The 53,124-nt window shown below is 48.5% G+C and overlaps 1 pseudogene; it reads left to right on the top strand.

The window, feature by feature from the left end:
- Nucleotides 1-7,482: 7,482 nt before the first annotated feature.
- LOC123369248 lies at nucleotides 7,483-37,375 on the top strand (annotated as a pseudogene).
- The last annotated feature ends 15,749 nt before the right edge of the window (nucleotides 37,376-53,124 follow it).

Here is a 53,124-nt window from a genome sequence, read left to right as displayed (position 1 = left end):
AGTCTCCACCCTTCTAATAGTAGTCACCAAGTTCTGCCAGGTATAGAGTCCTGGGTTGTTCAGCCAGTCCTCTCTCTTCCCTCCCAAGATGCTCAACAACCCATGCACTCAGATTGCAGAATGCAAAACAGAAGAGCCTCCGAAAGCTTTATCACCACTCCGGAAGTCAGTGGAGATAACCTAAAATGGTACGAGATGCGCCCTTTCTCAGTAAGCTTACCAATATCACCTCACAGGCAGCCTTAATTCTGGCATTTCCTAGCTTTCGAATGCTTGGCTTTGCAACCTGAAGGTTCTTTTCGCACAGGATTTTTAATGTGATAATAATAAAGCAGTATGTTTATTGAACCAGTGTCGATTTTTTTTATCCATAGGATGTAAAATAGCAAATGTCCAGCAGGGGGCATGGAAGGAAATGATTTCCCCAACGATGCCAGTGTCTATTCAAGTGCAGTGACGGCACGATGTTTACATGTGCAACACCAAAGACAATTTCAAAAGACAAGTGAAGAACTAAGAATGGGTTTGGTATTCTCAGGCTTCACAGATCATGTCGAATAAGCCTGTTTTAATGAAAAGCTGCTTTATAAATCCTTCTCTCTACTCCATCTTTACTGGGACTATGTCAACTCCGGGTGAGGAGCAGATACTTTTTTGGCTGTTTTAAAGGAAATAGGACTTCACAAATATACAGTTATGTTTTTGATGCCCCAATTACTATGGTGACTGGGGCTCTATGGATAACCCTGAACGGCTGCAAAGATTTGGGGCCCCTGAGACTAATTGTTATTTTCATTTCAAGAAGTGGGTATCCACCCACGAAAGCTCATGCTCCAATGCGTCTGTTCGTCTATAAGGTGCCACAGGACTCTGTCGCTTTTTACAGAAAAACAATGTAATTGTTAAAATTTGAAAGTCACCCTCTTCCCCCTCGACTTGTCCCTTGCTAGTCAGGGACCAAGGGATGTTGGAGGGGCAGGATGGGGAACGCACCTAGTCAGTGGACAAATAGAAGACTCCAGTCTCCAGCGCTGCAATATGACACTTTTGCCAAAATCTAGACTAAGAGCCACATTGCAAGTGGCCTCCCATGAGCGAGTCACAGCCTCTGCATTCCCATTGCTTCTTCTAGCCATCCTGAGGAGCACTCGTCATCCCAAAGGACAGGAAGCAGGGCCAGGGGTCTGCTCACCTACTCCACGTCAGCTCACAAAGCCTCCATGTACTCCAGGAAGAGAACATGGCCGCCAGGAGGTACAGCCCCTCCCCAGGCATCACGGGGCTGCAGACCACTTACTCAGGAATGTGCCTTCAGCGGACAGCTGGACTCAAGTCTGCCACCCCTTGCGCTTTCATCACACATCTCACAATATTTGGTGGTTTTCTTGAAGGCCCAGCGCCTGGCCTCCTGTCAGGAAGGGAGAGGCTCGGCTTTCATTTTTAAACGGGTACATTTCTAGCCAGCCTGGTTTCAGAGAAAAGCATGAAAGTGTGAGCGGTGCGCACTCAGAAACCAGGAAACACACAGAAAGAACAGACTTTTTTTTTTTTTTAACTCTCATGATTTTAAGCTGCTCTCTGATTTGTGAAGCCTGACTCAGGATTTTTTGAACCCTGGGGACTGGCAGTACTGCAACCTGTGCCTAAAGCATTAGGGCTGGGATTTGCAAAGCGCCAAGGCAGTTCGGCACACAAACGCCTTTGAAAAGTCCAGCCAAAAAACTCTCACACACACGTGTGCACACATCATCATTAAAACATGTTGAACTGCTTGAGGGGCAGATGTGCTCCCTTGGGGGCACTCCAGGCATCAGCATGTGCAAAACACACCCCTTTGTGTGAGCAATGGTTAGGTGTATACGGTATAGGCACTGCAAACATAATTACCCATCAGTGCACATGGACGGAATGCTGCAGGCCCCTTTGCAGAAATGTACCCATTCTACGTACCCTCTGGGAACACTTTTCAGGGTTAACTGAGGTCAGTCGCTACCACCTGCTCACAACAGGAGAGAGTCTTGTCTGTGCCCACCAAGGGAAACTCTCTCCACCTAGTGCTGCAGGCCTGGCTTGACATGAGTAACTGGATATGGATGAGGCCTTATTTCTTGGGAGAAAGGATTAGGGAGGTAAACAGATCAGCGGGCTGGAAAGAGAATGCCTGGACTAGCTAAGATAAGGGGGAACACCCAGGGAACCATTTACAATGGACAAGATAACAATGGATAAAATAAGCCCGCAATATAAGATGAAGTAAAGAGGAAGTTGTGCATGCTGCACAGCGATTGGTTCCTACAAAGTGACCAAGCCAATCACAAAACGTGTGATACAATGTATAGTAAACGCAGTGTAATGGGTAAATGTATATAAAGGAAAAGGGTTGCCATGTAACTTTGGATGAATGGTACATCTTATGGCGACCCCCTACGCATGAGTCTGAGCAACTCAACGTAGCTGTAATAGAGTTCTTGGTGGGTTAGGTAGCCTAGTGGTTAGTGCGCATAGTGCCCCTTCTTGATGGGTAGGTCTTGAAGTCCTGGTCTTCCTTTCATGAGTGTTCCGGTGAGGTAGGCAGGTGGTCTGGGTCCCTCCTGTAGTGGGAGCAGTGCCAGGGGATCCTGGGCTCACCTACTCCAACATATTCTGATCCAGGGTCCCAGGAGGGTCAACAGAGTCTGGTCCCCAAAAGTGGTTTGTGAGTTACCCTTCCTGGGTCACCTCCTACTGCTGCTTTCCTCTCCCAGCATCCAGGCCAAGAGAAACAAAATGAAACGAAAAGGCAGCCAAACCATCGGCCCCAACTAGGTCCAGTATATCGTCTTATTCCTTCAAGGACACTCCTCCGGCACCCTTGTCGGGAGCCTTCAGGTTAGGTCTTCCCTCCTTCCCAGCCTCCCCCTTCAGAGGTGGGCTGCTCCCTTTTCAAGCTCCTCTCCAGCTGGAGCATGCTCTGCAGTGTTGCAGGGGCAGGGCTAGCTGGTCCCAGTACTGTTCTTTAATGCCTTCCGGCCCAGCGTGGGGTTTGTATAGCCCAGTGGTTTTCAAACTTTTTTTCTGGTGACCCAATTGAAGAAAATTGTTGATGCTAGTGACCCAATGGAGCTGGGGCTGAGGGGTTTGGGAGGGGCTCAGGGTTGGGGCAGAGGGTTGGGGTGCAGGCTGCTAGGTGGGACTGGGAATGAGGGGTTCAGGGTGTGGGAGGGGGCTCTGGACTGGGGCAGAGGATTGGACTGGGGCAGAGGGCTCTGGGCTGGGGGTGCAGGCTCTGGGCTGGGGCCGGGGATAAGGGGTTTGAGGTGCAGGAGAGGGCTCTGGGTTTGGGAGGGCTCAGGGCTGGGGCAGGAGATTGGGGCTGAGGGTGCAGGCTTACCTCGGGCGGCTCCTGGTCAGCGGCGCAGCAGGGTGCTAAGGCAGGCTTCCTGCCTGTCCCAGCACCATGGACCGCACTGTGTCCCGGAAGTGGCCAACTTTGCTGTATGCCACATAAATGAACCTGAGTCACAAGACTGGTGTCAAACTGAGTTCTTATAGAACCCAGTGGATGAGATCTCGGGGGAACGCCAACCGTTGACTGCTGGCAACACCAATGCTCAACTCCAGGCTTTGTGAGTGTTGTTTTTTCCCTCTGCAGCCTAGCAATTAGCACCCCACCTTCTTACACTTGAGTGCCCAGTCCCTGATCTCCTGGACACCCAATCTGCTGCCTTCATGGAATCAGAGCACCCCAGCATACTGGTTTGTTTCACCTCAGTGCAACACTCTCCTGAGCACAAGGCACTTTTAGCTATGTCTATAGTAAAACCAAATTGAAATTTATTTAACAGAGTTTGAGAGAAAGATTCAAATAAAAGTAAGGATTTGGAAACAACGTTATAGGTAAAAGAAAAATGTAACTCACAATCTATAGCTTATATGTATTTGCAAGTAGCTTTCCTGTCCACTAAAATATTTCTCACCCAGTGGTTAGACCTTTCAGTGTTTTTCCAGTCCAGTTGGGATCCACCTTTCCTGAGACACTCAAATTGGCAGAGTATCTCCTCCATAATGGGTAACATTTGTGCCCTCTTCTCTTATACATGTAACCCGTCTGCCAGTTGGAGTCAGCAACAACCAGGGCCAGGTTCAATGCCCAGGGGTTCCTCTTCAACAATACAACACAGAACTGACTCGAGCCCCCACCCAGTAACCTGGGACAATTACACACAATCCCTGGGTGCCTCTAAGAGGCAATATTTCCCCCCTTGCAAGCACAGAGTCTGAGAGTAGAAAGAAACTTTTAATAAAAGGAGGGAAGTCACCCGACATTAATTTGGGAAAATGCTGCAAGCAGGATTCACAAACACAAAACCACGAGCAAAGGACCCACCCCAGAGTACGCTGGGCAGTGTCCTTTTGCCTCAGGTTCTTAAGTCCAGCAACCAAAAGTTCCTTTAATGTGCCTCTTCCTTCTCCCTCCACCCCACCACACCCCACTCACAGTTGTTGTCCTTGGTCAGCGAAGACTCAGAGTTCAGAGGTGCATCTGCGTAACCTCACTAGCGGGGTGGGAGGGTCACCTTGGTTGCTTTGCTGTTCAGATGCTCTCTATAGCATCAGCTGCCCTGCCAGTCACTTGCCACTCCCTCCACTGTATGGGATGTCTTCACATCCCACCACTTAACACAGCTCTCAGTGGGGATGCCTCAGTACTAGTGCAAACTGGGCAGCTTTACATATAAGATACTGTCCCTAATACTTACACCTAGTTATCCTTGATTTCAGCACTACTATCATGTAACAAGACTCCCCATTGAGTCTTAATCAGCACTGTTATTATACCGGGCATGAGAAGAAAAGAGAAAAGATCAACCAGTACTTAAAACCCCCACACACTACTCCATGCAAGTACCTATACCCATCCCTCTCAACTTCACTGAGCTGTGGCACCCTACTCCCCTATCTAGCAAGTGCTCTTTAGTTGAGGGTGATTCCCTCAATCAGGGCATGCCAGAGTTCTGCCACCCTTGATTCACACAAGGATAATAACCCTTTAGTACCCCAGTGGATGAGATCACAAATCTCCCCGATAACAAAGTGAGTTCTGACCCAACACCAGCCAAAAGTGATCATTTGGGCAAAGCCATCCCATCATGCTGAGCACCCAGGCAGTGTGGGTGTGACCATGCAAACAAGGTCAGCTCCTGCAGTCCTCTTCCCCAGCTCCTCACTAGATGTCAGGGGAGAGCTCATTCAGACCCTGCTTATATACAAAAAGAACAGGAGTACTTGTGGCACCTTAAAGACTAACAAATTTATTTTAGCATGAGCTTTCGTGAGCTGCAGCTCACTTCTTCGGATGCTGGTCACTTCTTTCGGATGCTGCAGCTCACGAAAGCTCATGCTAAAATAAATTTGTTAGTCTCTAAGGTGCCACAAGTACTCCTGTTGTTTTTGCGGATACAGACTAACACGGCTACTACTCTGAAACCTGCTTATATACAGTTACAGACTATTGTCTCTCAGCCCAGGGGAACTTCTCTTCGGGTTCTATGGTCTTTGCAAATGCTCAAGTCTGCATCTGCCCCAGACTATAAACCCAGGGCTCCACTGGGGCAACAGATGATTGTTCTCAGTGTTGGCTGATTTAGCTTTGAGACTCGCCCGCTTATGGTGAACCTATTTCACTTCCAATTGTTTTGGAACGCCATCGCCTACATGTTCCAGAGCTTTAAAATTGTCTCGCCTACCACAGGTGCCGACCTTCTGATTTCCCTGGGGGTGCTCGACCCCCGCTCTGCCCCAGGCCCCCTGCTCACAGGCCACCCCTTCCCCCAAGGCACCACCCCACCACCACTCCTCCCACTCCTGCTCTGTCTCTTCCCCTGAGCATGCCCTGCCCTCACCCCGCCTCTTCCTACCCCCGCTCCTCCCTCTCCCCCCAGCCCCTCCTGCCTGCTGCTGAACAGCTGATCAACAGCAGGCTGGAGGCACTGGGGAGGAGGAAGAGGAGCTGATTGGCAGGGTCCACTTTTTTTCCCCATGGGTGCACCAGCCCTGGAGCACCCACCGACTCGGCGCTTGTGTTGCCTACAACCGTCTTGCCATAACCGTCACAATCAGCTAGTTCTTAGCTTTTGGCAGACACCACACGCAGCCCCCTGCAGCGAAATGTTGAGAAGATGGTTGGACACACGTGCTTGGGCATGTGTGTGTCACACCGGTCTCTCTCAGTCTATTCTAAGGCTTCTCTCGGCAGCATGTAGACTACATACATGGATAGCCCTCCAGCAGTGTCAGCACTGCAGTGAAATGCAATGTCGGCACTGTTTAGGCGAGTCAAGACACGCCTGAAGGACCTGGCTGTTTTCTTTCAGGCAGATACTTCTGGAGGCTGCTGCTTGTCGGCGGCAAACTGCAGCATCCAGGGGTGGCGCTGCCGAAATGCCACCGAATTTCAGTGGCATTTCAGAGGATGCTTGTCCACCGGCCAGTATGCGGGCACACTTAGACGCCCCCATTAGTGCCATGGTGCCCGCGGGCACCGCGTTGGGGACCCCTGGTTTACACTTATTAAACTCCAAGGCCTAATTAGCATTTTGGATAAAGAGAGTCTTTGTTCAAGATTTATCACCCAGGCACCTTCAGTTAGGGTGCTAGAGTTTATGGCAAACATTGCTGAGACCTCCCACAGAGGTCCTGGAAAAACCACAGATGACTCAATTTGACATTCCTGATACTAGGTTGCCAATGTGCAGAGATGGCTGCTGCTCAATATTGTCTCATTGTTTCTTGGTACGCCTCTGTCAGCCTGTCTGTATCCATCTGCTGTATCTTGTCTCATACTCAGCTTGTAAGCCCATCAGGGGCAGGGACTGCCTAGCACAATGGGGTCCTGGTCTGTGACTAGGGCCTCTAGGCGCTACATTCATACAAATCAATAATTAATAATAATAATAATATTGCCAAGGTAAAAACACGGGGGGAGGGGATCTGAAAAACAAAACCTCAGGCATTCTTTATATACCCTAAAGATGAAAAAGGTCAACAGACCTATGTTTTCCCTAAGCCCTTACAGGTCACCTTTAAAAACCCATGGCATTTTGCAAGCCCTTCAAAGAAAGCCATCTCCATTCCCAGTTTTCCTGTGCGGTCCAGAGTCAGCTACAGGTTTCTGCGTTAAAGGACAGTCAGCACTCAACAGAGGATAGCTGTCTGCCACTTCTTGTTTATCTGACTGAACTGGAAGCAAGCCCAGAGTCTTTGCATTTCTCAAACTCACTGAAAACGCGGGGCCTTGGAGAGCAGAACTGGACGGCGTGCTTAAATCCTTCATCAGCCGCTGATTTACTTTTATGATTTTATGACAAAAATAGAACATCCGCCTAGCAGCCAAAGAGCTTGTGCACACTCAGCGATTGATGTTGTAAATCTAAGACTGAGCAACTTCACTTGAAACGTCTCTAAGGCTGTACATGAAACGTGGGTTGGGTTAGCCTAGCCAAATTCTCTGCTCTCCTGCTGTCCAAGGACAATGCCTGCCTTCAGGGGCTTTCCCCTCCCAATCAGCACGTTCTCAAGTACAGCAGAACGCCCAGTGACTTTGGTGGGGACAGACTCTGACCCTCGGAGCACAATTCCACACCCTTCACTTACATTGGTGAGCATTGAACGCATGTGACTAGTCCCTGTGAAGTCAATAGAAGCTACCTGCATAAGTGCGTGCTAACCAATGGCAGTACAGGTTACACAGTCAGGCCCTCATCATTTCTCCAAGGGCATCTAAGCTTCTCTTCCATACGAGGGCTAAAGGATGGGGCAGGTGAGCAGAGGGAGAGTATATCAATGACCTCACAGAGACCTAGGGAAGCAGCTAAGCAGCCCCACCAAATACAGAGGGTAACTATATCGGTGACCTCACAGAGGCCAAGGGGCAGCTAAGCAGCCCCACCTAATACAAAGGTGAAGGAGGCAGTAGCCCAGCTGTCAGACACAAAGGCTGGAGCCTGGGCAATTGGACTGCTCTGGATACAGGGAGAGGAACGGTCAGTGTGTGCCCAGGCAGAAGGCTGCAAAGGTGAGTGAACTACCAATTCCACCCTTGCTTTAAAACAGAGAGGCCATTCCACTGGGTGCCGGGGGAGGGGGAAATGAAGCAATGGCCCCGCTGCCAGATACACAGAGAGGGTCAGTTAATATGACGTGCAGCAGGTGAGAAAGTATCAAAGAGGCAGCCAAGCTCCACATAGCTCTCAGCTGTCGGGCTTTACAGATGCTCCACAGAATGCTGCTGGGAGAAGCAAATCATCACCCGTTTGGCTTTGGAAACATTGTTTTCCAGATCCCTACTTATGAATCAGTCAGGTCCCATGTGACTATTGCTTTGCCAGCCAATAATAGCACCAGCAGGATGAGCAACTCATTTTGTCCTTCATCTAATAATACACCATCTTCAGGAAACATTCCTCTGATGGTGTAAAGAAAAAGGTATCCTGGGATTGAACTGCATTAAGAAATAATAGGCCTAAAGCAAACTGTTGGGGTGACCAGATATCACTGGCTATTTAGAGAACATCTTGCTGGTTATGTTAAGTGAATAAATCTTTTGCCAAGCCAGCTCCTTGCTGGAGTACTTTCAAAACCTTAAAAATGGCTACTACAATACTGTGGGTCTGATCTATCGAGAGGGAGAGATTCCCACCGAAATCAATGGGAGTTTTGCCTGCATAAGGTCTGGAATTGGGTCCACAGACTCTGATTCAACAAAGAATTTAAGCTTAAGCACATGCCGAGTTCAAAGGGACCTCAACATCTTTCAAAGCTAAGCTCCTGCATGTTTTGCTGAATCAAGATGGATCTAGGCATGTGCTTAAAGGTGCTGAATCAGAGTCATAATAAAGTTGGTGTTCTGGGCAGTGTAGCATAATAAGGAGGGTTGGGAGAAAAACCCAGCTAGAGCAGAATAGGATGCGAGGTGGAGAGCGGATCCCCTGGTAGGTTTTTAACAGAAGTTGTCTCCAGGAGGTTCAAAGGTCACCCAGCCACCTCTAACATGGAGAATGCATAGCACAGGTGCCCAGGTACTCTGGAATGGAGCAGGGCCGGATCAATCTTTTGTGGGCCTTGCGCCAAACATATTTGTGGGCCCCCATGGGGGCAATGGAACATGGCTTGGGGAGGTCAGTCACCAGAGTGAGGGGCTGGCCAGGGGCATGGCATGGCGGGGGTGGCCCCACTCCACGCGAGGGCACTGTTTACAAACTGGCATTCGCCAGATGGATACTGGTCCTGTTCTGCCCATGAGCCCCTTCCCCTTGGGGAGGTGGGTCCATGCCATGCCCACAGGCCCCCCACCCAGCACCCCCTGGACCCGCTATACCCAGCACCCACCCCCCCACAAATGCACAGCACCCTGCACATCACCACCCCTGCCCAGCACCCCCCTGCCCACAACTCCACAACTGCCCAGAACCCCACACCGAACCGCCACTCCCTAGCCCCCAAACACACACAGATCTCCCCCACCCCCACTGCCCAGTGCCTAGCCCCCAAACACACACAGATCTCCCCCACCCCCACTGCCCCACCCCCACAACTACACAGCATCCCTCTAACAGACCCTACTGCCTAGTACCCCCAAACACACAAACCTCCCCCACTGCCCAGCACCTCCCACCCCCTCACTGCCCAGCATCCCTCCCACAGACCCACTCCCCCACGCCTGCCCCGTGACCCTGCTGAGTCAGCTTTCATTTGAAATAAAAATGTGAGTTTCGAGCCCTCCAGGCTTGGGAAGAAGCCAGAAAATGTGACTCCCCCCCTTAAAGGTTCAAAAAGAAGACAACAAATAAAAAAAAGGGAGGGCACTCGGGCTCAACCCCCTCCCCTCCTCCCGCCTCCAGGTGGGTCCATGGGCCTAGGTCCGAAGGGCTTTCTGACCCAGTCAGAAAGATTTGTGTGTGGGGATGGTTGGGATTAAACCTGATTCTGAGCCTGAGTTTCCAGTGCAGCGAGGCCATGCCTTCATGTGGCCCTCAGTCGAGTGCAAAAGGCAGGGCAGGGGGCACTCGGCTACGAGTTGGTGCGAATGTCTATGTACGGGGCTGAAACATCTCGCACTTCTACGGGATAAAACATAAATGAAGGTCCTGTACAATAGCGAGATTAGAAGGGTTCAGAGGGACATAATTTTCAAGGTTTTATATGTGAACAAGACATACAGAGCCGCGGGGCCATCTGCGGCATTCCAGGAAGCCCACTGCTCTGGGGACAGGGCTGCTGCCTCCTTCACCCCTCCTGTTGGGGCTGTTCGCCTGCCCCTAGGCCTCTGTGAGGTCACTGATGTAATCACCTCCTGCTGGCAAGGCTGCATAGCTAGGGAAGGGCTGGAGGTTGGGCTTGTCGGCATAAGTTTTGAGGAGGCCTGACTGAGCGAACATCAACTGGCTGACAAAGTGGGGATTCACCCACGAAAGCTCATGCTCCAATACGTCTGTTAGTCTATAAGGTGCCACGGGACTCTTTGTCACATTTTGAATGGCTGAGTGGAGACTCTGTTACGTGCTGATTCTCCTAGGAAAGATATGAGTAGATGGCCAGGAGCACCGTGTGAACGTAGGGTGGGTCCCAATATGTAATGCACGGGCAAAGGGCATGCCATGTCCCCCTCCAACAGCTGGCCCACAGACAAAAGCAGCCGGTGACTGCTCCCACTGAAAGGAATACCTGGCTTAGCTCGTGCGGCAGAACCGTGTCCTTCTGGGGATGAAGGCTGTCATAAATAAACAGATCAGGGTTAAGGTCTCTTTTACCTGGAAAGGGTTAACAAGCTCAGTAACCTGAGAAACACCTGACCAGAGGACCAATCAAGGGACAGGATAATTTCAAATCTCTGTGGAGGGAAGCCTTTGTCTGTGTTCTTTGTTGGATTGTTCGTGCTCTCTTTGGATCTAAGAGAGGCCAGACATGTCTCCAAGTTCTCCTGGAGTAGTTCCTACTATCCAATAGTGAGTATTAATTAGAAAGGCGGATTAGTCTTATAATTTGATTTCTACATTTGCAATTGTGTGTTTTGCTATAGAATTTCTTTAATTCTGTACTGTTATTGCTTTTACTGAGAAAGAAAAGGAGGGGGGATTCTCTCCAGAGATTGATAAGTTTAGACCCTGTGTATTGCTCCATCTTGGTATTACAGAGACAGTTACTTTCTTTTTATTCTTTAATAAATCTTTTCTGTTAAGGACTTGGTTGATCTTTCCTTGGGTGAATTCTCAGGGAAAGGGGAGGAGGGAGGAGGACGGCATCCCTCTGTAGTTGGATCCCGGTATCTCTCCTAGGAAAAGGGAGGGGGGAGGAAGCAGGGGGGAATGGTTTATTTCTCCTGGCTGTAAGAACTCCATGGATTTGGGGCTCTTGGGATCCCCAGGATTTTGGGGAAGGACTGTGTCCCAATACACGTACATTATTGGGTGGTGGCAGCTTTTACCAGATCTAAACTAGGATTTTAGTTTAGGGGAGTCCATGCAGGTCCCCATATTGGAACCCAACAGCTCTAAGTCGGGGTGAGACCTATGACAAAGGCCCTACCTTCTTTTCCCCGCTTGGAGTCAGTGAAGGTGAGCTTGTTACAAAGTGACTGTCTGGCAGGGGATTTGAGCTCTGCCTGACTTCAGACCGTTGGGACGAGCTTCTCCTGACAGCCAGTGTTACACCATGTCCCACAGAGGCTCATAGACTTTAAGGTCAGAAGGGACCTCCTGCACAACGCAGGCCACAGAATCTCACCCACCCACTCCTGTAACAAACCCCTAACCTATGTCTGAGTTACTGAAGTCCTCAAATTGTGGTTTGAAGACCTCAAGCTGCAGAGAATCCTCCAGCAAATGATCCGTGCCCCATGCTGCAGAGGAAGGCGAAAAACCTCCAGAGCCTTTGCTAATCTGCCCTGGAGGAAAATTCCTTCCCGACCCCAGATATGGCGATCAGTTAAACCCTGAGCATGTGGGCAAGACTCACCAGACAGGTCCCAGGAAAGAATTCTCTGTAGTAACTCAGATCCCACCCCATCCAACATCCCATCACAGATCACTGGGCATACTTATCTGCTGATAATCAAAGATCAGTTGCCAAATTAATTGCCAAAATTAGGCTATCCCATCATACCATCCCCTCCATAAACTTATCAAGCTTAGTCTTAAAGCCAGATATGTCTTTTGCCTCCACTACTCCCCTTGGAAGGCCGTTCCAGAACTTCACTCCTCTAATGGTTAGAAACCTTCGTCTAATTTCAAGTCTATACTTCCTAGTGTCCAGTTTATCTCCAGGCTTCCTCATCGCCAAGCATCTCACTTTGGCTACAGGGTCTGGGCATGTGGAAACTCAGGCTTGCGCTGCAGTGTTTTGATCACCAGCTCACCAAAGTATGTGGAGTGAGAACCTTGTAGCCTCAATAAGAACAAAGACAATTACCATGAAGTGCAACGCGTTGATCTATTATTGTGGGTATTGTTTTCACCTGCTCCCTTTCCTCTCCTTGCCCCTCACCCCACCCCCAGCACCATTTCAGAAGGAGGTGGCATCCAGCCAGTCCGCTTCCCGCTCTCTGACTCACTTTCTGAGAACTCAGCAAGGCAAAGTTTCACAGACTGCAGACAAGCACTACACCAAGGGAGCTGGAGAGTTTCTCTCCCCCTAAATGGTATCAATCGCTTGCTGTCTGTGTCTGTGTGTGATCCCCAGGGAAACCCTAGCTGCTGGGCGGAGCCTGTACTCCCTGGCGCTGGTGTACAGGAAGTTTACATTAGAGACTTATGTGCAAATAGAGACCATTCCCCATCCTCCCTCACATTTGCCTGCAGAGTACCATGTGCAGTGACAAAATCCTCACCGGTTTGCTGGCGGTCAGCTACGCCATCTACCTACTCTTGGGTGCGATCGTATTCCGGGCTCTGGAGAAGAATGAGGAGCTAGAACAGAAAAGGGCAGTAATCCAAATGAAGGTGGCGTTCCTGCAGAACCTCGCCCACCTCACTGAGGCAGATGTTGAGCAGTTTGTGAAGGTAAGGGATGCTGCGGCAGTGTGGGATGGTGGCCTCTCTAGCCTTCACGTGCAACCCAACCTGGTTTTCACTTACATGGTGTTTTCTGTGCCACATGCAGGTAACGAGTGTTGTGTCTTTTCTTGTGCATCCACTGGGGAGATTTCATTTAACCACTGATGGGTGAATCCTAAGCCCAATGTACAGTCTGAGTAGACAGACCAGATGCTGGGCAGCTGGCCCGAGCAGCAGCTGCTCCAGTCCCCAGAAGGACTGGGGCACCTGCATAACAGTGGCTTCTCTGACTCTATTCTTACATGGGCCTGTTCCCATCCACCCCCGGGCATGCTGCCATGCACAAAAAGCTGGGCTCGCAGCCCCAGCATGGACCCCTAAATTCTGCTGCTGCTCCCCCCAAAACCTTTCACAGAAGCACCACACTGCATCACCAACTCACACAATTTTATCATCAATCCCATGCCATTTGGTGCTTTTCTTAAAGCCCCAGCTCCTGGAGTCATGTTATTACATGAGCATCTCAGCTTTCATTTGAAATAAAAATGTAAGTTTCTAGCCCTCCAGGCTTCGGAAGAAAAGCCAGAAAATGTGACCCCTTAAAAGTTCAAAAACAAGACGACAAATAGAAACAAATAAAAACCACCTCTGCCATTCCTGACTCTTGGGGACAGGGGAGCGAAGCCATGGTATGAGATCATTCTGGTGCAGTTTATTCCATCTTGTGTCTAGCCTCTGGCCAGTCTCATCTCTGGAATGTATCTAGGCCTGTGTCTGTACCAATTCAGACATAGTGCAAGTTGTCCAGCCCTGCTTCCTCAGATTGCCACGGGCAGGCAGAGCTGGAGGCAGCTTTTGTTTAAAGCTTTATCTTAAAATACGCACATCACTTAGCATTAGAACAGAGAAAGACTGAAGGTGTCAGAAAACTCATCTCTGAAAGTATCATGTGTGTGTTTGGCGGGTGGGGGGATATTCACAGAAATGTAGAAATGTAGGGCGGGAGCTTTTCGGGACCTCAAGAGGTCATCTAAGCTATCCCTCTGTGCTGAGGCAAGACCAGCTAAATCTCTTAGCCCATTCCTGACACGGGTTTGTCCAACCTGTTCTTCAAAAAAAACCTCCAATGACAGGGATTCCACAGCCTCCATGGGAAGCCTATTCCAGTACTTAACCATCCTTACAGCTAGAAAGTTTTCCCTAATACCTAACCTAAAACTCCCTCGCTGCAGATTAATCCCATTCCTTCTTATCCTACCTTCGGCGGACATGGAGAACAATTAATAACGGGATAGTGAGACACATTTTGGGCTAGTCTCTGGTTGCGATTACTCCACTGTACATCTAGATATGTTTCACCTAAGTCAATGGTGTTCCTCTGGATTTACATGGGGGTAAAAAAGCAGAATCTGGCCCTTTGCCTTAAAATAAATTTTTTCTAAGTGGATCTCATGCAGAGCCAAATGTATCCCTGATGTAAGCTCATGTATGTTAACATAGGAATTAATTTGAGCTGTTCTGTTGCTTTGTAGGGTAGGGGATTGCCACAACACATTTGAAGAGTGGTGTATATTGATTTCCATGAATACAGAGGCTACCAGCTTTCTGTTTGTATGGATGCCCTAAGAATAAAGTATATTAGTGTTGTTACTTTATGACTAGGAGAACCTTTTCCTTCCTAAGTATTTCTGAATGAGCAAGAGATACAATTTCCATATTCTGCTCTCACATGCACGTTCACACATAACTGAGTTCAGTGGGACTGCATCGGTAGAACAGTGGACAGGATTTAACAGAGTGGCCCTGAGTCTCCCTGACGATGCAATGGTTTTATTTCATTCTGGTGGTGCACGGCAGCCATAAAGCTGGCTTAGTTCTCCCTCAGATTCTCTGTGCACAAGGGAAATCTCTAAATGCTATCGGCCTGGCAGAACAGCTCTGCACTTCCTAGCATAGAATTGTGGCTGGATGAGAGGAGCCAGGCCAGAGAGTTTGCTCTGGCAATCCAGGATTGCTGGAACTGCCCTTTTGGGCCACTGGCAGCTAGACATAACTTAGAGCAGTTTTGAGGCTGCTCTAAGTTTCGCCAAGCAGGGCTTTGGAGCTGTGCTCCAGCTCCGCTCCAGCTCCAGGCAAAAACCTGCAGCGCCACTGCTCTGGAGCTGCTCAGCGCTCCAGCTCCAGGCTCCGCTCCAAAGCCCTGTCGCCAAGGGCATAACTTTGCATACTGATGCATATGATCTATGGATACTCACAGGAAAGGGGCCATGGCGGGCTGATTCCTCTGTTTTATCACAACGGCCCATGAGAATGGGGAAGTGTTCAGATCAAACTTTGGTTTCGCTCGCAGAACCTGACTGACGCAGTGCAGAGAGGAGTATATCCAGTAGGAAATGAATCACAGGCTGAGGACAGCAACTGGGATTTGTGTAACTCCTTCTTCTTTGTGGCCGCAATGGTATCCACAATAGGTAGGTTTGGTGCTTTTTTCCCCTCTGCCAAATATAGTTATTATCGCCCTAAATGACTGTGCTTCAGACAAATTCAGTCTGGAAAGAAAGCATACGTTTTTACCAGTGAGAGTAATTAACCATTGGATCAATTTACCCAGGGTGGTGGTGGATTCTCCATCAGTGACAATTTTAAGATCAAAACTGGATGTTTTTCTAAAAGCTTTGCTCTAGGGCTTATTTGGGGGGAAGTTCTCTGGCTTGTGCTATAGAGGCAGATGATCACGACAGATTATCATGGCCTTGGGAGCCATGTCTATGAATTTACCACTTTTCATGGGCCAGGATGAGAAGCAGCAACTGACTTTGCCTTGAGGCTTTACAGCTGCACGATTCATCGTTCACAGTATTATTTTAGTTGGCAATGTGACAACGGCCTTTTACATCCCAAACTCCCCTTCCCTCTCTGTCTGTTCCTTTCCAGCCATAGAATCATCTGTTGAAACCTTGGCTCAGCTGCCAGTCATGGGTGGAAGATGGACTTGACTTTCCCTGGTTTTCATTCCTAGGTCAAACAAACTGTAAATCTTTTCCAAGGCAGCTATAAGGCAACAAAGAATGATAGGAAACAACTGAACGCAGCTGGGCTGTAGAAGGCCATTAGTATAGTACATACTGCACCAGCATACCCACAATTTTCACCGCTGACAGGAGAAAAGATGGGGGAGGCACAAGGTGAATACCGTCACGGCCAATTCAAGCACAGTGCTGTCCTTAAAGCTAACAGAAATTGAGGCTACTGGACTTGGAGGCAAAAACCAAAGAGTGTCCAAAGTCGTGTGTGGCCTAGAGAGGTCTCCGCCAACCTGGTAAAACCATCTCATGACCCAGGATATCACAGACAGCTAGAGAGAGAGGCCTACTCAGTGCTTAACTAGGAAGTAGGGATGTAAACGGTTAACCAGGTAAGCATGAGGCTTACCATTAACCAACCTTAACCGTTAATCTGGCTGGACGTGTCCCAGCCCCGGCTGCACTGGGCTGGCAGGAGGGACCCCAGCTGTGCCGGTCAGCTACAGGGACTCCAGCCCTGGGTACACTAGGCCAGGCAGCTGGCGGGACCCCAGCCCCGGCTGCCCTGTGCTGGCTGACCGGAGGGATCCCAACCATGCCAGGTGGCTAGAGTGACCTCGGTTAACGATTAACTGATATAATTTTAATTGTTTAACTGGGTAACTTTTTAAATCGATATTTACATCCTTACTAGGAAGGTGTTTGATTTGGATGAGAGAGGCCAAAAGTGCAGTGAGATGAAGACAAATAGCTCTGTCCCATCCAAACGGAGACTGCAACTGCCATCTGGTAATGCAGGCAGAGGTAGTGTAAGCTCCCACGGCCTAAAGGCCAATGAACTAGGGCACTGGTTTATTTTCTTTCCCCCCTAAATAGGACCATTGTATTATCAGGCTGCGATTGACTCGGGTTGGGATAGAGCCACTTCTCAGGGACACAGACACACGAAGGACACGAACAAAGCTTGGGACTATCCCTATATGACACACACCTTGCAGCAGCTGCATGGCTATGGGGGAGGGGACACACTACAGTAAATTCTTAGAGTTATGGAGCCACTGTCTCATTTTTCAGGTGTTGCTCCCCTTTAAAAACACCAGGTGTAAATAAATTGTTTATCTTTAAAGGCCTGGTCTACCCACCGATTTCGTACTGGTATAACCATGTCAGGAAGGTGTGTAGGTTTTTTTTTTAAAACGGATGTAGTTATAGCAGTACAAACCCTTGTGTGGATGCACTTATACTGGTATAACAATGACTTTCACCTGCAGAGCTTATTCCTCTTCCTGTACGGCCCTGCACTGCTGTAGCATTTCTAGGGTAGACATACCCTCATGCTGATATAACTGTGTCTACATTAGAGGGATTGTACCAGTTTAACTAAGCTGCTCAGGCCATAGTTCATTGGATCCAAGTTAGCTGGGTTTTAACCATGGATATGTTTGTCCATTCTTCACCATTAGACTGTTGCTGCATTCTCGGTGATGTCGGTGGAACACCAGGAATATGTTTGATCCCGGGTGTTGCTTGCTTGTTTTTATTAAATAGTGTGTGTTTATTCCCAGCAGCCCATTTCATTCCAGGCTATGGTTCATCACATCTCACAAGCTGAGCATGGTCAGCCCCTGCCCCTTTCCCCCAAGGAAAACCCACTGTGCTACAAACTGTGGGGCTGTACATTCAATAGGCGGCATGCTTCCCTCCGCTTCGTACTTGAGCCCAGGGCCAGCTCTACAGTTTTCGCCGCCCCAAGCAGCACACCGAATTGCCGCCATGGACAGCGGGGGCAGTCCATGTGCCCTTAGGGCGGCACGGCAGGCACGTTTCCGCGGCGGCAGTAATTCGGCGGCAGCTTCTATGTTTAGCTGAAGCCGCCGCGGACAGCTAAACATAGAAGCTGCTGCCGAATTGCCGCCATCGTGGAAACACGCCTGCCGCCCTAAGGGCACACGGACTCCCCCCGCTGTCCGTGGCGGCAATTTGGTGCACTGCTTGGGGGCAAAACAACAGGGACTGCCCCCCCCTTGCAGATTGCCGCCCCAAGCACCAGCTTGGAATGCTGGTGCCTGGAGCCAGCCCTGCTTGAGCCATTTCTTTAGTATGGTGCTATTGTAACCCACACATCACCTGGGTGTGGTGTTCTGTCCCATCTAGTGGCACTGAGACCACTTAGAGAGAGAGATAAAATGAGTCTGCTCTACAGCCTTAGCTAAGAGCTAGTTGGCTTTTAGCTCATGTGGTGAAGGCTCATGCACTAAGCTCCAAAAGCCCCAGGTTCAATCCTGCCTGCCAAAGACAAGGGTCTGTCAGCCTTACACTAAGGCGGGGGTGGGGGGAGGCCTGTGATATTGGAATATCCCATCTTTCTAATGAAACTTAAGGTTGAAGTCCTGGCCATTTATAACCATTAAGGATCTTTTGCAGAGGGATATTAGCCCCGGAGTCCTGGCCAAATTCCACTTTCTGCCTATGTAATTGATCTCTGTGTTTTCAATTGGATATAAGAGGTGGCTGCATTTCAGTGATGGGTGAAGTGACACCTATACATGGCATGTTCACAATCCCTTGGGATGAAGGGCATTGTTATAAGGTGATACCATATTATGTACAACTGTAAAAGAGTTGGGATTCCCAGAGCCATTAAAATAAGCGGGAAGTTGTGGGATTGCAAATTTTAGAGTCACTAAATTAAGAGAAGGCCCAGGATTTTTCCATGTGTGATGCTAACTCCACATATTCCAAAGCTGTCAGTGGGTTTCTTAGTGCAGTGCGGCTGATCGCTGAGGGACAAGACATTAGATGGGAGTTAAGATTCAGGAATGGGGCTTATCTGATCCTTGAGCAGCAAACAGCTCAAACTCCAGCCTTGACATCTTCCAGAGCCCCTAACTTCTGGTTTCTTTCTTTCCATGTTGTATCTACTTGCATACTTGTAGCAGTGGATAATGTGTTTTTGTACATTGCTTTCAGATTCTAATGTAGTTCAAACGAAGGCCAGGCTGGAGCCAAACACAGCACTCTCTGAACCCTAAAAATATGCAGAATGTGTCATTTAATCAGTCTCACTGCTTTGATTGGAAAGAGCGTGAGTCTGACTACGGAGCACTAGGAATGCTCGTGATGTGCTAAAGCTGTGTTGGCACGAATGCAAGAAGTGGAACACGCATAGGTGCTGACGCCGTGGGTGCTCTGGGCTGGAGCACCCACAGGGAAAAATTAGCGGGTGCTCTGCACCCACCAGCAGTCAAGCTCCCCTCTCCCACTGAGCACACCGCGTCCCCGCTCCTCTGCCTACCTCCCAGTGTTTCCCGCTGGGACGCTGCCAAACAGCTGTTTGGCGGTGTTAGCATGCTCCGGGAGTGGGGGAGAGGCGCGGGAACGTGGCGCACTCAGGGGAGAAGAGAGGGAAGAGGCGGGTCCAGGGTGGAGATTTGGGGGAAGGAGTTGGAATGGGGACTTTGGGGAAGGGGTTGGAATGAGGGGTGAAGGGGCGGGGCCTAATGGAAGGGGAGGAGTGGGGGCGGGGTCAAGCACCCACGGGAAGAAGGGGAAGTCGGCACCTATGGGGACATGTGTGAATGTGTCTATATGTGCAACCTGATTAGAAGCCCAAGCTCTAAGGGGAAGCCTCACTGGAATGCTCCCTGTTGCCTTTTTGTCTTTCAATAGGCTATGGCACCCTGTGTCCTAAAACGGTTGCTGGCCAGATCTTCTGTGTTTTTTTTGCTTCATTTGGAATCCCTTTTACTATCGTTTTCCTGCACCGGGTCAGTAAGATGCTTTTTCTGCCGTGTGAAAGGCTTGGGAGATGTCTGTATGAGAGGGGAATGAGAAAGGTAATCAGTTTCATTCTCTCAACGATTCTTTGTATGCTGGCTTTGGGTTTTCTTCCAGATATCTCTCTGTTACTTATGCACCCAAACGGTGGTAGGCGTTGTACAAATGCATATGAAGAGAGAGTCCCTGCTCTCAAGATTTTATACTCTGAAGAGATGAGACAAAGTTGTGGGGAAATAGACATATATGCAAAATATCTTTCACACTGTAGCAAGGTCGCTGACTCACCGGCACAGCGCCTCCTGCTGGTCAGTCTGGGAATTAGCTCTTTCTAGCACTCGGAGCGCCTCCTGCTGGCCAGTGTCTCTCCTGCCTCAGGCCCATGTCCCTCCTGGACCCCAGTGCCCCTTACCTTGGGCTTCTGCCCACCACAGCGCCCCCACACTAAGGGTCTCCCCTCCCAGGGGAACCCCCAACCCTCTAAGCCCACTTTGCTTCAGTGGCTACTGCCTGTCGTCAGCTAGCCCCCTCTCACTGGGGCAAACTGCAGTCTGTACTGGCCACTCATCATTGGCAAGGGGGTCAGACCAGCTGCCTCTGCCTATTCCCGGGCTGCACCTCTGTAGCCCCAGTACCTGCTTGGGCCTTTACCAAGGCCTCGGACTGGGGAGTTGCCAGGCAGGAGCCCCCCAGCTCCTCTTGCCCTTCCCCAGCCCTGCTCTGCTTCAGGTACCCTGTGCTCCCAGGCACCTAGGTCCTTCCCACTCGAAGGCTGGAGTTAGACTCTCCCAGCTCCTCCCTGAGGCCTTCTTATAGTGGCCCAGCCCAGCCCTGATTGGCCACTTCAAACCCGCTCCTGATTGGCTCCCCAGGGCAGCCCTTTCCCAGGGCTGTTTTAACCCCTTCCTGACCAAAGCAGGGTGACCACCCCGCTACACACACCTACAAAAATATGAGACATTTTAGCAGAATATCTGGGGTGATGCAAGGTGCATGGCTTGTTCCAAGATACAAGCTACCTCCTGTATCCTAATGGCCTAAACTGCCTGCTGTCACACCAAAAGCCAGCCGCGCACTCTCCAACAGCTCACCAGAAGAGGGTCATTCTAGTCAATGTGTTGAAAGATGGGGATGGGTCTCTTGGAGTTGGAGGCAAGGGCTCTCAAGGCTGATTGTGCCCCAGAGGATATGTCTATATTGCAGCCGGGCACAAGTCCCCCACCCCTCGCCCCCTCAGGTAGACAAGCTCATGCTAGCAGGGCTCACACTAGCACACTCAAAAGAGCGTCATGGAGGTTGTGACACCAGTGGAGGCTCAGGCTAGCCGCCCGGGCTAAAGCCTGCTCTACCCCGAGTCAGAGCTCAGGTGGCCAGCCTGAGCCTTTGCCGGGGCAGCAGTGCCCACCCAGTGATTTGAGCATGTTAGTGCAAGTTCCGCTACCACAAGGAGGCTCGATCCCAGCTGCAGTGTAGACATACCCAGAGTCTTTAGCAGCTCCTAATGCTCTCCCCGCTGCATTTGAGGTGGTGGGAGTTATTCTTCTGGGGCTGCTGAGTAACCTGAGTTCTCCCATAAAAAGTGGTATCAGTGCTAAAGCCATTTCCTTTCATCCTTCAAACAGGTGAACCTCCCTCTCCAGGCCTGCCAAAATGCCATAGGCATGGAATGGAAGGATTGTACCAACAAGGGATCTGGGGTGTACACAGCTCACCCAGCCCTCTCCAGCCTGGGTACCACGGTTGTCCAGTTTCCTTTCCTTTAACCCAATTTCTACTTGTAAATTTCATACCTACAAAAATAAAAGAGAAATGTTAGTATATACCAAACCCTTGCCCCAGCCAGGCCACGCATTCTTGACTGCAAGGGAAAGGGATGGTGCAGGAGCTGCTGTGCTGTCTCTCCACCACCAGAAACTCCCCCAGCCTCTGGGTGCTCCCCCAATGGAAAGCCAGCACCGCACAGTCCAGGGTCTGGTCCTTAGTGACAGTTATTTGGGCTGGCTGGAAATTTTCCATGGAAAATTTATTTTTTTTTATTCTGAAATGTCAGCAAGGTGCCTCATGGGAGTTGTAGTTCAAGTGTTTCATGCTCTCATTCATCTCTGGGGCTGGACGTCATCTCCCACGATTCATTGTGGCTACGTGATGGCTATAGTAGGTGACCTCTCCTCACCAAGGAATGAGGCCATGTTGCCTCATGGGAAATATAGTCCTTTTTGTGTGGCTGTGTCAACCTTTAACTTCTGCAGGCCTGGGAGGAGTTCCTGTCCAGCTATTCCTCCAAAATACTCACGTTGTGTAGGATTTCCTCATGTATCCAAGTGGACTGCCATTGCTGTTGGTTTATTTTTCAGAAGAAGATCAAGTTTCTGACCCTTCTCTTCTTCCTGGTGATGGGCATTCTAGTGTTCCTGTGTCTGCCGTCAGTTGTCTTCCAGGTGATGGAGGGCTGGTCCTACAGTGAAGGATTTTATTTTGCATTTATCACCCTGAGCACTATTGGCTTTGGAGATTACGTAGTAGGTAAGGAGAATAGTACTTCTCTCTGAATTAAAAGGTGATAGAATTACCACTGTAGTGACAATCATAGAATATCAGGGTTGGAAGGGACCTCAGAAGGTCATCTAGTCCAACCCCCTGCTCAAAGCAGGACCAATCCCCAGACAGATTTTTTACCCCAATTCCCTAAGTGGCCCCCCTTATTGAACTCACAATCCTGGGCTTAGCAGGCCAATGCTCAAATCACTGAACTATCCGGGGCAAAGCACAAGCAAGTGATGCTGCATTCTATGGTCTTTCACAGCTCCAGCTTTTGTAATTCTCAGAGGAATGACGAGTTTCCTGGGGGCAGCCCAGAACGGCTCAGGGTACCCAAATGCCTAGACACTATGAAACGTGGTGCTTTATACATAGAACAAAAAGATGCAATGGTTTGGGGGGCAGGAAGTTGGGGAGCAAGAAAGGAGACTTGGAGGTGTCCTAACTACAAAATCTTACGGGTGTATCTGACTCTTGTGGGTTTTTTTATTCAGTAAAGAAATAATCAGGGCTTGTTTTAAAATACCTAATTTTTAAGCAACGTTCTTCACAACTTCAGTCTTTGATGAAGAGTGAGCAGAAAACTTATCCTGGAGGTGGAGACCTATACCTCCACTAACATGACTCCCCATAGAAATTAACTCCTGTGATCCCCTATGCATCATTAGACCCTCCTGGACATCACACATGTGGGAGTTCAAAAGTTCTCCTGAAGTTAAACCCTATAAAACACAGCTTAGCTAGGCAAAATCATTCTATAAACACCTTCAAGTATTTCTCACCAAAATAGTCTCTCTCCATTTAGAGAAACCCCGCACAAGAGAAATCCAGAGTCAGCAAAAATGATCAATTATTGGTATTTTGTCAAAGTGAACAGATTCCTCCACAGTGCCTGGCCTGGTAACACGCTGGCAACCAGAATTTCCTCTCTACAGAGAAATTACAAGGAAACAGCATTTGCATTGGTTCTAGAAGATCAGTGGCTTAAGTGCAGTGAGTTTGGAGGTCTCGCTCCAGTTTTCAGTGGACAGGCCATTCACAGCACAAAAAGACCACTTCTGCCGGCATGCTTAAATTCAACAGAGAGGCCAAGAATGGAAGGGCATAGAGAGTGACTGTCTTTCCTTCTCACCCATTGTGAGGACTCCCTCTAGGTCAGGGCTGAGGTGTGTTGGCAGAATGGTGTGGGGAAACTTGCACTGACATTGCCTATATTCTACCTCTTTTGTGAGTAAATAAACTCCTGTCTCTGGGGCTGAGAATCCAGCTTCTTTCACAAGCCCTTAATTTCCCCCCGTCCCTCAAAAGAGAGGGAGAGGAAGAGAGAGAGAATTCTGATTGGAACATCAAAGTCAGTGTAAGATAGAGAATATTCTGCATCTCACAAGATAAAGGGCTAAGAGACCCAGGGAGCAACAGAACTGGCTGTGACATCTGCCCCTGGTGCAAATTAAATGGGTACTTTAAAATAACTGGAGCAAATTACAGCCTGAAGAATAACATCTAGGGTTGCCAGGCGTTTGGTTTTCGACCAGGAAGCCCGGTGGAAAATGGACCCTGGTGGCTCCGGTTGGCACCGCTGACTAGGCTGTTAAAAGTCCGGTCGGCAGCACAGCAAGGGCCCAGGGCTAAGGCAGGCTCCCTACCTGCCCTGGCTCTGCGTAGCTCCCCGAAGCAGCCGCCAGATCTCTGCAGCCCTGAGGCACAGGGAAGCTCCATGCGCTGCCCCCGCCTTGAGTGCTGGCTCCACAGCTCCCATTGGTTGGGAACCACGACAAATGGGAGCTGTGGGGGCAGTGCCTGTGGGTGCGAGGGCAGCGCACGGAGCCTCCCTGGCTGCCCATGCACCTAGGGGCCGCAGGGACCTGGCAGCTGCTTTCTGGAAGCTGCGGTTAGCGCCACTGGGACCCCAACTCCCTGACCCAGCCCTGAGCCCCCTCCCACACCCAAACTCCCTCCCAGAGCCTGTACCCAATACCCTCCCACCCCAACCCCCTGCCCCACCCCTGAGCCGCCTCCTGCACCCCAAACCCCTCATCTCTGGCTCCACTCCAGAGCCCGCACCCCCAGCCAAAGCCCTCACCCCCCTACACTCCAACCCCCTACCTGAGCCCAAAGTCCTCACCCCACCCTGAACCCCAACCCCCTGCCCCAGCCTGGAGACCCCTCCCGCACCCAAACTCCCTCCCGGAGCTCGCACCTCTCATAGAATCATAGAATCTCAGGGTTGGAAGGGACCTCAGGAGGTCATCTAGTCCAACCCCCTGCTCAAAGCAGGACCAAACCCAACTAAATCATCCCAGCCAGGGCTTTGTCAAGCCTGACCTTAAAAACCTCTAAGGAAGGAGATTCCACTGCCTCCCTAGGTAACCCATTCCAGTTCTTCACCACCCTACTAGTGAAAAAGTTTTTCCTAATATCCAACCTAAACCTCCCCCTCTGCAACTTGAGACCATTACTCCTTGTTCTGTCATCTTCTACCACTGAGAACAGTCTAGATCCATCCTCTTTGGAACCCCCTTTCAGGTAGTTGAAAGCAGCTATCAAATCCCCCCTCATTCTTCTCTTCTGCAGACTAAACAATCCCAGTTCCCTCAGCCTCTCCTCATAAGTCATGTGCTCCAGCCCCCTAATCATTTTTGTTGCCCTCCGCTGGACTCTCTCCAATTTATCCACATCCTTCTTGTAGTGTGGGGCCCAAAACTGGACACAGTACTCCAAATGAGGCCTCACCAGTGCTGAGTAGAGGGGGATGATCACATCCCTTGATCTGCTGGAAATGCCCCTACTTATACAACCCAAAATGCCATTAGCCTTCTTGGCAACAAGGGCACACTGTTGACTCATATTCAGCTTTTCGTCCACCGTAACCCCTAGGTCCTTTTCTGCAGAACTGCTACCCAGCCATTCGGTCCCTAGTCTGTGTAGTAAGTGCAGGCCCTGATAAAGGCCCAGTATGAGGCCTGAGGCCTGAACTAAAGTAATGGTCAAGACTTTGCTAACATAAAGCAAAGTTAAGCTGTGAGCCAGAGGTAGGCCCTGCTCACAGAAGCTGGCACGAAAAGGGCTGATGCTGCATAAACATATATTCACGTAGCATAAACACAGCACTAGAACACACTATACTGAAACATTCCATAGATAACAGGAGGACAGGCCGACCCATCCCAATGACAGGGGCAAAAGGGTAAAATGATGGATAGAGTTGTTTTGATCGAACCAACATGTACAAGGTAGAAGGCGGTACCTTAATACGTAGAGGGGTTGTAACTTGCTACGTAGAGAGGTTGCACCTCAATACGTCAGGTGTGATGTGTAACTTGTTTGTATCTGTGTATAAGAATGCATCCCTGGGGAGGTGCCTTTGTCCGGCCGTAGGGGGAGTGGAAAGTCCCGCCACTAAGCCGGGTCCTTGCCAAGAGGCACTTTCTCGTAGTATGCCCTGAGTTAGGCTAAGAAACCTACAGGGAACTGCAATTGTGTCCGAGGTCGCAATAAACCTAGCCGATGTGACTTTGCATCTTACTGGACGCTGTGGTTATTGGGGATTCTCGTCGGGTCTGCTGTGTCAGCTATCTGCAGAGCTGGGGCAGCACACAGAGGGAACTCACGCACGCAGCCGAGTGATATCAACAAGGAGAAAGCAGAGCACCATACCGGTACCGCTCTGACAACAGTCTGTAGCAGTGCATGGGATTCTTCCGTCCTAAGTGCAGGACTCTGCACTTGTCCTTGTTGAACCTCATCATATTTCTTTTGGCCCAATCCTCTAATTTGTCTAGGTCCCTCTGTATCCTATCCCTACCCTCCAGCGTATCAACCACTCCTCCCAGTTTAGTGTCATCTGCAAACTTGCTAAGGGTGCAGTCCACACCATCCTCCAGATCGTTAATGAAGATATTGAACAAAACCGGCCCCAGCACCGACCCTTGGGGCACTCCACTTGATACCGGCTGCCATCTAGACATGGAACCATTGATCACTACCCATTGAGCCCGACCATCTAGCCAGTTTTCTATCCACCTTACCGTCCATTCATCCAGCCCAGACTTCTTTAACTTGCTGGCAAGAATACTGTGGGAGACTGTATCAAAAGCTTTGCTAAAATCCAGAAATAGTACATCCACTGCTTTCCCCTCATCCACAGAGCCGGTTATCTCGTCATAGAAGGCAATTAGGTTAGTCAGGCATGACTTGCCCTTGGTGAATCCATGCTGACTGTTCCTGATCACTTTCCCCTCCTTTAAGTGGTTCAGGATTGATTCCTTGAGGACCTGTTCCATGATTTTTCCAGGGACTGAGGTGAGACTGACTGGCCTGTAGTTCCCTGGATCTTCCTTCTTCCCTTTTTTAAAGATGGGCACTACATTAGCTTTTTTCCAGTCATCCGGGACCTCCCCCGATCGCCATGATTTTTCAAAGATAATGGCCAATGGCTCTGCAATCTCATCGGCCAACTCCTTTAGCACCCTCGGATGCAGCGCATCCGGCCCCATGGACTTGTGCTCGTCCAGCTTTCCTAAATAGCCCCGAACTACTTCTTTCTCCACAGAGAGCTGGTCACCTCCTCCCCATACCGTGCTGCACAGTGCAGCTGTCTGGGAGCTGACCTTGTCTGTGAAGACAGAGGCAAAAAAAGCATTGAGTACACTAGCTTTCTCCACATCCTCTGTCACTAGGTTCCCTCCCTCATTCAGCAAGGGGCCCACACTTTCCTTGACTTTCTTCCTGTTGCTAACATACCTGAAGAAACCCTTCTTGTTACTCCTAACATCTCCGGCTAGCTGCAACTCCAAGTGTGATTTGGCCTTCCTGATTTCACACCTGCATGCCTGAACAATACTTTTATACTCCTCCCTGGTTATTTGTCCAATCTTCCACTTCTTGTAAGCTGTTCTTTTGTGTTTAAGACGAGCAAGGATTTCACTGTTAAGCCAAGCTGGTCGCCTGCCATATTTACTTCTCTTCCTACACATCGGGATGGTTTGTTCCTGCAACCTCAATAAGGTTTCTTTGAAATACAGCCAGCTTTCCTCGACTCCTTTCCCCGTCATGTTATTCTCCCAGGGGACCTTGCCCATCAGTTCCCTGAGGGAGTCAAAGTCTGCTTTTCTGAAGTCCAGGGTCTCTGTTCTACTGCTTTCCCTTTTTCCTTGTGTCAGGATCCTGAACTCGACCATCTCATGGTCACTGCCCCCCAGGTTCCCATCCACTATTGCTTCCTCTACTATTTCTTCCCTGTTTGTGAGCAGCAGGTCAAGAAGAGCTTTTCCCCTAGTTGGTTCCTCCAGCACTTGCACCAGGAAATTGTCCCCTACACTTTCCAGAAACTTCCTGGATTGTCTGTGCAGTGCTGTATTGCTCTCCCAGCAGATATCGGGGTGATTAAAGTCACCCATGAGAACCAGGGCCTGTGATCTAGCAACTTCTGTTAGTTGCTGGAAGAAAGCCTTGTCCACCTCATCCCCCTGGTCCGGTGGTCTGTAGCAGACTCCCACCACGACATTACCCTTGTTGTTCATACTTCTAAATTTAATCCAGAGACACTCAGGTTTTTCTGCAGTTTCATACTGGAGCTCTGAGCAGTCATACTGCTCTCTTACGTACAACGCAACTCCCCCACCTTTTCTGCCCTGCCTGTCCTTCCTGAACAGTTTATATCCATCCATGACAGTACTCCAATCATGTGAGTTATCCCACCAAGTCTCTGTTATTCCAATTACATCATAATTCCCTGACTGTGCCAGGACTTCTAGTTCTCCCTGCTTGTTCCCCAGGCTTCTTGCATTAGTGTATAGGCATTTAAGATAACCCGCTGATTGTCCCGCTTTCTTGGTCTGAGACAGGAGTCCTCCCCTCTTGTAATCTCCTGCTTGTGCTTCCTCCCGGTATCCCACATCCCCACTTACCTCGGGGCTTTGGTCTCCTTCCCCCGGTGAACCTAGTTTAAAGCCCTCCTCACTAGGTTAGCCAGCCTGCTTGCTAACACACCCCCTGCCCCAGCCCAGAGCCCCCTCCTATAACCCAAACCCCTCATTCCTGGCCCCACCCCAGAGCCCACACCTCCAGCCAGAGCCCTCACCCCCCCGCCCGCCCCGCACTCCAACCTCCTGCCCCAGCCTGGAGCCCTCTCCCACACCCTGAACCCCTCATTCCTGGCCCCACCCAGAGACGGCATCCCCAGCTGGAGCCCTCATGCCCTCCCCCACCCCAATCCCCTGCCCCAGCCCAGTGCCCCCTCCCCCCCCCCAAACCCTTCATCCCCATCCGGAGCCCTCACACACACCCCCGCACCCCAACCCCCTGCCCCAGCCCGGTGAAAGTGAGTGAGGGTGGGGGAGAGCGAGCAACGGAGGGAGGGGGGATGCAGTGAGTGGGGGTGGGGCCTCGGAGAAAGGGCTTGGCAGGGGTATTTGAATGTGTGCAATTAGAAAGTTGGCAACTCTAACAATATCCGAACAGCATTTTCCTCCTCTGTTGATGTGATTCTTTGTAAACACATTAAATAACAATAATCGTGCTTAATTCATGGCCCTGGATTTTCACCATCATAGGCTGGGCTAGCCGGCTGCTGTTGAAATCTTTTACATCGGTGCTAAACAACAGTAGCAAAACTATGGTCAGTCTAGCATCGCATACCTTCTTCATATGACAGTGCTTTCCCCCATGAAACAAGAACGGGCTGTCCTGATGACAGCGTGCTTGGCGGTATTTTGAGACAATGAACAGATTCACACTTCTGTACATGGCCAGATGTGAAATAGCCAATTGGAAAATAATTTGCTCGAGCTCATTTGCATGCAGCAATCTTACTGGGTAAAAAGGATTATGCAACTGTTATATCACAGCAGCAAGATAATGCCTTCTCTGTGAGGGGAGATAGGCCATAAATAAGTTGCCTAGTGCATGAGTTTGGATCACCGTTGTTCATTTAAAATCTTCCCCTAGAAGTATCACCTATATAAAATTCCCCCTACGCAGAGGGCCACAGTTAGGCCAAAGCACCACCTAAGCCAAATGTTGAGCAATAAAGTGGAGCGTAGGTCTTATGCTGGCTTCCCACATAAGGGGATTTCATACCTCTTGAGTTACCCACCTGCCTTGGAGCAGTGATTCCAATTTGTTTTGTTAATACAGTCCACAGACCAAGTCCTGTCCCTGGCTGAGTTACTGGGCCCACTGAGGAAAGAGAGTTTTCCCAGCCTTACAGCTGCTCTTACAGCTCCTATGCCAACTTCTCTACATCCAGAAAGCAAGGGAAATGGCTGTTAGATCTGTGGCCCCATGAATATACCTCCCTGGCCCATTCCTCTTCCATTACAACATCTCTGTGGGTTTGGGCAGAAGAAACCTCCACAGAGCTCTATGGTTTCCAGCTGATGGAGAATCCTGCCCAGGTTCCCTTCATCCTGCCCCTCCCCAGTTTCATAATGGTTAGGGATTCTCCACACCCATACAGGCCTCCACTCCAGGGGCTACTCTAACTCTCTTCATTCCACCCACATGGGATTATCCATGAAAAATGCTCCTCAATGTAAATCCCAAGACTCAGAGCTACACTTCCCTTCTAAACAACGTTTTCAGGCAGACATCAGGGCCATAACTGAAAAGCTACTTAGGGCCTGGGACAGGAACAGAAAAGCAGACTTTTGCACGTTTCTCCTGCTTTCTTTGTCACATGTCTGCGAGGCCATATTTGTTCCAGAGAAAAGATAAATAGATACTGCGATGGGCCTCCCAGGGTGCAACCTGGAACTGGGGTACTGCTGAACCATCTGTCATACCAGTCTGGGTTCCCTCTCACATTTTGACAAGCTGCAAAGCCCTCCAGGGTGCAACCTGGAACTGGGGTACCATTTTGCCCTCTGAACTCTCCAGCCTGGGCTGCCTCTCACAATGCCTGAGTAGTGACAAGCAGCAAACCCCTCTAGGCACTGTCATCACCCAGCACAACAGCATGTGGAGCCCGACACCCAGCTAGATTGCATGAATGCTCCCAGAGCCATTCATGAACCAACAAGAGAGAGGCTTCAGCCAAAATACCCCCAGCTCCCCAGCCTAGGACCCGGGAGCTGTACCATCCTGCCCTGGTCAGAAGTCTGACCAGTATGGATTTATTACCCAGTCTGCCACTTCTACAAAGGAAAGTGGACGTGCACCAACTCTCATTCCTGAGCTGAGCTTTCTCCCCAAGCATGTCACTCAAACCACACTGTTTTAGGTAAATTATAAAACAGATTTATTAACTACAGAAAGATAGATTTTAAGTGATTACACTGCTCTACAGCCAAAATGCTTCTGAAATAAATGTAGTCCAACTTTACTAATTCTGGGTCACTGAGAACGAAAATGATGCTTAAAATTGTTGATTGGCTCTAGTTTTCAAGATATGCTATTGGGTCAGTATATACGACCCTTGACTTGGGAATAGCAGAGGATAAGTGAGTTATAAAGGGAAGGGATCTCAATTTAAACCAGAAATGACTAAAATACATCTTTGACTGGATCTATGAATAAATCTATGACTGGGTTTGGACAGTACTTGCTTTTTAGGAAAAACAATGAATGATGCAATCTGGAGCTGGTATTGCATCATACATGATATGAATTGCATCATGTTATTCCTAGAAGTCATGGATAATGCAATCATAACGAAGCTTACATCACTCTGCTGAACAAATTGCCCTATATCAGCTCTAGAAATCATACAGTGTCGTGCTCTCTTATTTGTCAGTGTTTGATTTTGCAAAGGGACACATTTCTGTTTAGCCAAAGTGAGCAGAGATGCCTCGTACTTGTGTGAACAGTGCAGATAACTTCTGCTATGTTTGTGGTGAAGTGACTTTTGCATCACAAAAACGCAGTATAACCACTATGGTTAAGAAAGCCTATCACCTTTATTTTGGCTGCAAAATTGGAGATCAGGACAAGAGGTGGGCCCCACACATATGCTGCAACACTTGTGCAACAAATCTTCGCCAGTGGTTGAACAGGAAAAGGAAATCTATGCCTTTTGCAGTGCCAATGTTGTAGAGAGAGCCAACAGATCATACCAGCAATTGTTACTTCTGCATGGTGCCTTCAGTTGGGAAAGGTGTGTCAAAGAAGAAAAAGTGGACTGTGCATTATCCAAACATTCCATCGGCTATACGCCCAGTACCCCACGGAGAAGGACTGCCGGTTCCTGATGCACCAGAATCATTCTCACTTGAGTCAGACGAGGAAGAGGATGAAACTTCTGGTCCTGAACCATCAATGTCACAGGACCCACATTTTCTCCCATCCTCCTCCTCTGAACTACACCTCATAACACAAGGTGAACTGAATGACCTTGTCAGGGATTTGGAACTACCCAAGAGTAAGGCAGAGCTGTTGGGCTCCAGACTACAGCAGTGGAATCTCCTGGCAGGTGATGTTAGGGTTTCCATGTTCCGTGACCGTCAAAAGGATCTTGTCCCATTCTTCTTCATGGAAGGTGATCTTGTAGCCTGCAACAACATTGATGGTGTGATGGCAGCCCTCAACATCGTTCACGATCCAGATGAGTGGAGACTGTTCATTGATTCATCGAAGACGAGTCTTAAAGCTGTTTTACTGCATAATGGCAATGTTTTGCCATCAATTCCAGTTGGTCATGCAGTCCATATGAAGGAAACCTATGACAACATGAAACAACTTTTGAGGTGCATAAACTATGACCAACATCAGTGGCAGCTTTGTGGCGATTTGAAAGTTGTTGCTCTCTTGCTTGGTCTGCAGACTGGATACACAAAGTACTGCTGTTTTCTCTGCGAATGGGATAGTCATGCAAGAGATTCCCACTACATCAAGAAAGATTGGCCACTCCGACAGTCATTGGAGCCTGTGAGGAAAAGTGTTCAGCATCCACCACTTGTTGAATCAAGGAAGATTTTGTTACCACCCTTACACATCAAGCTGGGTCTGATGAAGAACTTTGTCAAGGCCATTGACAAAACACAAGCAGCTTTCAAGTACCTCCGTGGAAAATTTCCAAGGTTAAGTGAAGCTAAGATAAAGGAAGGTGTCTTTGTTGGTCCTCAGATTTGTGAACTTCTTCGAGATGATGCATTTGACCATGCACTGCGTGGCAAGGAAAAGACGGCATGGAAAGCCTTCCAGTTAGTGGCAATAAATTTTTTCGGAAACAACAAGGCAGACAACTACAGGTTGTTGGTGGAAAACCTCCTCAAGGCATACAAAAGCCTTGGTTGCAACATGTCACTAAAGATACATTTTTTTGCATTCTCATCTAGATTTTTTTCCACCGAACTGTGGAGCAGTGAGCGACGAGCGCGGCGAGCGATTTCACCAGGACATTGCAACAATGGAGAAACGCTATCAGGGCAAATGGAGCCCATCAATGCTTGCAGACTATTGCTGGACAGTGACAAGAGATGCTCCATTTAATGAATACAAGAGACAAGCCAAGAAGCGCCGAGTAGACACTGAATAGGACTAAACTATGTACATAAAAGTTTTTTGCCTTTTGTTTCATAATAAATTTTATTTATATAACCCTTTTGCTGATTTTTAAAGTGTTACATAAACAGGACAGGTGAAATATTATCATGTAAAGCAACCATAAACACATGAAAAGACCTAGGTTTACAATTTATGATTAAAACTCTAATATCTACACAATATACATAGACATAAAATGTAAAAACTTAAATACCTTAGAAACAGTAGCCAATCAGTTGTTTTAATTGTCATATTTGAATTCAGCACATCAAAATACATAATAAATAGCACATTTTATCTCTGAAGCAGACGACTTCTCAAAAATTGTAGACCAGTGTTATAAGTGATAGCAAACAGATCAAAGTAGATTACCTAGCAAATAAATAAAAACTCAACCTAAGCCTAATATACTAGATAGGATTTGAATTAAGCAGTGTCTCACCCTGTTAGATAGTATAAACAGTCCACAGTCCTCATACACAGACAGACTTCCTTCTTTCCTGCCTGGGACCAGCACTTCCCCCAGCTCAGTCTTTTTCCTCAGCTGTTTCCAAGTGTTCTCTTGTGTAGAAAGTGAAGCAAATTGGTGATGTCACATCCCCCTTTTATAGCTTCTTCCATATGGCGGGAACCCCTTTGTTCCAAGCCAAGTTCCCAGTCCAGTTTGTGAAAAAATACAGGTACCAAAGTGGAGTTCAGTATCACGTGATCTGGTCAAATGCCCTTGCAGGCTTCGGTGAGTGATGGTAGCTATTATCCATAGGTTGACTGAAGCGTCTCCAGGACAGTTCATCAGGCAAGATAAGCTTTCCCCCTTGTCTTTGTTGATGGGCATTCAACTTGGATAGGCCATTCACAGTGTGCTGGCAGACTGTATGTAAAGCTTTGTGTGGGTTACCCAGGTACAAGCACATTGGAAATACAAATACATAGTCAATATTGATAACTCCAGAAACAAAAATGATACATTCATACAAATAGGATAATCCTATTCAGCAAACCATAACTTTCCTATAGACACCTCACATGACATATCTTGTACAAGATGCATCATAGTTATATAATAATCATATCGCTATGGTGAATATGGGGTGCAGAGTGTCACAGATACCCAAACCCCGACCCAAATTCACTCCCTTTAATTTTGCTACAAAAATGTAGCAAAACAGCAGAGTTTTGTGTGCCAAGGTTTTGGATTCACACAATGTAAACTGCACACAGTGCAGTGACACTTAGCGTCGAGGCCTGTTATTCTGAAGATTCCATGCTGATGTTTCGACCTTATGCGTTAGCCAAGCAGAAGTTTACATTTCAGTGAGCCGTCTTGGCTGCATTGTACTATTAAGGCTACATGTGACTAAATAGAGTGGGAACAAAGCTTCCCTTGTTGGAGGATCGCTTATGTCTGAGTAGCCAAACTAAATGACCTGTGTAGAACAGCAGGTGGAGAACTCCCATTGACGTTAAAAGGTTTGGACTGCATGAAATACACATCAGTCCAGTGGTTTCAAGTGCGGAAAGTTGTGCCTTCAGTTTTTGGTACGTGGCAGAGAGTTTTCATCAGTTACTTTCAATGCATTCATTCTTTTTTAATGGAGTAGGTCCTGCATTCTGTAGGAAGTAACATATGAATTGTAGGTTTCTCCTATACATGCAAGGTCATCTGCTATTTGTGACAGCTATTTATTAGGTCACAATCACCCTTTGCTAGGTAAGTCTATGAAGATGGTATAAGCTGATAGACATGGTACATTTCAGCTACACTCCTCCATGGTACTCTGTCCTTGTGCTTGCTACTAAAACATATCCTGGAGCATCTTAATACTAATATAATATGGTTACAACATTGTATATCACTACAAATTATTGGGTTTGCCTGTGTTAGCTCCCACACCCCAACTGAATAAAGCATTTCTCCAGTGGAAAATGTAGCATAGTTGCATTCCCTTTAGAAAGATGAAGCAACACACTACATGTTAATGTCCTTTTCAAAGTATTCAACATGGAATATTCTGACCAACACACTAGCTCAACCAATTGTACTCAGGCAAATTGAATTCAATTTCTTAATTGATTCTCCTCTATTTTTTCTCCTTGTAATCAGATAAACAGCCTGACAGGAATTATCCTTCCTATTACCGATTTTTGGTGGCCATTTGGATTATCTTTGGCCTGGTCTGGATTGCTTTTCTGTTTAATTTATTGACAACGTTATTGGAAGACACTGAAAAAAAAATTGCCCAGAATCTTCACAAAAGGGGAAAGGCAGGTAAAGACAATGAGGAAAACCGGAAAAGATATCAGCCCGCTGGATTTGTTTCTGCAGAAGAACCATCATTACTGGGTTCTGGAGATGCACAGAAGACAGTGTCTCTAGCAGCACATCTTGGAGATGCAAAACAAGTGGAAACTATTTTTTCCTTATAACAGCATACTATAATAACCCACTGGGATCAGAGTTGTTTATTGCAGATTACACTGGTCCAGTATTTTAAGAACTAGACTGAAAGGAGAAAGTCCGGTGGAAATATCATTTTTCTTGCATCCCACACTGAGATGTGACTTTCCCTACACTCTAGCTCAAAAGTGTTACAAACCAAGGGTAACAGTGGTGATAAAATTGCTCTCCTAGCTGTTTTATCTGCAGCAGACCCATGATGACATGATTTACATCATGGTTCCCTCCCCCAACACACTGTTTGCAAAATTCTGCCTGTCCCAAGTGTCAAACATTCTCTGGTTTCTTTGAATCACTGCTAGCTGATGTAGTGCCTTTGGATAAAGATCACAAATGGCTTGATTTCAGTGGCTTCCAGGTATGAACCAAAATGCCATAATAAGCTGTCTGGCTTTAAAAAATGAGTGACAAGATCAAAAGTCACATAAGGAGCAAATCACTGGGGTAAGAGAACGTTATATGAGCAGGATTAGAAAAGGTGTTGGTGCTGTTTGAAAATGGGTTATTCTACCTGTCTCACACAAAGCTGGGTGCAGTTCCACTCGGCCCTTTGGTTTAGGAAGGCTTTGCAATTCTGGCTTACTGAGTACACCACCACTGATTTGATTCAGTTTCTTGCTGTAAAAGGAAGTGGGCGGCTTTTCATGAGGAAACGCTGCTGTTTGAAACGGAGGCGTTGTCAAGCACCATGCATGCTGGATGTATGCATGGGCCTACCTGAGTTGTTTAGGTTCTGCAGAACCTAAACTTCAATTTCAAAACATTGGCATTTCCGCCCCTTCTGGTTGCCAGGAGAACCTTCCAAATTTGATCTGAGTCTATAGGATGCAGCCTTGTCTTCTTAATCCTGCAAGCAAACAGTGAAAACACTGGCTTGATGGAGTCTGGACTCCCTAACCTGCCCTCATTGAGAAGAGCCACCAGACTGATTAGAAGGCCTGTCTTCCAATTCTTTAATGATTGAGCTCCTTGAGTCTATCGGCTTAGCTTAACAAAGAGAATTGTTAAGGGATGGTGATCACAGTCCATAAATATTGATACAGGGCACAGGAATTTGATAACAGGAGGGCTCTTCAATCTAGCAGACAAAGGAATAACAAGATCCAATGGCTTAAATTTGAAGCTAGACACATTCAGACTAGAAATAGGGGGCAAGGCCCTTCTGAGGAGTGTTACCATGTTGTGGTAGAGGGGCTTGCATGTTCCGATGAACCCCAGGGCTATGCCGCCAGATCCTAGTGCCCCTGGTATGGGCACCCAAGGCAAATAGGTTGGGGGAGGTTCCAGACTAAAAATGATCCACCTCAAGACCCTCATGAAAGCCCAAAAATGACCAGGCAAACCTTGCCTGGACTAGGAATACTGGGATCTACCCCTGGGGGAGGTGTCAGGCGAGCGTCTGGTGTTCAGGCAACCCATGTAACTTGGCTGGGCCCAGCCCAAAAAGGTGATCCTCCAGGTCAAGAGGAACCAGTTGAGGTGGTTCGGGCATCTGATAAGGATGCCCTCGGGAGGCTTCCATTGGAACTATACCAGGCATGTCCCACTGGGCGGAGGCCCTGAGGCCAACCTAGGACACACTGGAGGGATTATATCTCCTGGCTGGCCTGGGAACACTGGGGAATCCCCAAGGAGGAGCTGAAACCTGTTGCAGAGGAAAAGGAGGTCTAGTCCTCCCTACTCTCCATGCTGCCTCCGTGAGCCTCCCCAGGAAAAGCGTCATAAAAGAAGAAGAAAAAATAGGGTACAAGTTTTTAACAGTGATGGTAGTCAACCACTGGAACAACTCACCAAGGTTTGTGGTAGATTCTTCATCATTGGCAATTTTAGGTTTGGAAGTTTGTTTGTTTTTTCTAAAAAGATGCTCTAGTTCAAATAGGAACTAATTCAGGGGAGTCCTACAAGCTATGTTATACAGGAGGTCAGACTATATGATCACAAGGTCTCTTTTGGCTTTATAATCGATGCATTTCATTATTTGTTGAGCTAATAAAGACAGTTATGATGTCAACATTAGCTTTTTAATTGCTGTGCGTTTTTGGGGAAGAGTCAAGCTTCTGGAAGATGGATGGGTGGGCAGGGCCGGCTCCAGGCCCCAGCACGCCAAGCGCGTGCTTGGGGCGGCATGCCGTGGGGGGCGCTCTGCCTGTCACTGGGAGGGCGGCAGGCAGCTCCAGTGGACCTCCCGCAGGCGTGCCTGCGGAGGGTCCGCTGGTCCCGCGGCTCCGGAGGACCTCCCGCAGGCGTGCCTGCAGATGCTCCACCGGAGCCATGGGACCGGCGACCGCCAGAGCGCCCCCCGCGGCGTGCCGCCGTGCTTGGGGCGGCGAAATTGCTAGAGCCACCCCTGTGGGTGGGAATAGCTGCAAGGAAGAAACTGCTCTTTTCCTCCCTGAGCATTAAGGCAAACAGAGAAGAGAGAGAAATGAGGATGGGGAGGAAAGAGATACAAAGGGCAGAAACAGCAGAGGTATAAAAAGTGATGCTGAATGGGACAGTGAAATATTGAGAGTTTACTTACAGCACAAAGACTTTTCACCCTTGTTCTTTGTGCAAACACCTCCGTGAGGTCATGGGAGTTCCACTGGGGTTGAAGGGGGAACATGGAGTTTGACATGTACAGCTCAGCCCACAGGCTGTGATTGACAGCAGAGTTCGGCCCACTCTGTAGAATCAGCGTTGACTCTGCTGGTTTAAAAGAAAAAACCCTTCAAATCACACAACACAGCCAAAGCCCGGGGTCAGGAAAGCCCATTTCAGGGAATTTCACAACTAGTTGAACTTCATGGGTTCAAAGCACCCGTCAACAGAAGCAAAACTTTGGGTAGTTTTTGTTCATTTAAGCAACACATCCCCTGAGTACAGGGGATGGGCAAGGCCTCAGGAATATCAAGCTTTTCGGAGTCTTGAACTGGGTTTTTGTCTTCAGTAAGGCCTGGTCAACACTTCAATGTTGACCTAAATTTTATCAGGTGTGTACAATACGCCCCCCACACCCTGACTGATGTAGCAATGCTGACCAAAACACCCAGTGTAGACACAGCTATGCAACGGGAGAATGCTTCCGTCAACCTAGCTACCATCGTATGGGGGAGGCGGCGTCCCTACTCTGATCGAAAAACCCCTTCTGTTGGTGAGGCTGCATCTGCATGATGGGGTTATGACAACATTACTAAAGCAACATAGTTATGCCGGCATAGCCTCTGTAGTGCAGCCATACCCTAAGAACAGGCTTGTTCCGTACAAGTTGTGCCACTTTAACAATAGCAGTCAAGTTAAAGCAGTAGGAACCCCCACCCAGTGCGGATGCAGTTGTATGGGTTATGAGCTCTACCTGTACAAGGCACCCTTACACTAGTACTGTATTACTGTGTCCACACTAGGGCTTGTACAACGTGACCACTTCAGTTAAAATAAATAAATAAATAAATCACACCCCTAACCCAAGTAATGATACTGGTTCAAAAACTGTGGGTAGACTAGGCTACAAATGGAGTTTGTCTCTCTCCTCAAACATCCCCCCACCCAATAAATTAAATCACTATTTAGCCCCCAAGTATGACTGAAGTTAAAAAAAACATTTTGCATTTCTAATGGGAAGTCTGTGCTATGTATTAGAGAAAGAACGACCCTCAGAACCTTGGATGACATAAAAAAGGTACCTCAGATATGGTATGTTTACTAGGGTTTTTTTTAACATATAGAATTACTTTCTCCACATCTCTCCGCTCTATTTTCCAAGTCTTTCCTATGTGGAACATTGGCAATGTGGCTGGGTTAATCATGCTATATACTTATTAATATCATGGATTTTAGCTCTGTTTTACAGATGGGGAACTGATGCACAAAGAGATTAAGTGACTTGCTAGAAGTCACTCAAGAAGCCTGTAACAGAGCAGAGCATTGAACCTGGGTCTCCTGAGTCCTAGGTGGGCACTTTAACCAATAGACCATCCTTCCTCCATCATGTTTATTTAGATGCCACCACTGAATGTTTATTCCTCTCTGCTTCTCATTGGTTGCCCCCAAATCCTGGCCTGCTCAGGATGCTATGTAATCAAAAGATTGCTGTGGGCTTAATAAGAATTTTTCAAAGGGAATTACAACCAATCTCAGAAAAATGTAGTTCTCATAAGCCACTGTAGGGCTGTACTGTGGCTTCTTTGAGCTACCTCTCCGTATTTCATCCTCCCCCCCTTGCACCCTCTTGTGGCTGTGTGTTGCTAGTCCCACAGTATCTTTATCATCAGGAAATGACCTCTCTTCCCTGTTTCTATCCAGGTAAGTTATACTTCCCTCATCCCCTCACAGTCATTAATGGATTCTATCCTCATAAAGCCCCTGGGAGATGGGAGGACCTAACCCCTACCTTGCAGTTGGGTAACAGACCCATCTGTCCTACCACTGTTCAGGAATCAAGTGGATCACGAAAAATAGCCTTTGGAGCCTTGCAATATTTCCTTCTGACTGCAAATCTCACTCAAAATCAAAACTAGAACAAGGCTTCGCCTCAGGCTTTTTGAAACAGCCCTGAAATATTAAACAAATGCAATCCAGATTCCACTATTAAAGCCGCTTCTACTGAAGGGACCCATCTGCCCAAAGCCCAGAAAGCAGGAATCAAATCCATCCTAAAAAACAACCGTGTGAGGCAGCAGGAGTTCTCCAGGCGACCGGTAGAGTGGTTTCTCCACTGAGGGATCTCTGCTGGCTGGAGTGGTAGCAAAGAACAATTAAAAAATCTCCTTACCAACCCGATGCCCCAACACAGCTGACAGAATCCAATTTTCATAGCCATGCCTCCCATGTGTAAGGGGACTGTTGCCCCCTTACTAACATTCAGTGGGGGTGTTTGGTTGCTAGCTCCCAGCACTAAAAAGGGAGGGGTCGATGGGAAATCAGGAGCCTGAGACTGACAGTCTCCAGGAACAATGTGGAGAGGCCAGTGCTCCAGGCCAGCCCGATTGACAGGGCGGGCAGGCTAATCAAGGAGTCAGGAGGCCAGGGGGTCCCGTCCTCCGTGTGAGCTGAATTTGTCTGAGTCAGAAGGAGAGGGGCCGAGCTAAGGAGAGAGAGCAGGGCCCCAATCTAAGCTGATGGGAGCGGAGCTGCAGCCCAAAAAGGCCAGACAAGCAGCCCAGGAAGCAGATGAGAGCTCAGAGCAGAGTCACAGAAGCAGCCTGCAGAGCAGCCCTGCCCTGGGAGCAGAGTGGTAGCAACTGGAGCCAGAGAGGCCAGAGAAGCAGCCCAGGGAGCTGAAGGCAGAGCAGCAGCAGCAGCCGTGCTGAGGCAGAGCGGAGCTGGAGCAGTCCGGAGCCGGGTGCGGTGAGCAGCTGGGGAGAGCGAGGGGGACCCCAGGCAGTGGGCCCAGCGCAGGGAGATACCTCAGCCAAGAGGCCCTGCAGGCCAGACTGGGAGGGGGATCGTAACCCTGACAGGGTGGGGGTGACGCTGGGGAGAAGGGTCCTGCCACCCAGAGCCTGAGAGTATGTGGCCACTGCCAGAGCAAGTGTCCGACCCACAGCATCCCTGCAGCACAGCCAGGACCTGAGAAGGAGGCCTGGGACCTACAAGGAACAGACTGTGAACTGCCCTGACATTCCAGAGACACTGTGATGGTCCCTGCCACAGAGCAGCGTGATGTGTTTTCCTGTAACCTTTCCCATTTTTTCTTATTCTTTTTTTAAATTAAGTGTTAATTAAATAACTTGTATTTGCTTTAAATTGTATGATGTGATCAGTGGGTCAGGGATGTGCGCAGGTGCAGAGAGAGTACCCCAGAGTGGGGACACCCTAGCCCCTGTCCTAGGTGACCACAGCAGGGTTGGGGGTCGAGCCCCCCAGGAATCCTGGGCCCAGCCTTGTTGGGGTTACGAGGACTCTGCCAGACAGGAGAGTGGAAGGGGAGTCCTCAAGGGCAGGGAGGCCTCTGGGTAAAGGAAGTGGGAGCGAGGACTCAGATCCTTTCGCTAGCCCACTTCACCGGGGTAGTGCAGAAGCCAGGAAAGTTCCCCACAATAGCGGGACCATTCCCCTGCTTACACATGCAATTTCCAGCTCTCCCACTGCTGCTCAGTTTCAAAGGGAAACATTTCTAAGGCTGGCCAGCTACTTCCCTATCCATGTATAAGGGGACTGTTGCCCCCTTACTAACATTCAGTGGGGGCGTTGGTTGCTAGCTCCCAGCACTAAAAAGGGAGGGGTCGATGGGAAATCAGGACCCTGAGACTGACAGTCTCCAGGAACAATGTGGAGAGGCCAATGCTCCAGGTCAGCCTGATTGACAGGGCGGGCCGGCTAATCAAGGAGTCAGGAGGCCGGGGGGTCCCGTCCTCAGTGTGAGCTGGAATTGTCTGAGTCAGATAGAGTGGGGCCGAGCTAAGGAGAGAGCAGGGACCCAAGCTAAGCTGATGGGAGCAGAGCTGCAGCCCAAAAAGCCAGAGCACAGCCCAGAGAGAGCAGCCCTGCCCTGGGAGCAGACCTGCAGCAACCAGCGGGGCCAGACAAGCAGCCCAGGAAGCAGGTGAGAGCTGAGTCACAGAAGCAGCCTGCAGAGCAGACCTGCCCGGGGAACAGAGCTGTAGCAACTGGAGCCAGACAAGCAGCCCAGGGAGCTGAAGGCAGAGCAGCAGCAGCAGCCATGCTGAGGCAGAGTTTAGCTGGAGCTGGGGCTGGAGCAGTCCGGAGCTGGGTGCGGTGAGCAGCTGGGGAGAGCGAGGGGGACCCTGGGCAGTGGGCCCAGCACAGGGAGACGCCTCAGCCAAGAGGCTCTGCAGGCCAGGCTTGGAGGGGGATCGTAACCCTGACAGGGCGGGGGTGACGCTGGGGAGAAGGGTCCTGCCACCCAGAGCCTGAGAGTGTGTGGCCACCGCCAGAGCAAGCGTCCGACCCGCAGCGTCCCTGCAGCACAGCCAGGGCCTGAGAAGGAGGCCTGGGACCTACAAGGAACAGACTGTGAACTGCCCTGACATCCCAGAGACACTGTTTGTGATGTTCCCTGCCACAGAGCAGGGTGATGTGTTTTCCTTTAACCGTCCCATTTTTCCTTTATTCTTTTTTTTTAATTAATTGTTAATTAAATAACTTGTATTTGCTTTAAATTGTATGATGTGATCAGTGGGTCAGGGAGGTGCGCAGTGCAAAGAGATGGAGTGGGGCCGAGCTAAGGAGAGAGCAGGGGCCCAAGCTAAGAGAGTACCCCGGAGTGGGGACACCCTAGCCCCTGTCTTGGTGACCACAGCAGCGTTGAGGGTCGAGCCCCCCAGGAATCCTGGGCCCAGCCTTGTTGGGGTTACAAGGACTCTGACAGACAGGAGAGTGGAAGGGGAGTCCTCAAGGGCAGGGAGGCCTCTGGGTAAAGGAAGTGGGAGTGAGGACTCAGATCCTTTCGCTAGCCCACCTCACCGGGGTAGTGCAGAAGCCAGGAAAGTTCCCCACAATAGCGGGACCATTCCCCTGCTTTACACATGAAATCAGTTCCAGCAATACCCTAGGAGAATGATCACGAACAATATTATCAGGGAGTAAATGGCAACAAGGTGTCACGGCATTGAGCCTATGCTGCAATTACAATTCCCATCTGCCCACCAAGTCTTTGCTGGGCGCTAACACAAACACACTGTATAATACGTGCACTTGGAAATGAACAATCAGTCCAGACAATACGGTTCCCTGCCCATTTTGGAAGCAACCACCATGTTTTGTTTAATAAATCCTCCTCCCGAGAGACACAAGACCTGCACTTTGATCAATTGTAATTAGTACATGTCAGACAAACCGGTGATTGTTTGGGGATCTCATGAGGGCTCATTCAATTAATAGCCCGTTCATTTCTGAGGATTTATTTCCACATGGAATGGAAGGCCCGTTTAAAGCAGTGAAACAGCTGAGAGTGATAGCCATGTTAGTCTGATTCAGTAAAAAGAACAGGAGTACTTGTGGCACCTTAGAAGCTAACACATTTATTTGGGCATAAGCTTTCATGGGCTAAAACCCACGAAGTGTTCTTTGCTAATGCAACATCACACTCCAAAGAGCCAGGGGTATCAGTTTTTAACTCCAGGCATTTCGGTTATTTCCAAGCTGAGGACACACTGTGTTTTCCACACTATCACACTGAGATGTGCGTTCTCTGCCGGACTCATGTTAGAAAACATGGAATTCAGAGGGGGAAATCTTTTTTACTCTGGTTTAAAAAACAAACAATATATAAACCAGCATTCAAGATATCTACTCCTCATGCCTTTAGGTCACAGCCAAAGACATCGAAGGGCCAGACCCTGGGCCTACATTAAATCCTCCTTGCACCACTCCACCAGGGATTAAAGCTGTCCCAGAAATTCCCCTGTTGGCTCTAGGCCAACTGCTCCCAACCCTAAAGAGGCTATTCCAGTGTGGGTCAGTTTTAGGAGTTGGGAGCATGGCTGGCGCAAAACTGCACTGATCTCCAACTGGCAGAATGGTGCCTCTGGGGCTGGCGTAAGTTAGAGCACCCCCAGAGCTGCTCCAGTTTGCATCGGATGGGACTGATCCCTCTGGAACCAAGTTTATCTGCCATCTTCCTTGGGAGAGTTTGCAAGTGAAATGTAACAAAGCGATTGTCCCATCCACAGTTTTGCTGCTTGCTATTTTTACATCGCGCTATTGCATGCATCCAATTCTATGCATTCAACAGGGCTCTTTGCTTCACACCCTGAGACACACTGAATACAGTAGGTTTATCCTTCAGTGGGTTTGAACGGATCTGGGGCTGGTCTTAATAGGTGCTCAGCACTCAGCTCCCCCAAAGTCAATGGGAGGTGGGGGCTCTGTCTAGGCACTATCCTACACCTACACCACAGCTGGAGGTGTAGATTCCGTTTCGGGTGGATGGACCCACACTAGCTTGGATTGGGCTAGAGCGCTAGAAGCAGCAGTGCAACTGTGGCGGTGTTGGGCTAGCCACCCGAGTACGTACTTGGGATCTCGGATAGGATCATGCTTAGGTGGTTAGCCCACCCCACTGCGGCTACACTGCTATTTTAGGTGCGGTCGCTTGATCAAAGCTAGTGTAGGTACCTTTACCCGATCTGGAAAGTATATCTCCAGCTGCAGTGTAGATGTACCCTCAGGGATGGTCAGCCACCTGCAGTCTCATGCCCTTAATACTTCGTTTGGCTTAATCATTTACATGAGTGCTTTGATTAGACTAGGAGAAACACGTGGCTGCTGCGACACATTTCACTGTTCACTCTGGTTTTACTTTGCAACAAGCTTCTTCATTAAACAAAACCACAGTTGGAGCATAGCCTGGGATATTAGAAACACCAAGCAGAGTCGTGGCCATCAGCAAATAAAACTAGAACCAGTTGCCTGCACCCTGGCAAAGTTCATAGATGGGTGCAAGCTGCCCAGGGTCTGTTTGCAAAAGAAACCCCTTCTTCAGGGTTAGGTCCCCACTGTTCCAACTTCCATCCATATGAGGAGGCTACTATATGGCAATCATTATAATTATCATGTACCTTGGCACTGTATGTGGATCTATTAGGTGGATGCTAAATCTCAAACAATATGTTTTTAATGATCATTTGGGGATCAGTCTCACCTGCAGATTATTCCCCCTGAGGGGGCTAGAAAACCCAGGAGTTTGAGCTTGCAGAGCGTCTACGTGAGACAATGTGGGTGAGAAGAAGACCTGACCTGAAGAAGACCTCTGTGGAGCTCGAAAGCTTGTTTCTTCCACCAATAGAAGTTGGTCCAATAAAAGACGTTACCTCACCCACCTTGTCTCTCTCATATCCTGGGATCCAAACAGCTACAACTCTGCAAACAGCAGTTCTATATGGTTGTTCCATTAGATGGCTGCACGCAGCACAGGGCCATGGGAAATCTGCAGGAGATGATGCCTCCTCCACCCATTTTCTCAACCCCAGGCCTGGCCCCTCCCAGGGCAGCAAGAGTCAGGTTGCCACTGTGAGTATCCACCTTGTGTGGCAGAGGATTTCTCTACAATGAGGGAAATTTCATAGGTTAATGATGGCACGTGTAAGTATTAACTTATGTTTGGATCCCTTGAAGAGTTTGGGGTCGCTCTGGAGATCAGCTGTCCCTTTGGCCCCAGCCCCGCCTGCCCTCACACACATACAGAGCCCCTTGTCTATGCAGGGACAGGTTATTGTCGTTTGGAATTGGCCCTGGCAACTTTGGCACGTTATCGGGTTTTAAGATGATAAATGGTTCCAGCTTCTGAAATTTACTCTTGCCAGAATCCAATCCTAGTGGCTAAGTGCACCGTTAACTTGGAATGTGAACCAGAACAGATCCATTTAGAAATCTTGAAGGTTTTCTTTCCTGGAGGGTTCTGGACAGTACTGTAGGAATCCTTTACCAAAAACTCCAGAGTGGCTCCTTTGACTGAGTTAAAAATCAAGGCAATTACTGCATTCATTGAATTGCCAGTTCAACACAATTTGGAAGTCATGTTTCCTGCCAAAACCTGATTTTTCTTCCAATTGCTTTCACAAATGTGGTTGGAAGACATGGAAGTAGTTTTGCAGCAAGGCGTCAGAGCATGAAATAACATAGCCCCCTCCCCCAAAAAAGAGAGACACTACATTAATTAAGTAGAACGATAAGGAGTAAAAAATCCCATGCCATTGAAAACTGACCCATGATTTAGATAACATCTTACATAAGAAGCATTAGAGGGCAAGGATGCCAAAAATCACACAGAGAACAAATGTTGCTTGAGATGAACCTTGAGTCCCAGACAAAGTAAAGGCTGGTTGTTTGTCAGAGCAAAAAGTTGGAAAAACCAGGGCTTTGCTATGGCAAAAAATGAAAGTCAGCATTTTAGCGGAAACTCCCTCAAATGCTCTGAAACTGTCACCACAAGGATCCCAGGGAGAAACTCCCAGGTTGCAAGTTGAAAAACTGTCACACAGTCACCAGAGCCATCTACCAAGGGATGGAAGGGTGAACAAAGGTTATGTGGAACTGCAGTCTGCAAAAATCAGTCAAGGAGATCCAGTCTTCCTGAAGTGAATACATGTCTGTCCTGGGGTCTGTACTGGTAAGACATATCCACAATGCAATGAGCTGCCTGTCAGAGGTCAATGCTGGTGACCCCTCCAAATTTCCATAAGGGAGTCAGGGGAGCAGTGAGGGTCAGGCAAAGACAGGTGAGAACTAGAGAGGAAAAGTAAGGAACAGGGGGATGAGGAAACCAGAAGAGATCGGGAGAAACAAGAGAGATCAGATGACATATCAGAGAGGGCCGGAATAGAAACCTTTCATCGGTATTAACCCCAGGTACTTCAGACACATTTCAGCCCCTACTCTGTCCACCATTCTGTTCCCTTCACCTACTGCCCCCATTTTGAGGCTCATTCTCCTTCCCCTTTTGCCTTCCCTTGCCCCAAGCTAAGATCTCTCTGGCCTTCTCTCATCCTTTCCCCTCCCCCATCCCAACCGATTTCTCTGTCCCCCAGTGAAGGGCTCACATTCCATTCCCCCATTTCTGATTTCTCTCTTCTCTGGTGGTGCCCATGCTGGTATCACTGTTAAGCCAAGAGATGTAGTGAGGTAATAGGGGACAGGGCTGGAAAAGTAAAGAGAAGTGGGAAATCGGGCATTTAAATCTTCAAATCCTCACCCCCTCAGCAGAAATGAACCCATTTTCCCTTGCATTGGGGCCTGTTTCCGCCTCCGTTGACACTGAAAAGAATTTTGTCATTGCCTTCAAGGAGCTCCAGGCTTGTCCAACTGTGGAGGATTCTGTATCTGGTTCCACCTACGTATGGTTTGATATCACATTTGCTTCTAGGTCTCGACTTCTAGAGAAAAGAGAGGGAATTACTGGCTCAGAGAAGGGGGATAATGGTGCTACTCGAATCACTAACAGCTCACACATAGAAAATCGATCTTGATTACTACATTTGCCTTAGAGTTGAGCGATAAGCAGGAATACCAGATGGCGTTAAAGGAGCTGCATCAAAAAGCGACAAACAAACCAGTCTCTGCACAAAGTTATGAATTCAACACCCTCATTCACAGATCAACTGACCTAATCCATAGGACCTAATCACATCAGGCACGCCATCAGGGGCTCGTACACCTGCACATCTACCAACGTGATATATGCCATCATGTGCCAGCAATGCCCCTCTGCCATGTACATTGGCCAAACTGGACAGTCTCTACGCAAAAGAATAAATGGACACAAATCTGACATCAGGAATCATAACATTCAAAAACCAGTGGGAGAACACTTCAACCTCTCTAACCACTCAGTGACAGACTTGAAGGTGGCAATTTTGCAACAAAAAAACTTCAAAAACAGACTCCAAAGAGAAACTGCTGAACTCGAATTAATATGCAAACTAGACACAATTACCTGTGGTCTAAACAAAGACTGGGAATGGTTGGGTCATTACATTAATTGAATCTATTTCCCTATGTTAAGTTCTCCTCACACCTTCTATGGGCCATCTTAATTATCACTTCAAACAGTTTTTTTCCTCCTGCTGACGATAGCTCATCTCAATTGATTAGACTCTTCCTGTTGGTATGCATACTTCCACCATTTCATGTTCTCTGTATGTATAAATATCTCCTGTCTGTGTGTTCCATTCTATGCATCCGAAGAAGTGAGCTGTAGCTCACGAAAGCTCATGCTTCAATAAATTTGTTAGTCTTTAAGGTGCCACAAGTACTCCTGTTCTTTTTGAGATTCCTGTGTGCAACGCCACTTCTTTGCCGCTAGATGTCAGTACAGACAAGTAATTGAGAATGACTGGTCTGTCATGTAGAATAATTACACCCCTTTGACTTTTTCTTCTTAACATTATGCGTTAAGATTGTTGCAGTCTGGTTTTGTAATTAATCAATAGATGGCTTCTGATTAACCCAGAAAAAATATTCAGTTCCGGCAAAACCAAATGGGATACAAGCACACACACTTTGGTCTGGCTTTTCAGCATAGAAAAAGAGAAGGCTATTTTCCAACAGCCTTACATGAAAGTGTTTCTAGGCTTCTTCTATTTTCAAGCCCCATTTCTAAAAGCAAGTCTCCAGCTCCATACACTTCTCCCAACACTCCCTCCTGTTGTGCCATTTAAGAGATGGAGGATGAGCCCAGGGGATGAAGGATTTTAAAGCACAGGGGAAAATATTCTGGGCCAGATCCTCAGCCGGTGTATAACAGCAGAGGTGCACCAACAGCAATGTAGCAATGCCTATTGACAGCAGCTGGCCCGCTTCTATAGTTACATTTAATCTGGCCAGTTTTCACTGGGGTTTTTTTTTTTTTTAATGGTAGTGTCAATGTGCATGTTGAAAAGACAAAATCCAAATCTTCCTCTTCCCCCAGGGATACCAGAATGGTGGTGGTGGGGGTAATTAGGGAGCTATCCCTCCTCTGTTTACCGGCCCTAAGGGAGAGTGGGGGGGGGAAGAGGGGAGAAGAGTGAGCTGGGGGTGGGGTCTTGAGGGGAGTGTGGCCTTCGGGGGGAAAGGGTGAAGCGAGGGTGGGGCCATGGTTCGGGTGCCAGTGCCCTCCCCCGCTTTTAGGGAGCTTCTGCCACCCCTGTCCTCCCACCCAGTTTTTGGATGCATTCAAAATGTATTCCAAAAAGATTATGCAGAATGTGGCTCTTGAGATGAAGGAGCCACATGCCTAGTGGTTAGAGCTCCTAGCACCAGGTCTCAATTTACTCATCTACAATGTGGGAACATCAGTTCTCTGCCTGTCAGGAGAGCTATGAGGTTAAATTAAATTATAGGTGTATGTTTACTCATGTTGGAAAAAGCTTTGAGATATACTGAGGAAAAGTGTACGATAAGAGCTAGGTATTTATTATTATAGTAAAATCTCTGAGATTTTCACATGAAAAGCTCTGTGAAAGTGCAAGGGTTAGCCTTGCAGGCTTGGTTTCATTAGGATGAGAAATCACGGGTACAGTAGAACCTCAGAGTTACGAACACCATAGGTTCTACTGTATAGGTCAGATATATCCTTGGTGTCATCTTGTTTATTTACAAAAAGGCCACAAAGTCCTCTTTCCCTGAGCACAGCAAAAATAAGCAACAGCCTGGCTTAGAAATCTCCAGATCTGCCACTCCTGTTCTGTGCCCAAGAAGCAGTGTCCCTGTGTTTCCTCCTAGGGTCACACTCAACTCCTGCTACTGGCTTTCTGCTTTCATCAAGCAGCCTCCTCACCTCTGTGTTTGCAACCAGGGAAACCCCCAAGTCCGCATGACTCAGCTCTGACCCGCCATAGAGCCTAATGCCATAGGGATGCAGCTGTTTCTATTACATAAAGGGTTTGATTGCTTCTTCTGTTGGGGCTTGGCACCCACTGGCATTAATGTAGTCTGTGGTTGGCCTTTGGATCAGACACATCTGCTGTCAGCCATAGCACCTTTCGGCATAACATTATTATTGTGCCTGCTGATATAAGTAGCAAAGCGAGTCAGGACAATCGGAGGCCCATTTGCTGAAATCTCACGGCTCCATCAAAGCACTTTTCACTCAAAAGAAATGAACCACAAAACGTTACATATTTGTACTGGTTTATTAAAGTGCTGGTCCAGACATACCTAAAAGAATTCCGTTTAGCAAGGCTTAGGCTTTCCGATGGGATTGGGAGTGTTAGCTGCACCACAGCACAAAAGATTAATTGATCCATTTCACCCACGGGTTTTCTGTCACGTCAAGCACTAGTAGTGCCGGATGCTGTCCTAAGAGCATTATTAGCACCAGGATGGAGCTGTTTTTAAGTCCTCTGTGTAAAAGGCCTAATCCTTATATGCCAACGGATCATATCTTCAAGATTCCCTCGAGACGCGGGGAAAAGTGGAAAGAAAGAGAAAGAAAATCCCTTATTTCATAATGGTGCAAACAGACGTGTCAGGAGCATTACATCAACATGCAGGGGATGTGAAATTTAATACCGTGTCTAATGCATTTAGAGGAGGCAAAATGCAGAGTCTGTACTGCCTCTGGGACTAATACAGGGAGGAAGCTTTCACCACCAAGAATGAAGGACTTTCTGCTTATTATGGAATTTGAGCTTTTGTTTTCAAAGCCTTCCTGAGAGATTCTGAAAAGCTAGTGGTTAAAGTGTGTGTTCCTGGACGCACAGCTATTTTTCCAGAAGGATAGGTCCAATTCTCTTGGTTACGACTGTAAATCAGAAGTAACTCTACTGAAATCAGTGGGGGTTCTTGGGTGTTAAACTGGGGGAAGCGAGAGGAGAATCAGGTCCAGTGTGTCTCAAAAGCCCAGAATATACAAACAAATATATGCAGGCCCATAGGCATAGCTCCATTAGCGTCAGTGGAGTTGTACTGTGTCACACCAGCTGAGGATTGGGCCTGTCAGTCTCTCAAAGATCTGCAAAGCACAGTGGCATCGTCTTAGGAGTTTGCAAATGGGAAGCCCGACGTCTTCTGGCATTTTGTCTGTCAGGCCAAAGATGGAAGCTGAGGGCAGTTTAGGATTTAGCTCAGAGATAGACTTAAAGTGCTGACTTTTTTCCTCGTTGCAAATGATCCATGTATTATGCATGAAGCTACCACCAGGCACAGATGGGCTGGGAATAGAAGTGTTAGTTGGCAAGTGACCTCCGCCCAGCTCTGGTGGAAAGGACTCAGCAACTCGTTTGCATATTTGACAGAATCTGCATATAATATGCATTAGAGATAGACCATGATTTAAAGATCCAGCCTGCCACTACAATAGTCGGATGTGGCCAAGTAACACGACCATCCTGGTTTCTAAAAAAACTGCAGGTTGGGAGGGCAGAGATCCGGCAGGACGACTTGGCGTTGATGAGGGATTGCCTCCTGCAGAGTTCAGAAGCGCTGCCATAGCTGTGCTGAAGACTTTGATCCAAAGCCCAGTGAAACCAACAGGAATCTTTTCATTGACTTGAACGGGCTCTGGATCAGGCCCTGGTAAATATTTTCAAAGCAGAAGCCCTGAGCCCTGCTGGCCCGCCCCCATCCCTCCTCCTCTTCTGCAGGGCAAAAACCCCAAGCCCTGGCAGCCCACCCCCACAGAAGCCCTGATCCCCGGGGGCTCACCCCCCAGCTCACCTCTCCCACCCCCACCCCGCGGGGCTAAAGCCCTGAGGCCCCCCCCGCCCTGCAGCTGAAGCCCAGAGTTCTGAACGGGGGAGGTGTTGGGGGCTCCAGGAAATAATCTCTGAGAATTTAAGCCCTGAGGGGCAACATTCACAAGAGAGAGTAAATTCCACTCACTGAGAATCAGTCATCCTCACGGCCCTCTGGATGATCTGTTGCAGGAGCAGATGTACACTGTAAAAACACCCAATCTGCAACCAGGACATTAAGAGGAATTGTTATGTTTCCTACAAAGCCTGCGTGCAGAAGCACAGGGCTCTCTTGAAGTACATGCTGCTCCGCAAGAAACATCAGTCTGTCAAATCTGACCAGAGTTGCCTGCTCCGTCCCTAATACGGTGCAAGACCCTTCCCTGTCTCCGCTGGCCCTTGAATAAACGTAGAACCGAACTGAATTTGCCTGGATAGCCGCTGTCCCACTGTGAGGCAATGGGGAAAGGCAGAGCGGGCTCAATACAATTAGCAATACTGCGGGCAGGCCTCATGCTGTGGGTAGGGTTGCCAACTTTCTACTCACACAAAACCGAACACCCTTGCCCCGCCTCTCCTCCGAGGCCCCGCCCCTCCTCTGAGCCCTTGTCCCTCTTCTGAGGCTCCACTTCCCCTCCCTCTGTCGCTTGCTCTCCCCACCCTCACTCACTCATTTTCACTGGGCTGGCTCATGTGGTTGGGCCGTGGCAGGGGGTGAGGGCTGGAGCCAGAAAAGCCCATCAAGCCACTGGAATCCTTTGCTGATCATTGAAGGCAGCTTTAAAGTCACTGTACGCTGTGCCAGTGACACAGTGCGACCTTAGCACGGGCCAGAATCTGGCCCAAGTCTGCCTAACTGTGAGCATTGACAATGCAGTCCTCACTCTAGTTATCCCGGGCATTTTAAAGCAGCTCAGCACGTCCTATTTAGGAGGTCAGAGCTAACCACTAATGCTGGATGCGTTCTTCCCTATTGCTTCCATGGAATGATCACCTTTAACAGGAAGCAGCAATAGGCTACACTCCAATGCCAGGCCGGAACATCACTGCTAAGGATCCATTATGCTTATTTAATCTCTTGTATCGCTGGTATTAGATTTCACCCTAGTATCTAAGTGTCTCACCATCTTTGAATGAATTTACCCTCACAACACCCTAGTGAAGTATGTGTCGTATGACATGATACAATTTCAAGTGTATTTAGCGTTGGCTTTATTTGAAGGGAACTAGATTTGAGGACAACCCCACAGCACTAGTTACACAAAGGCAAGCTCCCCTCACAAAGCCTGGCCTGAACAGTGAATAGCCTCTCTTTGGCCCTTGATGGCCTTTGTGCAGGGGTGAAGCGATTTTAGGTACTCTTAGGTTAAACACAGAGAGCCACTACAAGAGACAAAGTTACTTGCTACCAGGGTAAGCAAACGTGGGCACAAGTCTAGCTAGCTTAGGTACTTACATGCCCCACATTACTGCGGTATCCAAGCACCTTGCAATTTTTACTGTATTTATCCTCAGACCATCCCTGGCGAGGCAGGGAAATGCCATTATCCCCCTTTTACATGGGGGAAACCGAGGCACAAAAAGGCTAAATGATGTGCCCAAGAAGTCTGTTGCAGAGCACACCCCTGAAGCCACATGCCCCTAACCATGGACCCTCCTCCCTCTCTGTTGCTACACGGTTTTCTCCTACTTATTCACAATCTCGGCCATTTAAACTAGAGAGA

The sequence above is a fragment of the Mauremys mutica genome, chromosome 4, assembly GCF_020497125.1.
Source record: "Mauremys mutica isolate MM-2020 ecotype Southern chromosome 4, ASM2049712v1, whole genome shotgun sequence".
Classification (NCBI taxonomy): Eukaryota; Metazoa; Chordata; order Testudines; family Geoemydidae; genus Mauremys; species Mauremys mutica.
The sequence above is the reverse complement of the archived record's forward strand: the minus strand, read 5'-3'. Positions and strand labels throughout refer to the sequence as shown.